The sequence below is a fragment of the Xenopus laevis genome, chromosome 4L, assembly GCF_017654675.1.
Source record: "Xenopus laevis strain J_2021 chromosome 4L, Xenopus_laevis_v10.1, whole genome shotgun sequence".
NCBI lineage: Eukaryota > Metazoa > Chordata > Amphibia > Anura > Pipidae > Xenopus > Xenopus laevis.
This window is the reverse complement of record NC_054377.1, coordinates 119059599-119131687: the sequence shown is the minus strand read 5'-3', so window position 1 is coordinate 119131687 and position 72089 is coordinate 119059599. Positions and strand designations below refer to the sequence as shown.

Sequence of the window (72089 nt, the reverse complement as noted above, 5' to 3'; positions counted from 1 at the left end):
CCAGTAGTAATAGAGCCGCCAAGTCTTAGAAGTAAAGAGCCCAATTAATTAAACAATTCCTATCCATGGTCAGAGAGCAGAATACTGGGAATAATTTCTAGATAACAAGGAGGTTTTAAATGCACAATTGCATAATTAGAGGAGTGCAGTGTTCAGTTTGTGGCATTATGTGAAACGGTGTCCTCTGCGTGCACAGATAGGAATGAGCACACTTGTGCACCAAAGCTACTAAAGCAAGCCGGTCACTTCTTGCATGCTAGTTTTGTGTAACTTAAAATGCTCATTAGAGCGGAAGCTCCCCGGACACCAAATGGAAAGGGGTGCCTTGACCAGGTTAGGAGAGAAGGGACTGTGATTGGTGCTAGGGAAGGAAAGGCTGGGTAGGGGATGGCCAGGCAGAGGTGACAGGGAGTTAAACTTCCTCTTCAACTTTGGAGCCACAGTGGAACATCCCAGCCTCCTGCCCCTATTGACATGGGAGACATGTTAATTTCTCTTTGGCACAACTAGTGTGTGGTGTGGGTAGGAAATGCTTGCCAGATGGGAAGAGGCTAGTATTCCCCAGTTTAGTATTAGGGTATAATTAGAGTATAATTCAGTATCCCCTGGGTAGTGAGTTTAGGAGATGGCGGTGCGAAGTGAGGTTTACCTGCTCTTACTTGCCCATCAGAGAATGGGTGCGCCGATCCTATGGAGTTTTTGGTTGGCAAGCATTCCTGTGATGCTGGTTATATAATACAACATTGTATTCTTTTCACTGAAATCCCGGTGTTGCTGGTCTTTTTTGAACGTTACATACTACTTTACCGTGCACCTGGGTATTCCATCCTGGACTTGTGTGAATTCATTTTGGGATGAGTAAGGTGAGAAGGGTGAGTTAAGGTGAGAGGGCTGAGTTTTGGGGTGGACACCCTGAGACCTTAACACTGCTCTGGCCATTTATCTCTCAGCACCTACTTTTTTATGCAACCGTCTTGCATAAATAATAATTTCTAATAAATATATATATATATATATATATATATATATGTGGGCTCTAATATATTTTCTTCAGTCGCACAGAGAGCAGAAGCATATCAGAATGTAAGACTATATAATAGTGTATAATATCATGTCAATTACTTTCATTCAGAGGCATATATGTACTAAGGGTGCTATAATGATTACCCCTCTGGCAATCGGGGGGTTAAAGTCAATGCTTGCAAAATATTTGCCCTGTCTGAATCCGTGGGTATTGGTTTCCATGGAAACTACTGCTTGCAGAAGTCCATTTTTACGGTGAGTCAGCCTGCACGGCCTCTCTATAACACCCATCCCATCCAACTCTCACCAGGGAGCCTGGGGAAAGGCTGGATAATCTTCTCCACTGTCTACCGAGGTCTAATAAATCTACAAGACCCAAACAGGCCATATTACAGCATGAGAACAAATGTTTTTTTTTATGCAGCCTGAGCCTCGAAGGGCTTGAATCACTAAGAACTTAACAGTTGGTAAATGTTTCCATGTAAAATACTGCATGATAAAACTTGCAGGTGTCAGTGCGCCAGCCTTAGTATTTGGTACTGCACAATTTAACACACAGAAACATTTAGGGATGGGTTGGTTCATTTTCTCCCCTCCCCAATCGTGGTTTTTCAAAGAATAACAATATTGGTCAGTTTTAGGTGATATTTTTATTTTTCACAAAAAAGAAGAAAAAACACAATCATGGTAAAAATTAAAAATTGTGTTCACAAAAAAAAGTTAGTAAATCTCCCCCTAAGGAGAAATTGCCAATACATTCATATTATAAATATGATGCATACTTTGGACTATTATTTGGCTCCTGTGTTTCCCTAAGCACCAGATCTCCAACCATCTCCACCCCTCACTGGTCAACACTTGTGTAGTACAGTCTGTTCATGTGACGTTCGCCAGGGCAGCAGGGATTTTTTAAAAGAATTTTCATTTATTCTATATAGTCAAACAATGTACATTTGGATTTTGTTTTAAAGGAGCCAAACTGCAAGGTCATCTTGATACCTCTAAGCTACATGTGCTGTATGGCTGATTAGTTCAGTTGAATAGAATTAATGAGATGTAGAAGGATGAAGATTAGAATTCAGCTTTCTAGCATGAATATTTTATGGTAAGTTGACCAAACCATCTCTTTAGGGCGATGCCATAGAAGTGATTTGAAGCTCACTACTTAATTGGCAGTGTAACATGAGTACCTAAATGTGTCCTGTTGGATAGACATAATTGGAACTCTCTTGATTATCAAAATAGACATGCTTCAGTCCTGATTAGTTCAGAAGACTGCATGAAAAAACAGCAAAGGCAGCAGTATTCATCAGAGATAATTAGATATCAGGCATAAAATGTATGGATCCATGGGTTTAGGATGGGGAGATACAGGGGTGATCTCTGGATATTCACTGCTATGCTGTTCTCTACTGTTGGGCTGGTACAGTAGGCTGAAAATGCAAGGCATATGTCACATTCATTAATATAAAAGTTTGAGGAAAAACAATACTTTGTCATTGCAGGTGCCATGCTACAGTGCTCTAGGAACAAATAGAATATTAAACTAGCATGCACCCCAAATTTGATAAACACCATACACTCCTATGGGTCCCAAGGAGAGGAAGTCTCCTTGCTTAAGAACCATTGTACTAGAGCAGGGGTCCCCAACCTTTTTTACCAATGAGCCACATTCAAATCTAAAAAGACTTGGGGAGCAACACAAGCATGACAAAAGTCTTTGGGGTGCCAAATAAGGTCTGTGATTGCTTATTGGTAGCCCATGTGTGGACTGGCAGACCACAGGAAGCTCTGTTTGGTAGAACAGAGCTGGTTTTTATGCAGCCAAAACTTGCCTCCAAGCTTGGAATTCAAAATAAGCACCTGCTTTGAAGCTACTGGGAGCAACAGCCAAGAGGTTGGTGAGAAATATGTTGGTTGGGGATGACTGGTCTAGAGCTTGCTACCTATATAAGAAAAAATCTTTATTTCATTTGCACTTCTAACTGCTACCCTACTTGTCTCTCTGCTACTCATGTTTCCTTGTGGGGATGTTCCCTTCAAAATAGATCCCTTATTTCCCATAGAGAGCCCTGGCCATCTTTCTAGGCCACTATACAGTCAGATAAATGTATTTCATGCAAAGAAATGCTGTTCAGTTTCCCATGTGTGTTGCCTAAACTCTAAACTGCTGGCATTGTCCCCTGGATTTGATCCCTACGTGTTCCTGGAAAGGTACAACACAGCCAAAATGCATCACATTTGCAAACTAATGCAGTTTACTATTTCTTAGCATTAAGTGTAATCATTATATTATATGCACAAATCCTTTAGATACTTCACTTGATTTGAATCCTTCTAAACACACTGAAATGCCCATGAGGTCCATATCAGCACTGCTACTTGTCTTTCTCTCTGATAATATCGATGAAACAATGGAAACCGTGACAGCAGTTTGTTCAAAAGACCGCTTTATACAAAGGTGTGAGGCTGAATTCATTACATCATCTACCCATCATGCAATGCCCTAGTGGTACAAGTCGCCTGTACATTAATATTTTGATTTACTCTTTATAAATACATACAGTAGTTTGCAACATAAGGTGCTTCCAACAAATACCAGCCACTGGCAAGCAGATCAACATAAGCACACAGTGGGCCAGATTCAATTCAGTGAGGTTATCTCACAGTTTATCACGTGAAAAGTCATTGAGGAGATTCAATTCAAGGAGAAAACGTTTTTCTCCAAATTCAGTTTTCCCCATAGACTTCAACAGAGTTTTCACGTGATAAACAGGGAGATACATTTTTCTGAATTGCATTGCATTTCAAATTGAATTTTGTCGATAATTTTTCATGCGAATCTGGCCCAGTGACTGTTCTAACTCTAACTTCCAGATGCTTATCTTGTAGCTATATACATTGAAATTAAATAAATAAAACATAAAATATTTAACATTCAGATGTAAAGACCTGGAACATGCTTTGGCACCTTGCTTCTTAATTTCAAGCGGCTACCACTGAGCCTTTGATAATCTCCATGAAGAGCACAGGCCAGTTCTTCATGCCATAATTGTTAAAATATGACACAATAAAGGTAACACCTTCTTTATCCTTTCCACAAATGTGAAGAAGGCAAAGATGGTTGCATGCTGCTATGCTGGACACCCTTCCTATAAGAATATCCCAAAAATTCTAATCTTTGGAAACTTCTGCTTATTGTTGCCATCAGGGCAGAGGGTCTAAAGGTCTCCATAGCGAAGTCCGACCAATTATCGTGCAGTTAGTGGGATTCGAACGATCGTACATCTACAATTTTTCGGCCATCTGTCAGGAAATTGATCGGCCAGGTTAAAAAATCTTTATCGGTCCCAGTACAATCTATCTATGTTTGCAGGGCCAAGCAGGCAGCTCCCCTTTGTTTTCCTGGCAAATGTCTTTTTAGTTGATGGACAATTCGTACGATCGTTCCGAGATAATCGTGTTCTCACGATGACGATCGGATCTTTTAACAATCTTTACATCTATGGCCAGCTTAATACCTGGGGTTTCTACCTGGTTCTGTAGTTCCCACACTGCTTTAGCACTAAAAGGGGGAAGCAACAGAATTAGAATGAGTTTGTTATCAATTAGTCATAACAGGAAATAGGGAAAATTAGTATTAGTACTTGGAAATCAGCTAGATCTGTGCATCTGCAGCTTAAGAAGTTTACTTGCATGTAAGTATGGCAAGGCCATCAGCCATGTTTGTATAGAACTAGGTATACATATAAGATTAACACTGGTTATTTAAAAACCCATGTCAGAGCTGGTGATCCATGGGACCCAGCTTTTCCAAATCTTAGGTTAAAATTGTCTGTGTGCGTATAGGAGCCTAAACTGAAGTGTACTGTTTGTATATAAAGAAACCTAGCTAAAACTGAAGTACCCTGAGTACAAAGAGTTGGACTGGGCTGGCGGGACAGCAGTTAAAAACCCAGTGGGCCCCTCACTTAGAACTGCACCCGTCTACTGCCCACACAAGCCCATGCTGATCCCTAATCTCCCCGGCCAGATCATGGCTGCAACTAGACGACAGGTACGTGCGGGGCTTGGGGGTGTTGCACTAGACAATGCTCAAGAAGACTGAAATATCCTATGTGCATATAGGAGTCTAGCTGAACTAAAGCCAAATAAAGAATATATTACCTGCACTGGTGATATCTATTTGCCATTCAAGTGTACAGGGGGAGGATCACAGAGCTGTATAGTTCCATATCAGATTTTTACGTGAGCTGTCATCAGTTTGACATCTGGGATACAAAGAGGTTGTCCTTAGGAAGCCTTGTGCATTCTCTCTGGCATTATTTTAGCTTGATGAAGTGTAAGGACCTGGGAGAAGCCATTTCGGGAATGATGATGCCTGCAACAGGAATTCTACAGCCTCCCCTCAGTTTGCATTATGCATTATAGGCCCAATTAGCAAACATGGCAGGGATTTAAAAGCTGAAGTCCCTCAACTGTCAAATTGGTTATTTGTAATTCAATAATGTGGCTGGAAATAAATGATCTACATATATATATATATATATATATATATATATATATATATATATATATATATATATATATATATATAAATATATATATATATATATACACACACATACATATATATATATATATATATATATATATATATATATATATATATATATATATATATATATATATCCAGTCCTGTCTGGTGCACTCAAATCAAGCTCAAATTAATCATATATACCAACCAGAAAACCGCACTCTTAGGACTTTATAGTGGAAAAGAAAAATTGTGTTTATTTCAACGTTTCGGCACCATCTCTCGGGCCTTCCTGAAGACTTTTTTTGGTTGGTATATATATGTGTATGTATGTATGTATGTATGTATGTATGTATGTATGTATGTATATATATACAACGTTATATATATATATATATATACAACGTTATATATATATATATATATATATATATATATATATATATATATATATATATATATATATATATATATATATATATATATATATATATATATATATATCATTGGGCCCTGGGCTTCTCTGAGACCCATCTCAGTGCTCTGTTTGCAGCTGTCTGCTGTCCCTTCAAAGACTTGACTCTTATAATATTTACAAAAAAATAATAATATTTTTTAAAATGATTCTCGATTCTGCCAGGGACCAATTTAGTGTAAATTTGACATGGACACCGAGAGGAGAGATAAGGTTGGGAAGAAAACAAATAACCTGGGCTGCAATCATCATGGTCCCTATATATCACAGGCTGTGTGGCTTGTCAGACCATTTCCTGGATATTAGCATTACCCCATACAAGAATAGAAGACGAACAGAGCTAAATGTCACCATACCCGCCTGCAGAGAGCGAATAGATAGAGAGTCGATGTCTGACAGGAGTTATAAATGCTGCTTAGCTTTGATGACACCCTTTTGATCACAGAAATCAGAGAGAAGACGAAAACCTCCTTTTGAATCACAAAGAACAAAGGTCTTTTCATAAAAGCAAAACCACAGCTCCCTGTGTTCTAATGAAACTAACCTGCATTGCATGCATCACTTACTGTATGTGCTTTGCCTTTGACATCACATCGGTATCAATGCAGAAAAGTGATGTCACAACTCCTACACTGAAATCAGTAGTGTTCTATGATGCATACAAATTTGCTAACTGTGGTCATCACTTACAAACATGTTGGTAACGCAAGGAGTAGCTATTCTCGTCAAGTAATATGAGGTTGAATACACACAAAATAATGAACTGCATTGTAGTATCCACTAGGCTAATCCTAACACTCAAACAGCAAGTTTTGCATCAGGGTTTGGGTTGAAACTTGGGAAAACTTTGCAGGTCACTATCAGTGTAGTAGTACCTTCATTAGAACCTATGTAGGTTTCAGGTGCTAAACTGGAAGACCCTCGCCTGCTTTTTGGGTCAACTGCTACATCTAAAGAAAGAAATCCAGTAGCACACTTTAATTGATGCAAAATCCGTGGTGATTTATTTAGCCCATGTATGAACAGGGCCCTTGTCTATTCATATATGGGCTAAATAAATCACCACGGATTTTGCATCAATTAAAGTGTGCTACTGGATTTCTTTCTTTGGATACTACTGTGAACTGTGGCAGGCTGAGTATGTACCTGTATGCGGGGGGTGCTATTAGCCTAGCGACCAGTCCTGAGTATGGGAGAAAGCTTCTCCTCCAAGCCTCATGATGGACCATTTTCTCATCAGAGGTAAGGAGGCAGGCTATAGTGCAGAATAAACCAACCAGGCTCTGCCTCATGATTCAGGAATGCTCATTAAAAAATGGTACATCCTATATGAAAACAATGAATGTATAGAGTGCACTGGGTACCATAAAAGTGCTTCATTCATGAAAAAACATCACTCCAAGGGCATCCCTAGAGATTAGAAAAACCTTAAAGTGAGAAAAAGGCAAGGTTATAAGGTTACTGATATTAACTCTTTGTACATAGTTGATCCAGGGACTCGTTCAATTGCCCTTTGGAGTCAATAAGTATTTTCTTCCCAATTGAGGTAAATTTGACATGGCTTCACACGGGTTTTATTTTCCTACCCATGGAGGAGTTATCAGTTACGCAGGTTTATTAAAACAGAATATTGAACTTGATGGAAGTGTTTCAACTTCAACTAAAAACTTCATACTAAAATCTACAATTAGTATAGCTATTGGTATATATAGTTTATGTAAGTGTGTGGAGGGGTCGGTGTGAGGGTGTGTATGGGCGCTGGGATTCATTTGGAGGGGGATGAACTTGATGGTCTTTTTTCAACCCAACTTACCTATGTAACTATATAAGGTCTCTTTCCTAAAGTCTGTCCTGCTGTTTTAGATGGAGCGCCTTAAAAAAAAATAACCATAATCTTTGCTTTGGGAATGCATGGTTTCAAGCATACATATAAAGACAACCTACAGAACTAGATAAAGCAACTTGGAATCCATTGAGATATTTTCAGTAAATATCAAACAATGTTGTAGAGTTTGATCTGCTCATAATCTAACTCTAGTTCTAGAAAAGTATAAACTGTGTAAAGGGCAAGAATATTAGATCATAAGCTCTCATGAACAGGGGGCCTCTCATGTAGCTGTCACTGTATGGCTGTATCAATGTGTAATTTTACAGTGCTGTGAAATATATTGTTGCAGTATAAATACTTAATAATAGAAACAATAAGAATGAGCCGGGTGAGTACTTCCCTTTCAATCACATTAGAATGAAGTGATAGTGACTGAACAATTAGAATTACATGCACAAAATGTAGTTTCCCTTTTAATATTTTAGCATCTTAACCTGATCCTTTACTTTCTTAAGAACAATAGGATATCCATTGCAATTCAAAAGAGTGAAGGTCTTGTGCTAAATGTTTTAATGTATTTGCAGGGTCAGGGATATATGAGTGGAGGACTAAAGTGTGTGTCTTTTTTTAATTTAAAATCTATATATACTGTATTACCAAGTACTGAGATGAATGTCTCTCACTGCTGCTGTTACCACAATGAATTAGCATCAGGGTAAGGACCATTAGTATCAGGAATTAAGAGTATCTCTATAATCAAGCACAAAGGCATAAGACAAAAAGGGGTAAAAAAGCTATTTGTTAACCAACAGCGTTCCTTCTCATAAATCATGGAAAGAAGGATGCATTCTCTGCAATATATTGTCCTGTACATGATCTGTCATTATAGGACAATTCAATGTATTTTATTATAGCTCCTAATAAATATTCTTCTTAAAAATTCTTAAGACCCCTTCAATGGGGAGGAAGAAGGGGGTCCATAGTTTGGTGGAGGTGGGTTAGAAAGCAAATTCTCCAAGTTGCTAGTGATGAAAGGGTGCTAAAGATTTAATATGGCCTTCCAGAATCTCCAAAGCCTTCTGCAACAATACCCCCCAGGCTAAGTGATCCGTGACAACTGGTTTACCAACATTTAGGGGTTATTTATTAAATTTAGAGTTTGTGAGGTTTTTCTAACTCGAATAAACTTACAATTTAAAGAAACTTGAATGTTTTGTAATTTATGAAAAAATCCGAATTTAATAGGAATGCACCGAATCCACTATTTGGGATTCCGCCAAATCCTTCATGAAAGATTCGGTCAAATACCAAACCAAATCCGAATTTGCATATGCAAATTAGGGGAGGGGGAAGGCAAAAGTGGGGAAAAAATATTTTACTTCCTTGTTTTGTGATGAAAAGTCATGTCATTTTCGTTCCCGCCCCTAATTTGTAAATGCAAAGTAGGATTCGGATTCAGCTCGACCAGGCGAAAGGAGTCAGCCTAATCCTGTTGAAAAAGGCCGAACCAAATCCTGGATTCGGTGCATCCCTAGAATGTAATAAACTCAACTGAATGAAATTGAGGAAGAAACTCGAATACCTCTAATTATCGAGTTTATAGGCTAAAAAACCTTGAATTTATCGAGTTTTCCAGCGTAAAACAACCGAAAATTATGAAGGCAAAAACATCTTCAAATTGGTAAAGGGACCTCTGCCATTGACTTTTACATGAATTCAACAGGTTTTTTTAGCTATATTATTTTCAGATTTGGACTTTTAGCAACTTTGGGGCATAATAAATATCAAAAAAATCGAGTTTTTTAGTAAAACTAACCTTGAAAAAATAAATATTTTGAAATAACACAACTCGACCTTTAATAAATAACCCCCTTAGATTACTTGCATTTTAGTCTAACACCAGGAGGTTTCTATGAAGTGTGGTTTTGCTAGAGTGTGTAGCCTGATGGAGCTAAGTTAAAATGCAGGTAATTTAAAAGTTTGCAAACCTGATACCTCAGGAAGTGTATATAATAATATCCCATACTACTGTGCCCCAAGGTAATAAGAACAGCAGGGGATGGTGGTGATATCTTGGGCCTCTGCTCCTCAGTAACAAGGTAGGACAAGAGAGCTCTAATCAATCCATAGTTATCTTTACACTTTGGGAAGTCTTTCCTATGACTTTTGATGTAAAGGACACAGCTCACCTCATTATTTCTTTTTACTTTCACCCCAGTCTGCATGTCCCTCACAGTCACAACAATAGAACATCTCATAAATATTGATGACATCAATTAGAATCAAATACAGCTGCTTAGTAAAGATACCCCTAAATACAGTAAAAGCAGTTATCTGTGGATAGATCCCTAGAAAATATGTTATTATTAATGATGTATTCATGCTAATGATGGGTGTTTCTAAATATGATTCCATGGCCCCTGCATTATCCTGCTCTAGAGGTCAGGTTATTTGTGTACACCTTCCATTCAACATATTCCAAATTTGCAGCCAACATTTGCATAATGTTCCTCTGATCCATGCCAAATGACTGTGCACCAACAACACAACCGCATCACTGCGCTGAGAAGAATAAATGATACAGCCATTGGCTGACACTTTCCATGCAAGCAATTTGCCTGCTCCCTGGATGATTACACAAATACATCACTCATTTGTTTCCAAATGAACACATGGTCTAAAGGTTAAACTTGAAACTTAAAGGGTAAAATATTCATTTCTGAAGATATAGTCATAGGTAATGGGCAGAGAAAGGTTTCTTTCTAACAAACCTTTCTCTTTAGCTTTGTGGTTGCAGCCATATTGCTTTACTATCTAAACACAACAACCAAATTACTTTATACAGCATATTAATCAACATTTATATTAAATGAATAGTTGACTTAAGAAAAACAATTTACTACTTCTGTAACATCAATGGAAATCTAGATATGCTAAAGAGAATATCTGTGTATGGTATTACAATTCACCACAGGTCATTGGAAAGGAACAATGCTACAACTCTTTTCACTTATATAGTATATATGTTGAATTATGATCAATTATCTGCTCACACATTAATAACTATGCCACTGGATTTCTCTCTGTATAGAAAAAAACACCATGTTGGGTTTATGATTGCAGTAAGTGTGAACAGACTGAAAGAAGATTAGCCCCTTGAAAACTTTTGCCAAGAAGATTTTGGCTTGATGACACACCATGACCTCTTCCTACTCCAAACCAAAGCCTGTGCAGAATGACTGCATATTAACGCCCTTCAGCAGATCATTTCAAAGAGGATATGGGTTACAAACCACTTTGATGCACCAGTATCGTAGGGTGGTGGTCTGTTTGAGACAGAAGAAAACCACAGGGGCCAAGTCAGGGTATGGCACATCCAAATCCACTTGAGAGCCCCCCTCTTCAGCAGCAGGAGCATCCTGGGAAAATGGAGAATGCTGGTCTGTAACTCCAAGATCAGCAGCATCCATTTGTTGTATCCTGGAGCCAGGGGATTTGGCTTCTGGTTGCCAAACAACAGGAGGTGAGGGAGGGCCTGAAGCTGATTCTTCCATGCTGTGAGAAGACACCTGTAATTCAAGCATATAAAGAGAAAAAACTTATTATATAAATATTTAGTCATGAGTTATGGTGGCCATACACGGGCAGATTAAAGCTGCAGATATTGATCCTTTAGACCGATTCGGCAGCTTATCTGCCCATATGTGGGGCCCACGACGGGTTCTCCCGATCTATATCAGGCCAAAAATCGGCCAGATATCAATCGGTCAAGTTTGATTTTTTTTGTATGATCCAGGACAGCATCGGCTAGTTGATGTGGCCCTGCGACCCGTCGGAGCCCATTCGTAGTATTGTAATCTGATCGTTTGGCCCCAGGGCCGAACGTTCGGATTCATCCGATATTGCCCAGCCGTTAGTGGGCATATCGGGTTAAGATCCGCTCGTTTGGCGACCTTGCCAAACGAGAGGACCTTATAGTGTATGGCCACCTTTATACAACAAAATGAACAGATGTATGGGCTTCCAACATTCTGGCCTACAGATAAAGTGAAATTCCCAAGAAGCCATTTTAACACTTCCTACTAGGAATCCAAAACTGGAATGTTGTTGTCCTCTACTTTAGGGTCACTACTACCATTTTCGCTCATCTCATTGTACCTCTTTTATATCTTCATTTTCTTACACTTTCTATCTATATTATAGCCTTTCGCAAATCCTGATTTGGTTTGCCCCTCCTTAATTTTTTCATCCATTTTCTCATTTTATTCTTTTTCCATACAATCTCCCTGCTCTACTCCTTTCCATATTTTATTTGTTTTGCCCCTTCTTCCATTTGTTCTGTCTCTTCCAAACAATACTCCCAATTCCCAAATTTCATTGATTGTTTATGTGAAGCAAAGTTATTAACACAAAATCACCTGTTCCATATGGCACAATCTCACTGCAATGTGCACTAAACAGGGCCGTAGCATAGGCAGCAAACATCCAACCAGGTAGATAGATCTACGCAACTATGAAGATCGTTTAGAAGAGAAATCACAGCAGATATATAATACGATGGAGAAATTGTAAATTCAATGTATGATGGCCATCATGACCCTTAGAGGTGAATCTTGTTATTAAGAAAAATGGCCATATATCAGTGATTCCCAAACAATGGTTTGTGAGCAACATGTTTGAATATGGTTCTTGGGTAAAAAAATGTTATAGTGCCACAAAAAAATGTTATAGTGCCACAATATTGGGAATAAATAAACACTACAGCATTAACTAAAGGTACGAGGTAAAGATTCCTTTGCAAACATAATATAAATAATAACAAAAATAACCAAATATGTATGAATTTAAAATAATGTAAGCAGCACATGGTTAAAATTGTGTTCAAGCAAATACCCTCAAAGCGATACACAAAAATGTTTTCAGATTGACACAGTCAGACCTACTTATGAAAAACAAGGTAATAGATCAATATAAGTTGATGAGTCACCTTTGATGGGTGTCTTTCATCAGCCTAAATTGATACATTACTTTCCAACCCCCAGAGCAACTGATTTGACGCAAATTTAGTCTCACCAATGATGCAACAAATTGCTTTCTGACCCCAAAATGCTAAATGGATCGATAACTGCTGATTGTTGAAAAAGTGGCATATAATACATAAAATAATACAGTGAGCAGTGCACAACCTCATTCTGATATACATGAAAGTAGTGACATACAAGAACCATGAATAAGCACCGCTACAACATTCATGCACCTTCTGCGTGACACTTCGCCACACTCATTAAACCAGGGCAACACGTTAGCACATCCAATAAACATACAATTTTGAACTGTTGTTTATAAAAGGTCAATGGTTTCTAAGGTTATGTGGTTAAATGGAGCCCAGTCTCTATAATGAATGGGATTTTCCTTCCCCAGCACGTAATCAGAAAACTAAATATAAAGAGTGAGGTTTCATAAATATTTATACGTGCAGAGAGCGCAAATGAGAACAAAATAAATTGCTTCAAGTAACGTCTATTGAATAAAATCAAATACATTATGTCACTTATGTGTCACATTTTCCAAACAATGTGGGTGATGGGCTTATCACACCTACTGTTTGCTGACTGTGTCATGGAGCCGCATTAAGTTAGAGGACAGATGAATAAGTCATATTCAGTGTAGAACATTAGACTCTATACAGTCCAGTAACATAAATATTACTGGTCCATACAGCTGAATCTGAGCCCCCTTGTCTCCTTCAGATAAGATTATATATATAAATGTACAAAGGTCAGATTATATTGTGGAGCAATTACTAGATATTCTCAGTACAGGTATGGGATCCATTATCCAGACACCCATTATCCAGAAATGTCCAAATTGTGGAAATGATGGTCCCAGAGACTCCATTTTATTGTTTATATTTTACTATTTTAATAGTAAATTATATTTTTAATAACAAAACGTCCTGGAAGCAAACCCAGCCTACTGGGTTTATTTGATGTTTACATGATTTTCTAGTAGACTTTAAGGTATGAAGATCCAAATGATGTAAATGCTTGAGCATGTGCAGACGATTCTCCTTTCAGGCTTGCTCAGGGGAATAGTAAAAACATTCAGCAGAATCATTTCTGTACATTTCTTGGGGTGAGAATTCCAGAGCCCAAAAACTGATACAAACTCAAGTATTGATAAGCAGTCTTAACCCCAGATATCAGCTCATACTTGCAGATTACCCCAACAAATGTAACAGCACACATATAAAGATGACGTTTAATACACGGGCCACTAAATGCCAGAAAGTCACTGAATGCAGCAGACGAAAGCAAAAGAAAATGAAATGAAATTTTTGATATTTGACTGGGCATTTGTAAGTACGGACATCATTTGTCCTCATGAGAACTGAGTGGTTATCGGGATTTTAGCATTTTACAAGAAAAAAAGCATTGGCAAGCCTTGGTTCAAAGAGTACCAAGCCATCAGAAAATGGAGTCTTATTCTACTGTATTAGCGGCACTAGTTTGATGAATGTGGCATTATCCTTAAGTAAGTTGCAGCTAAACTGTGCTAATGGCGAGGCAAAGCCCCTCTCATATTCAGTTGTAGAAATGATTTATCATATAATTACTCTCTGAATCAATAAACTTGTAGCCACTGTAATTCTGCAGCCCCAGAGGGGAGGGGGCAAATCATAAAAAACACAATATATAAAATTAGGCAGCCATAGCTTAGCGATCGGTACCCTCTCTGCATCAGGGCAGAAATGTATGACCAACTGGGTTTTAACCCTTAGCCAGAGGTTCTTGACCAATACCCAGTGGGATTCGTTTGGGAAAAATGGAGCCCAGCAGATAACTAACTGTGGTTCAAGGCACACGGGTGCTACTCCCATGTCCGCAGTCTGTTATCCCTTGTGTGTCAAAACATACACTGGCCCACTGGATTCCCCTTATTATTCAACAACTAAAGGGGTTATTTATCAAAGGTCGAGTTTGTGAGGTTTTTTCCTTGAATAAACTCGAAATGTTTGCCTATTTATTTATGAAAAAACCCGAATGTAAAAACCCGACTTGATGCATTGGGGGGGGTACTCAAATACCTCAAATTTATCGAGTAATAGGCTAAAAAACCTTAAATACCTCAAATTAACAGCGTTTACGAGTGCAAACCACCCTAAAAAAACAGAAATCATGAAGGTTAAAAACATCTTCGATGGTTCAAAGGACCTTCTACATGACAGGTTTCACTGGAGTATTTTTAGATTCTGGCTTTTTGCAGCTTCGGACATAATACATTTTGAAAATTTTTAGTTTTTACTGAAACTTCCCTCGAAAAACTTGAATTTTTCGGGAAAGCACAACTCGACATTTAATAAATAACCCTTAGGGAAAGCACCCCATAAACCCAGGAACTAGATTGGAGCAGTAGCACAAACACATCAATATGTAGCTTTAACCCCAAAATATACAGTGCAATGTGGAATGTGTACTTCACAATCTGTACTCCAAATATAATATTATGATGCTTATTAGCCCTATCTGAGGTGTCATGGGCATCATATTAAGACTCTTTACAATCCCTAAACAACAAATATAAATATGTTTTGTATGGGATCTATTATCCATAATGCTTGGGTCCTGGGTAAAAGGGATGAGAGATTTTTCTGTAATTTGGTTCACCATTCCTTAAATCTACTAAAATTCACTAACACATTAAATAAATTCAATAGGATTGCTTTGCCACCAATATGGATTCATGCAGCTTAGCTAGGATGAAGTATAAGAACTGTTTTGTTTTATTATTACAGGAATGGGATCCATATCTAGAAAGCTCCAAATTACAGAAAGGCTGTCACCCATAGACTTAATTTTATCCGAATAATCCAAATGTTTAAGTATTTTTCTCTGTAATAGTAAAACAGTAGCCTGTACTTGATCCCAAGATATCATTAATCTTAATTGGAAGCAAAACCAGCCTATTGGGTTTGTTTAATGTTTACATGATTTTCTAGTAGACTTAAGGTACAAAGATTCAAATTACAGAAAGATCTGTTATCCAGGAAAACCCCAGGTCCCAACCATTCTGGATAAGAGTAAGAGAAAATTCAAATTATTTGCTTAAAATAGACTATATGACATTTGACCTTCCTGTAATTTGGAGCTTTCTGGTCTGGATAAGGGTTCTCGTTCCTTTAAAAAGGAAAGAGGTTTGAGACGCATGGCAACTTTTGAGTAATAAGTGAAAGTGAGTAAATAAGTGAAAGAGTAAGTGAAACTTTTATTTAACACAGTATACTTAATATATATATAAGTGCTGACTTAGGCAGAACATTATAATGACATAAGTAGGCAACTTTTCCTTTCTCCTTCAACTTAACGCTGAATATTCCAGGGAGTGTTTCCATATAAAGCTGTGTATCCTGAGGCCGATTCCCCATGCTATCAACAAGTTGATTCTTAAGCATTTGGGCTGTCTAGTAGGACCATCAGGTTTCCTGACTGTATAAGACCCAGGGAGTACCCCCACTAAAATCCTGCAGGGGCTTTGCCTGCTTGTCTGTTCTACTGCCAAGAACTGTAGCAACTAGAGCTCTTCTTTTTTTGTGGATATGCCAAGCTGTGCCATCCACATACTGACAGAATTCAGAGGAGCCTGGAGGCTGGCTCCCTGTGGGAGCTGAATCTTAGCACATTAGGCTGGGATCAGTAAATCTTGCAAACAGAATTTACCAGATGCCTGAGCCAACCTGTATAATGTTGCATTTGCACCACAGCTATTCCTGGGAGTTAATATATTATATAGGCCACGATGGATCATAGAGACCTGGAAGCAAAATCAAGTGCAGCCAAAGTATCACTAAACTGAGAGCTGTGCATTATACTGAAAGAGCAGTATCTAAAACAGTGCTTTGCAATGCACTAAAGATAAATACTTAACCTTTTAGAGTAGGCTGTATAAGAAGAAGTTAATCTTTTAATGTACCAATACCCACTGTGGTAGAATGACCAAAGAAATGTGTAAAAAGGTGTGTTTGGCCTTTCATTTCTCCCTTGTAGGAGTTGAAAGCTGCAAGGGAGATGTGTCTATACAAGGAATGGCCTCTCTGTTTAAAGATGTTTTGTCTGGCCCTGGAAGCTAGAGTGTTCTAGTCAGAAACAGGCAATCCATTCCAGTGGTCCAGTTCGCATATTGGAGCTCACTTTCCATAGGAATGCTGTCCTGTGTAAAGGTATTTAATGGTAGTGAAAATGTAAGGAAGGTCTCTCAGAGCAGGGTAGAGAACAGGAAGGTTACCGGTCTGTCTTAGGAACTAATAGAGGGACTGTGGTGCTGCCGGTCACTGCAAGGAGCAGAGAAGGATGTGACCAAGTGACTGAGAGTCAAAAGTGATTGAGGTGGTGCCAGAAGGTGAGCCAGGCCTGAAGCTGTGAGCTGATATCAATGGAGGGCAGAGTCAGAAGGGCTTAGTGAGAAGCTTGAATATCCCAGAGTGTGGAAACCAACCTGTATGGTGAGAAGCCCAGTGGGGGGGAAAGTCTTAACTATATTATTATGTTTTCCTGAATAAACCTGTGTTTTTTTGTCTGAAGATGCCGTGTCCTTGTCTTTATGCATATGGTCTGAACAGCAAGGGCTCCCCACACCTTACAGCAGACACAAATGACAGGGCAGGCAGTAAGTACAGGTCCTGCCAACACTCCCTAACTTCTAAATGGCAGGGTGCAAGAAAATGATGGACAGCGCCCATTTGTTGCCCTGTGCATCCTGCTTTCCACTCTGTAAATGACCCATTTTAATAGTAGCACTATTAAGGTCCACTAAACCAGCGTTTGCATTGTCACTTTAAACACAGGTTTCAACTCATTTACTATGGGAGTGCAGTGTGCAGGAAAATCAACCCAAGTAGCCATGCTGGATTAGTCAATTTCAGACATTTAAATGTGGGTGTAAGTTTGGAGGCCCCACATTTTTCTATCATACTATAGACAGAATGAGCCATTTTAAAGGGGTTGTTCACCTTTGAGTTTACTTTTTAGAATGATATAAAGTGATATTCTGAGACTATTTGCAATGTTTTCATTTTTTATTATTTGTGGTTTTTGAGTTATTTAGCTTTTTATTCAGCAGCTCTCCAGTTTGCAATTTCAGCAATCTGGTTGCTAAGGTCCAAATTACCCTAGCAACCATGCTTTGATTTGAAGAGACTGGTATATGAAAACAGATTCGCTGAGAGTGCACCCGCCATACCATAATGCAATTACACTGTTTACTTGTTTACTTGCCATTTCTCATCTTCCTTGCCCTAATAATCATCCCCCAGTGATGTCAAAGACTTAAAAATAAGCTGTTACATCTTAATGGATGGAGTATACAGCACATTTAATGAAGCAAACCTGTCAAGTCATTTTATTCATTTTTTGTAATAAACTACTGACAGCAAAACAAATCAAGGCTACCTAATGCAAGTGAAGAAATTGAGTGGCTGGCCAACATACTTGTCATTAGATAGCACTAACTTTCAGGTAGGGCTTGCTTGTTCCTGTGCCAATATCATTAACAGGGGCTCAAAATATACATGAACATTTCAGGCTCATGCAAGCTTGAAAGCAATCGGAAAAGAGAAGTAGATTTACCTATCAGTCAAATTTATAAATGGCCAATGGGGAACTCTCTGATCATCAAGAAGCCATGGAAGCTGGATGTGGGGGGGGGGTTAAAAAAAAAAAGATAATGTGACTGGCTGGGTAGAGAATGTTTTATTTCAGATTAACAACTAATTGTCATAAATGATAGGGGCATCCTGTTATGTGGTTTCTTATTTACTCCCACTAAATTATTCAATGAGCCAATACAGGTATGGGATCCCTTATCCAGAAACACGTTATCCTAAATGCTTTGAATGCTGAAGGCTGTCTCCCATAGACTCCATTGTAGCCAACTTTTATTAAAAATAATTTTATAAATAATAAAACAGTAGCTTGTACTTGATCCAAACTTAGATACAATTAATCCTTATTGGAGGCCTATTGGGTTTATTTAAAGTTTACATGATTTTCTAGTAGTTATGAAGATCCAAATTACAGAAAGGTCTGTTATCTGTAAACCCCCAAGCATTCTAAATAACAGGTCCCACACCTGTACCCTGCTATTTAGTAACTAAAAGTGCAGATATACCAACATTGTCCTTACTATCCACCGTAGCAGCTAAAAATTCCACTTGAATATTATGGCAGCTATTTACTGTATCTCTTTAGTATGTGGAAGAAGAGGTGAAAATGTATCTCTCACCCAGCATTTTAATTGGTGATTCATGATAGGTTTTGTGTTCTTTGTGCTTGTTTCAGGGTGCTGTTCTCAGGAGAAGCAAAGCCTATTAATCTCAATGGAAACACCTTTTCACTAAGTTGTTCCATGGGTAAAAAAAACTATTCACACCTGAAACAATTTACAGCACACAGTTTATAGCAAAGATTATTTCCCTTAATAATTTATCCTTGCTTCTATTTAATACTTTGTCAGAGAAAAGTCACTGGTATATAAAGGCAGACCATTTTATCTCAATTTAAATACCAAACTATTAAAGAAATCGGATTCATCTGCCTAACCCAAAGTTTTTCAGCAGGCAGAGTAGATACTAATTTTGGCCCCAAATAGGCAAGAATTGACTTGAATACAAAGGCCGTAAGATCATGCAATAGTCTCCCATAGGCTCCATTTTATCCAAATAATGAAGATATTAAAACATGATTTCCTTTTTCTCTGTAATAATAAAACAGTACCTTGCACCTAATCCTAACCAAAATACAGTATAATAAATCCTTATTGGAGGCAAAACAATCCTACTGGGTTTTTAAGGGGGTTATTTATAAAAATCCAAATTTTATTTAAAAAAGTCAGAGCAAACTAGAATCCATGATTTGACCTGTATTATTAAAAAAGTGAGATTTAATCGGATCGGGGAAAAACTCGACAAAATTGTGCAAAAACCCTTATCGGACGTTTTTTTCAGATTGTTTTCCCGAATCGCTCATTTGTTTTCAGGGGTTTTTCCCGAAAAGTCCGAATTTTTCAGATTTTTTGCCTATCATAGTCGGATTTTTAGGAATAATTTCTGCACAGACCTCTCCCATCAACTTATACACAACCTTGGCAGGTCTGAGATGGAGGATTTTTGGATTCTGACTTTCTCCATCCATGGGGTATAATAAATCTTGAAAATTGTATTCTATTTTTATTTAGGGATGCACCAAATCCAATAGATTTGGCCGAAGCTTGAATCCTTCGCATATGCAAATAGGGACCTATGCAGAACTGTTGGTAGAAGGCAGTGTCCACAACTCAGTAGGAAACTTTTATGAGCACAGCCACATAAATTACACAAATATTGTACTTGTCGCTATTCATTAAAGGTGCTGCATCCAAATATGTTCCTAACACTTCCCTATAGCCGTGCCAAGTGTTATTGCGTCTGAATCTCGCACAAGTGCGTCTATTGACACTGTGGAATGAAGCGATAACTCCAGGGATCCCACAGCAAGTTGCGTCAATAGGAGCAACAGACTGCCAGAAGAGATACAATCTGAACTGCTATGACATAATGTGCATTTGAGTTCAGTTTGATGCATCAGGTACAATTGTGCAGATGCAATTCCCAGTATAGCATAGCTGAAACTAAACGTAAAAAAAATTAGGCAATTTGCATCCCAAATTGTCAGGGAGGCCTATGCCTTATTCTCATACACGACCCAATATAGGTGCATGAACCAACAAAATTAACAATATGTTAATGGGAAAAGAGCTAAACTAGATAGACAAGCATAATGAACTAGCAACCATTCCCCAGATGTCACCCATGCATCTTTTGGTATAATTGGCTCCATTACATTAAAGGAGAAGGAAAGGCTAAAACTAAGTAAGCTTGATCAGAAAGGTCTATATAAATACACCAGTAAACTCTCAAAGTAATGCTGCTCTGAGTCCTCTATCAAAAGAAACACTGCATTTCTTTCCTTCTATTGTGTACACATGGGCCTCTGTTTTAGACTTCCTGTTTTCAGCATAAACGTCCAGGGCTAGGGCTTGAGCATGCTCAGTTTGCTCCTCTGCCTCCCAGGAGCAGGGAGAGACTCAGGCAGGAAGTGATGTCACAGCAAGCTAATATGGCGCTATCCTAAACAAACAGAGAGCTTCTAGAGCGGTTAACTTAGGTATAGTAAAGCATTCTGCAGAATAAATATAGTATTCTAGCTTGCACTATTGTGGCTAATCTATTGGCAATAAACTGCCTCATCGGCTTCTCCTTTAAAGTCGTGTGCAACTTGTCTGATTTGCCATTGATTGTACTAGGAGCCATTTGATTTCATTTGTTTGCTCTAACTTGTCTCTGAATAGATCGCTGAGACGAAACCCTTCATATGACATGAATTATACACAGTCTGAAGTAAGTTATTCAGTTGTTGGAAAATGTATCCATCGATTTGTCTCTGTACTCAATTGGTCCCCATTATGTATGCTGCACTAATCTAATATACAGTAGCAAGAGGTGCCTTTGGCAACCAGTTCTAAGAATTCATATCTTTGTCATCTCAGAACATAAGGTGTTATAATGGTTTTAATAGCACTGCACATTAAACTGTAATCCATATTCAGCTTGTCGTCTAATAGGAATCAATAGAGTTACACAGTTGCCTGCCCTTCAACCTTCCAAACACTTTCCTAGGCAATTATTTTATGACTTTGCTTCTAGAGTTGAAGCCTAACATTGAATACTTTTACTTTGTCTCTTGTCTACATCACCCCTGCGTTAGGAGGCAGAAACAAGCACAAACCCAATAATAATATTTTCTTTTAAACGAGTTTCTAGGTTCTTGGGTTTCTAAAATGGAATACCTACATTAATTGATTTATTAGTATCTGCAAATCACATACATTTCTTGATAAATAAACACATAATTAAAACAGCTGTGTCCTAATAGAACATGAATGGCTGCCACCCCTGCTGCAGAAGAGCTGGTTTTAATAAATGGAATCAGAATTTGAGGCTTGGTAAAGGGTTGGTTAAGCTCGAAAGTCGCCTAGCTTGAGGCACGAATTCACTAAATCGGAGTGCTGCTGAAATATTTTTGAAAAAAAGCACAAAACAAAAATATATTTAATGGAACATGAAATTATGGTTATCGGTTATAGACCCTATGCTTGTATGAGGTCCTGTTATTATTTTAAACAATAACAGGATCTCATACAAGCATATGGTCTACAACCCGTCATACCCATAATTTCCTATCAAGTTCCATTTATGTATGTATGTATGAATTTAAGTATTTTTTAAGTCTTGTAGTAGGAAGTTCCTCATGAAGCAATGCACCTCTCTGCCAAATGCACCCACTATTATGTATAGCAGGAGATCCCATATCATTTATTTCAACGTACATGTATGGAACATTTTATCCAGAATGCTTAGGACCTGGGGTTTCTAGATAAGGGTTTTTCTGTAATTTGGATCTCCATACCTTAAGTTTACTAAAAAATCATTTAAATATTAAACAAACCCAATCGGGCATTTATTGGGATGAAGTACACTGTAGTGTTCTGTAATTACAGAGAAAATGATCATTTTTAAAATGATATGATTAAAATGGAGATGGCTTTCCTGTAATTCGGAGCTTTCTGAATAATAGGTTTCTGGATAATGGATCCCATACCTGCATATTGATTTTTGGCATTGCCCTTTAATACAGTGCATCATATTTGCTCCTAGTGAACACTTTAAAAATAGGTTTTGTTTGTTGGTATTTATTATACTGTAAGTATGGCCCCCCAATGGTACTCAGTACAGGTATGCGATTCGTTATCCAGAAACCCATTATGTATAAAGCTCCGAATTATAGAATGGCCATCTCCCATAGACTCCATTTTATCCAAATAATCCAAATTTCGAAAAACTATTTCCTTTATTTTTCTCTGTAATAATAAAACAGTGGTCTGTACTTGATCCCAATAATTAATCCTTATTGAATGCCTTATTGGGTTTATTTAATGTTTAAATTGTTTTTTTGAACACAGTGTATGAAGATCCAAATTATGGAAAGATCCCTTATCTGGAAACCCCCAGGTTCCAAGCATCTGCATAACAGGTGCCATACCTGTACTATATGTTTACTGGCATATTTGTTCTATATGGAGAGGCGTCTGTATGCTACTGCATTATAGTAGCATTATGAATTACAAATGAATAGACACAGTCTGGCATAGCAGTTTCCTCAAGGATAAATAAGTAAACAGCTGCCAAATGGCCTAGCACATGCTGCATCGCGGGACATGCTATGTGAACTGCCAACCATTTTGTATTGGTCAGGTGCAACACAAATATATCACACATATTCTGTTTTTTAGCACATATCCAGCCCTCTGGCCTGTGGCATTATTTCATTTTAGAAGGGAGTGAAATGCAGAGATATAAATGTAAGCCTGGAGGGGTTCAGACACGGCTATATCATCCAAGGGGAAACGTTGGTGTTCCTTTTACTACCCTTAAATTATGAATTATTCTGAAAATAAAAAGCGGAGAGAATTATTTCCATTAAAAAATCATGGATTTCTAAAACTTACATGACGTCCCCTGTGCCTCCCGTTCTTCTCTTAAAAATTAATTTTTTCCCCCTGCACTCATCTGCCCTATTTCTGTGAATAGAAATACCACCACTTTCCTGCCTTCTGTGTCCTGCTGATTTCTGCACATCCTTCCTACAGCTCCTGCTACCGACAAGAGGTCTACATTGTATACGTTCATTATAGGCAGCCTACAACAAGATTTCTACATGCAATTGATTATATTATAAGCAAGCAAGGTGTGAAAATGTAATTCCCTGCAAAACTCTCAACATCCACTCGCACGACCCAATTTAGTTGCATAGAATTTGGGAGCATTTTATTACAATTTCTGGATTACAGTTTCACCTGTTTAAGGGAGCAATATGACTATAGTGTAACCTTAAACCCAGAAGCTTATATTATATGTCCCTCACACTATTTATTACTGGTATGGGATCCGTTATCCGGAAACTCATGAATTACAGAAAGGCAGTCTCCCATAGACCCCATTTTTAATGGGGTAATAGACCCCAAATTTCTCATGAAATGATTTCCCTTTTCTCTATAATAATAAAACAGTAACTTGTACATGATTCAAACTAAGATATAATGAATCCTTATTGGAAACAGAACCAGCCTATTGGAGTTGTTTAATGTTTACATGATGTTGTAGTAGACTTATGGTTATTATCCAGAAAGCCCCAGGTTCCGAGCATTCTGGATAATCTTTCTATTCAGGCCTGCAGCTATTCATATACAGATATGGGACCTGTTTACCAAAATGCTCAGGAACTGGGGTTTTTCTTGGATAAGGTATCTTTCCATAATTTGGAGCTCCGTACCTTAAATCTACTAATAATTTAAACATGACATAAACCCAATAGGATTGTTTTATCTCCAGTAAGGATTTAATTATATCTTAGTTGGGATCAATAACAATATACTGTTTTATTAAAAAGGAAATCATTTTTAAAAAAATGTGAATTATTTATGGGAGATGGCCTATACCTGTATCAGTCTTTCATTCAAATCACTGGATGCTAAGGTCATTTGAACCCTAGCAACCAGATAGCTGCTGAAATTCCAAACTGGAGAGCTGCTGAGCAAAAACTGGAATTATAAATCCACAAATAATGAAAAATGAAGACCAACTGCAAAGTGTCTCAGAATAGCACTACATTATACTAAAAGTTAACTCAAAGGTGAACAAGCCCTTTAAGAGTTTATATAAAAAAAGTTGCAAAGTTTTTTTACAGGCCTAGTCGACTATATCACCCAATCAGCAGGTATTTACTAGTCTCCTGATTAAAAGTAAACATCTTATTAGTTGGTTTAGATGACACCACTTGGGTAAACTTTGTGCCTTTTAAAACATTACCCAAATAGAGTCTGCGATTCCCATCTCCCACACAAGGGGAGACCTCAGACTTTAATTTATAATCGATTATTGTGTATTAAATTGCAGGCAGACTGAGACAACTGGCATTTGTAGCCATGCTTTTCTTGTGTGTCCTACATATAATGCTTAGAACTACATCATATACACACAACATAAATTTGATGCTGAGATCATGTCAGGGACAAAAACAATACTCTTTTTTTGTGGATAAGAAAATGAAGCAATGAACTGAAAGCCTGGAGGTACAACAGATGGCTTCCATGCACTTACATATTCTCCAATGCTATGATGGAGCTTATTCATAACTAATATGCATTGCCTGGGTACAAGTAACAAATGCATATAAGAGCAACATTTTCTACACCCAACAGGGCTTATTAGTAGAACAATTTATTTATGGTAAGCCAAATATGCCTGGCACAATTTCCCACTGTATGGCCTCCCTTAGGGACATGGAAGTCACAGGTGACTGCACAAACCACCCATGTAAATCCATAATATACATTTTTTTTTCTTTAACATGGCTGTTTTGTTCCTGGGATTTTCATGGACTTCATTAACATGACAAATCTGCTTCACAAGCATGAAACAAACATACGGATACTAACAATACAGAAAGCTCAGTGGTCCATTACTGAAAATAAATTGCTCGGATTTCCGTGGTCACTGTAAACATTGAACATTTAATGTTTCTTACAAACAAAAACATGTATACACTCAACAACAACAAATCATGAAGCAAATATTAGCGCCTTAAGTTCAGGATCTGAATAAACTGGCAATTTGGGTGGCTAAATGTCAGATGAGATTCAATGTTGACAAATGTAGGATTATGCGCCTGGAAAGTAAAAATATGCAAGGAACTTATATACACAGGGGCGGTTCACCTTTAAGTTAACTATTAGTATGTTATAGAATGGCCCATTCTAAGCGACTTTTCAATTTGTCTTCATTATTTATATTTTATAGTTTTTGAATTATTTGCCTTCTTCTTCTGACTCTTTCCAGTTTTCAAATAGGGGTCACTGACCACATCGAAAAACAAATGCTCTGTAAGGCAACACATTTATTGTTATTGTTACTATTTATAACTCATCTTTCTATTCAGGACTCTCCTATTCATGTGTCTCTTATTCAAATGAATGGTTGCTAGAGTAATTTGGATGGTTGCTAGAGTAATTTGGACCCTAGCAACCCGATTGCTGAAATTCCAAACTGGAGAGCTGCTGCATAAAATGATAAATAACTCAAAAACCACAAATAAAAAAAAATGAAATCCAATTGCAAATTGCCTCAAAATATCACGTTTTATATCATAATAAAAGTTAACTCAAAGGTGAACAAACCCTTTAATGTCACTACGTTAGGCAAATCCTTGATGAAGAAGGACCAAGTGGTACTTTTGGCATCCATTGAGATTACAAGAGAAGAGGTTCCATCATAATATTTGAAAAAAACAAAGGTTTTTATAGTGAGATTTGTGAAGTTGTGGTATCCTCTCCCTAAAACTGTTGTACTGGCAGATACATTACATAGCTTCAAGAAGACCAGTAAGAAAATACTAGGTTACTGAAATGATTTTTAGTACAAAGATGGTCCAGGGACTGGAGTAATTGCCATCTTGGAGTCAGGAAGGAATATGCATCCTGGGGTTTTTTTCACCTTCCCTTGAATCAACATCAAATTCAATAGTTACCGGGTGTCAGACAAAAAAAAAGGTTGAACTCAATGGACATCTCTTTTTTTTTTTAACCTGAATAACTATGAGATATTCTACAACTTGTAATTTGAGTAGCCTTGTAGAAGCTTTTTAAAATGAAATGGATTGACCACCTCCGTTATTGGACAAACCTAAAAACACTATGGGAAAACGAGCTTTGCAAGAATCTGGAATAGAGTTGGAGAATTTCAATTCCCAAAGTGCAACTGTAAAATGATCTCTAACTTACACTTAGGGGGTTATTTACTAAAATCCAAATTTATCAAATTTTTTAAATTCAAAAAGTCAGAACAAACTAGATTCCACGATTTGACCTTATTTATTATTAAAAAAAAGCTCAATCTAACTGGTTAGGGTAAAAACCCAAATCCTAACAATTGCTCGATTTTTTCTGTCTTTTTCCCAAAAAGCCCAAATTTTTCGGATTTTTGCCGAAAAGGTCGGATTTTGAGCTAATTCCAGCACAGACCACAGAAACTTCCAAATAGGTTAGGGACCTCTGCCAATGACTTATACACAACCTCGACAGGTCTGAGATGCCGGATTTTCGGATTCTGACCTTTTCCATCCCCTGGGGAAATTAAATCTCAAAAAATTCGAGGCTTTTTTGCACTAATAATTCTGATTTTATAGCAAAAAAAACTCAAATGTTTTGAGTTTTTTGGCATTCAGACTTTAATAAATAAACCCCTTAGTCCAGTAGCCTATTATTGGTAGCTACGTTTGGGGGCTTAGTCGTTTTCATGTTGGCTGCTCTTGAATAGCCCCCTCAGTGATGTCAGGTTGCAGCTGGAGAAAAGGAAGGGAATCCCCGGAGTGGCAGATAATAATGGATATCTGTACAAGACAACCAGAGGCAGAAACAGCTTTATAGAATGGGAGTGTTTATAAAGCATTTCCCTCCTGTGGGATTTGCAGGATTGAAATCACTTTACTCAAATTTACAGTAATGTAAGCAGTCATCACAAAACTGGAAAAAACAAAAAAATGGAAAATAACTACCATTTCACAGTACAGTGGTGTTTCATAAATATATAATAAAATCCTGGGCAATACGTTACATACTTCCCAGCCATGAATTAAAAGTCTCAGCCAATCAATATCCTGAAATCCTGGGTTGAGTTCATATTTTAAAGATTGTAGCTTTAAACCCAATCATAAAATACCAACTGTTACATTAAAAAAGAAAAAAACTTTTCTTTCTCTTAGTGATCATATGAAATCCAGGATTATATTCTTGGCATTTTCTATCTCTTCTTTCATTTAATCACCATGGGGGCAAAATGATCTTCACTGCACTTTAGCTAATAGTGGCTTTCTTTGAGTGCTGGCTGTACAATAACAGTACTGGCTTGATACATATCCCCTTCGTAAATCCATCAGGCTTCACCGCTCTTCACTCCATGACTATGTGAAGGGAGCTGCCACACACCACTGACACTGGGCGCAGATGATAATAAGCTTTTCAGGGTGAGTTACAGTTCCAATGTCTAAATAGACTACTGTATATTCTTGTCAGGCTGAGGCTGGTATCTGTGTTCGGGCTCCAGTATAGATTCATTCATTACGCTTTTTAAAATAAGATCAGTCATTTGCACTTGATATTCTAGTACAACGTTGTAAATGCAATGTGGACGATTTTTAGAATAAAGTGAATTTTGCTGCCATACCCAAGTAAAAATACTAAGAAGCATAGTGTATAACAACAGTACCCAGCAGACAAATTATCAAGAAAAATGGCGGAATGCTTCATTGGCTTTACCAGGCAACAACTTTATAACAAAGCATCTCAAAAACGTAGAAGAAACTTTGCTTTATGCAAGAAGATCGTGAAAGCGTGGATCGTTTTCGAAATTCATAATCGGGCAGTTTAATGGCATTATATATAAAGCATTCTAGCAGGTCAAAAAAAATGTCTATATATAAAAGCATGTTGTAACCTTTTTATCAAGCCAGATTTGGAGCAATTCCAGGGCTTCCTTATCTATAATTGGATAAAATGCAATAAAAATGGACAGTTCCTTAGAAAACTGATATTGTTCTCTAAAGTTACCTTGCTTAACATAGTATGGTCAGCAGGTCAGCAAAGTTGGGATGGGTACTTGCATTTATAGTGTTTCTTAGGATTTACAGCAAAGATAATGGGATAAAGATTGCAGGTGACTGATATAATGCCTGTGCAATATGGTAGCTTCTTGTATTGAGATAGCCTCCACAGGTGTCCTGCAGGTTCTCAGGTGAAAGAGTCTCAGATAATTACTTGCTAAGGAACATGCATTTCCCAAACAGGATTAAAAGGTGCAGCCTATGGCTGGGGAACCTTTCAGTACATCACATGTAATGTAATAATGCTTGCCTACTGCTATTATTACCCTGCCTGCTTCCAGAAACCAAAAATTGCTCACCATGACTACATGAACACAAAACATGTTGGACAATTAGCTTCACATGTGCCACCAGCCCAAAGTAACTCCATTCTAAGTGCTAGGACAGGTACCTCTGAACATTCTGGTAAACAGTCATGGCATTGGGTCATAATCCTATATTTTACTAGCTTTTCTTACCCAGAATGCTTGGGATCTGGGGGTTTCCCGGATAAAGGACCTTTCTGTAATTTGGATCTTCATGCCTTAAGTCTACAAGAAAATCATGTAAGCGTTAAACCCAACAGAACGGTTTCACTTCCAATAAGGATTAATTATATCTTACTTTGGATCAAGTACAAGGTACTGTTTTATTATTACAGAGGAAAAAAAAAAGACATGATTTTTAAAAATTTAGATAAAATGGAGTCTATGGGAGACTGCCTTTCCGTAATTCGGAGCTTTCTGGATAACAGGTTTCGGGTAGTGGTGAGAAATTCCCGACCCGCACCCAACCCTAACCTGCCCCCAGCCCGGCGTTCCCCCTCTATTTATAGATCCATGCCCGCCCTGCAGTGAAATCGTGAAAGGGGCGTGGCAGGTGCAAGTCTATAAATTTAGGGGCTGGAAGCCGGCAGTGCTAATAGATCAAATTACCTGTATCAAATCTGCTTTATCATGTTCAGTGAATTGGTTCCACAAAGCCACCAGTGTCCAAACTGTATTCAACCCATTTATAGTGGTGCTGCTGTGGGATGCAATGCAAAATAAGGTTTGCTGCAATTTCTAAACACTTTTACTTAAACGCAGTTGTGTGCACAAGAAGAATTGCCTTACTGCAGGGGTGTCCAAACTTTTTGCAACGAGGGCCAGATTTAGTGATGTGAAAATGAGTGAGGGCCGACCATTCAGCCTGACATTCATTCCGAGGTAGCTAGCCTGTGATCAGGATCATTCACTCCTGGAGATGGACATGTACACTGCATTTAGGTAGTGGAGAAGTGGAGTCTTTTGGACTTATTCTCCCCACCTCATTTAGACAAGTAATCGCATAACCGTAGCATTAATATTTGGGCACATGATTAGTGCATATACTGCTGCCTGTGTGCTGAAGGTGTTGGCAATAGACACGTACTGGAACGTAGTGATGCCATACTTCTTTAGTTTACTGTACTGGCACGTCAGTACGTCTATTGACACCTTCAACCCTAAAGAAGTATGTGAGAGCAGGGCGTCACTACGTGCCAGTACGTGTCTATTGCTAACACCTTCAGCACACAGGCAGCAGTATAGACAGAGGGGTATATTTATCAAAGAGTGAAGTTAATAGTGAAGTTCCGCCACTAGAGTGAAATTTTGCCACTTCCCGTTCATTTCTATGGGGTTTTTAAAGGCGTATTTATCAAAGTGTGAAATTTCACTTTCACCCATTGATAAATACGCCTTTGAAAAATCCCATAGAAATGAATGGAGAGCTGCGGAATTTCACTCTAGTGGTGGAACTTCAGTCTTTGATAAATTTACCCCCAAGTGGCAGATCATTTCACTAATCATGTGCCCAAATATTACGGCTACGCGATTCCTGAACTGTGCTGGGGGGGCCACATTATTATTAATTTCATGATGGAGACTAAGGGCCGGTGTAAATTTGAAAACAGACCGCAATTGGCCCCGGGCCTGACCTTGGACATGCCTGACTTACTGTTTATGTGTAAATCCATGTGTTCCCTGAATATTGTACATAATTTGTCCCATCCAACAAAACAAAGCAAAAGTGGACTATCAAACACTTCTTCACACTCTCTTTAAGCTGTGGTAGGGATGATTTTTGGAACTTTTCTGATAGAGCAATAAAGGTGATGACCTGTACCCATTACAAAGAGGTATTATAGTTATTTCCTGCTATTTCCAGTTCTTCTATTCCATACAGTAAACCACATACTTAATATCCAGTCAAATCTATTTGTATTGTTAATGCAGGCTAGAACACATAATTAAATATAATGTTCTTTCTCCAGGCTGTTCTAGGGTTACAACTCCCGTTGTTTTACCTTAAATTTCATTAGAAACTCAGCTGTCCGCTATTCACCCATTTCCCACTTTGCTATAATTGTACTAAATTATAACTTCTTTATAACAACAAAACACATTGTTTTGTCAGTTGCCAAATCACTGAGGTCCTGAATTCAGATGCAGCTTGGGCAGCTTGTTTTCCCCATGTCTGTGGGTTTTTTCTGGGTACTTCGGCTTCCACCCACACCTCAGGAACATAAGGCAAGGCATTGGCTCCTGATAAAACTCACCCTACTGTGTGTGAATGTGATAGGGGCTGTGATTGTAAGCTCCACTGGGGCAGGGACCTATGCGAATGATGTGTAATCTCTGTAAACCTAGAAAAAGCAAATTCACTAAAATTGAGGAGCAAACAGCTTGTGGTCTTCCAGATATTGCAGAACTACTGTCAAACACCACCTCACAGCATTCGAGACTGGGTGTTCTTGCTGATGAATATGTCGGAGGATAAGATCTTTGGTAAATTCCTGCAGATGATAACTACAGGAGACCCAGAGTAGGGCAAGCTGCAGAAGGTTGGTGGGCAAAGGGGCGCAGGTGTATTTACTTGAGAGTCCAGGGTGGATCTGGAAGACCATACTGCTTTGTATTCCTAAATATAGCTTCACCCCCTCCCACTGCACGCTGATCCTCCCCTATCACATTAGTTCCTTATGTCTGGGGGTAGCAAGTAGTGGATCAGGGTTGGATGTGGTTCCACTTAGTTAGACTCCTGCAAATCTCTAATTCCCAATGTAGTGCAAGTAATGCCATTGATACTTATAATAACCCTCTAATTTACAACTTCCAGGCAGTGATCACAACTTCTTGATCTATATAAATTCACTCTGCAATAGTATGCTCTCTTAATAATGCCCCTCAGTAGGTTTCCTGTTTCTCACGTGCAATTGTAGATGTAAAATGCATAAAAATGAACGTATAAAATCACTATCTATACAGAAAGGACAGAAAGGTAGAATACAAGATATTCGTACAAGGAGAAAAGACAAAACAGCTGTTCAGAAATGTTCCTGATGGAGAAAGAAAAACTGGGCAGCAAAATAAACGCCTACCAATAGTATTTCACATATTGCGTATCATATTCCACAGGAAATCTCTGAGCCGCTCCAAACAACAATGGTTGATTTTATTGGCTGAAACAGATGAAAGTCACTTGTTAAACGAGCATTACATTTGATGAAGATCGTTAGTCTAAGGAATGGGAGCCAAAGCAGCTTGGCAAGAGTCTTCCACTCAGTGCAACGTCCTATACATCTAATATTTGTGGTTTTATGACTCCTCCTTAAGCGACACCTCCATCCATACACCGTGCAAAAAAGGTGAGCATCAGTCAGCCAAAAAGTCCTCAACGTCTCGCTGCTGATGCATTAACTTTTATAGGAAAAGCAGAGAGTAACACTGTGTTAATAAGGTGTTAACAGCTTCACAGCTACGGAAGATGAAAGGGGGTGTCACATGTCTAGGAGAGAAAATGTGTCTGAAACCCTTGTTTTCATGGCGTCTGTTGTGTTTACAGATGTGAAGCCGGGGTTGATTATAAATTCAGGAGATTCTGCCATGTTGCATGGGTGAGAATTGCACCAGGCAGCCATTTTATTCTTTTAACCCATCGAGTGTCTTAAACAGCATTAAAAAGGATTCCTCTAAAAGCACATTAAAAAAAAAGTTTGAAAGTGTGATTTTAAAAGGAAAAAATATTGCTTGCCTCTTTCAACATCATTTTTTTGATACCATTCTGCCTTTATGGCTTTGTCTGTTTTTCTACCTGCTCATCCGTCTATACCAGCCCACACACCAAGCAAAATGTTTTCACGCTACACTGAACCCTCATCTATCACTTGGTGTTTTTGTCAAACAAGTAACCCAATTAGAACCCAAACAATTGGAAACATGGCCATTGCCATTAAATTAAAGCCATTTCCCCCATCATGGGTTTTTTTTTCACCACCTGCTTTTCCAAAACTTGGTAACAAACAGGCAGATGGAGGTGGTACCTGCAATTTATTTTATTGGATGGGAATCCCGTGTCTTTACGTCTTTCACTCTGTAAATTGGAAGGATGGTTTATAGAATGGAATACAGGTATATAAAAGAGTGTTTTATATACTTCTGCAAGTTGTCTATCTATCCACCACCCATACAAGTTGGCTCTTTCACCATTCACCACCCCTGGCTAGTTTACTTTTTCATCACATTTAAGGAATTTCTACCTCTCCTGTCAACTCTGATATCATTTTCTTTTTGTTATACTTTGTAAAAGACTTTCTGTAGGGAACAAATCAACAAAATGCATTATTCCTTTTCATCTTTTTTCAGCTTCAGCCTAATTTGCAAACATACATCTACCAATACATGTTTACATCTAAACATTGTCAAGCCTTGAATGGCCATTAGTCCTCTGATTACTCCTTGCCAAACAGTGTTGAATTGTATATGTTTACAAATGGCCTTATAACCCCCACCCTCACATTTTGCAGTATTGCATGAGGGATACAATTGTTAGCTTTTCAGGAGAGTCTGGCTTGTTCTGTTTGACCTTGTTGAGCAAATGCGGAGGAGAAGGATGCAAATCCGGTGCGAATATTAGTTCTATTTCAACATCTTTCAGATGATAATTTTTTTTTAAATTGTGCGATTTCAGCCCCTGTGGAGTCTTATATACATATGTCTATTTTATTTCATCTGCAATTATAAGGACTCTCTGCTGTCCTTTACTGTGCCTACTATAAATTAATGATGAAACGAATGGTATCTAGCCCCACAAAGTCTCATTAAGGGACTAAAGTCAATGATTTAATTTTTCTTTAATCTCACTAAGGCACATACTTCATGGTACTTTGTACTTATATTAGATTACACAGTGACCCTTAAACAAAGCATCACATTGGGGACATAAATGACTCCATGCTGATTAACCCTTTTCCTTACAGCCCCGTTTCCACGTCCACATATGCAACCTCCATTTCACCAGCAAAGCAACTTAATTTTAGCATCCACTGCTTCTATCCAATGCCATGCTTGCATAATTTGTCTCATTAGTCTAAAAATAAGACTAGGGGAGCCTCATCCATTATTACCAGAGAGTTATTACCAGGACTGGCTATTGGGAAAAACTGTTGTTGTGTTCCTCCAGGCAGAACTTAGTCCTGCTGTTAATCCATCCCCGCGGAGATGTTGAGAGTACGCTGCACTAGGACCAACACTGATGGATCATGCTAACAAATTGCAAGTGCTTGGCTGCTGGGAGGCTACGATAGCTATTGCTTTTGGATTCAGACCTGGCCAGTTTAGCACTAATTTACACAAGGGATCTGCTAGGTTCCCATGAGGTTTGGGAAATAGGCAAAGCATCTCCGGTGGTAAAAGCATTTCAGTGGATGGGGGACTTGTACCTATATGAAAAGTGGAAAAATGGGAAAAGCCTAAGGGAGTTTGTTCCCAAAATGTGTCAGGTGATTTTGGTCTGTGACCTGTTGCAATAAACCACCTTTTATCCAGAGTGCCCTTATCTCTATTCTGTCAAGCTATATGAAAAGTGGAACTGATGAAAGATAAACGGACCCCAACTGTCCCTTATATATATATATTGGCTTCATCATATAACCCTAAACTGTTCTATCAACAACAAAACCATGTGACTGTCAAAGGTTAGTAGTAAAATAAATACTAACTCATCAAAGGCAAAAGCCAAACTGAAAGCACTAGGGATTCCAGGGTTAACAAGAGCAATTCTAGCAAAGTTACAATATCGACACATTATATTGTATCACATACAGAAACATTAAGTGGAGCAGTGGAACTCTGGGGTATTAAAACCATACATGGGGGTTGGGAAACAGGAAATCCTCAGGTGATGGCAAAAGTAAATACCTAAAAGTTGAATACAGTGAGGACAGGGAGAGGGGTGCACTATATTGCACTTACCTTTGCATGGAATTGAATCCTGGCAATAAATTTCTCCTGGGTCTTGGAGGGTTTAAAAGCCTTGTTTTGGGCTGACAAAAATCAGCCAGATACTTTAAGTGCAGCAAAATAGCCCATTCTTGCTCATTCTCTTATCTCTTCCTGCTTTTGGATTAATATGCAGATTGTTCCCCAGAGAAGAAGGACATAAGACCCCCCTCGATCTGCACACACTGATCTACAGAAACTGTATAGGTCCCTTCACATCTCTTCTGGGCAAACTGAAGTAGATCAATCTCTCTGCTCCAGAGCAATGAACAGGATCCAGTGAGAGGGGAGAAGAAAGGTGAGATGTGTTGCCTCCTCACTGGGTGTCTCTCCCTCTGCCACTCACACGCGGTCTCAGGATTTTTTCGGCGTGGAGGACAGAGAGAATGAGAAAGCGGAGGATGAGAGAGGGAGAAGGACAGAGGAATAGCCATAGACAACAGTGACACCAGATGTCTGCAGGGAAGTGCTACATTTTCAGGAATAGGAAGACAGCAATGAGACTCAGCGCATGTTCTTGTTTGTCTATCTGGGGTAAATGCATGTGATTAGGCTAATACTTTCTCTGTGAAGTAGGGAGGTGGTAATTGGGTGGCAAGTTAAATAAAAACCTCTGGTTGCCCTGCAACTGCTGTGATTTGTCATTTATAATAGAGGGTGTATAGCGGGGGACTGCTGTTTTGTGAGCAGCACCTCTGGTGCAGTAGATGGTCCGGCACTTCTGTTAACCCCTGCAGTTCCACAGTTGCAGTAAGATTTTCAGCCTTGTATGCGGTGTGCAGTAACTACTATTCATCTACGTGCAAGAGAATGAGTTAATGTTTCGTTTGTGGGTCTCAGTGTGGAGGGGGAGGGAGCTTTATCACAAAGGGGCCCTGGATTTTGTAAGCCCTACAATAACAATCATTGGTAGTGAAAGGCTCCAGCCAGGTGTGTTAGAGGCTGGGCTCCCAAGACAGGTTTATAACATTCAGCCAGGGATCATCAGCAGATCAGTTCCAGGTTAAGCAAAGGGGGTTAATTAAGGGGTTTGGAATAGGCTTCTTTCTGCAAAATGCAGTTCGGCAGATTAACTTTCCAATGCACAAAAAAACCCTGATCACAGAGAAGAGATTCACGCAGGCATTTGTTGCACAGTAATCTGATTTTTATCAGTTCACTGCACCATATTATAGTTTCTCTACATGCTAGTGGGCATAATAGACTTAAATAGCACAAGGGATATATGTTTTAGCTTAACATGTAGGTAATAATTAAGAAAACATGCACAGCCTCCAGCACAGCAGCGTTGGAAAAACATCTCCCAGCAACCTCTCTCAAGCACAGCTGGCAGTGGGATTCTGGGGGCTGTAGTTCCAAGAGAGATTGATTGCCTGTGAGAACATATAAAATAATTTATACTGATTAAATATTAGCCTGTTTAGTGATTATTTTAACAGAACTGTAAATTACCATCATCCTTTATTTGTATAGCACCAATATGTTACACATGGCTTTATATGTATTATTCACATCAGTCCCTGTCCCAGTGGAGCTTACAATCTAATCATGTTCACATCAAGTCAGGTTCATTGGGAGTCAGTTAATCTGCCTGGACTGTGGGAGAAAGAGATTACCCAAACGAAACCCACTGAGACACGGGAAGAACATACAAATTCCATGCAGAGAGCACCAATGCTTGGAATTGACTTCAGTGCTCCCCAAAACCACCAAACATGGTACATTTGGATGACAAACTAATAACTTATTGTATTATAATGCAAATTCATGGGGGAGTGCTAATGTTATTGGTTTATTGAACTTTGCCCATATCAGTAATTATCCATCCACTCATTCTAGTGATTTATTTTTTTATGATGAATAAAAAAAGTCTGTAGGACTCTTCCAGTCAATTTAAAGGGAGTTCTGTCAATCTGGAAGATATTTCATTTGAAAGCAATTACTCTTCAAACATTGTTGTCTTAAACGCAAATAATAAGCTGATTCTAAGTGGGGTACAGAAACAAAGACCCCACAAAAAAAGCTTCAGGAAAGCTCACATCCTCCTGTTTGTGCACCCTGTCCTCTTCTCACTCACTCAATCATTTGGAACAGGTTAAAGCAGCAGGAGGGGGAACCATACTGCTGCATGGTAGTTCTGCCATTGCTGGCACTGTTCTTTGGCAGCTTTATGGAGAATACTGGCTACTAGCCAAAGCTGGAACTGCAATGAATACTCTATATGGGTCATTGGTACTTATGGGTCAATGTGCAAAAGAGAGACAAAAAGCGCACCCATGTTTTACATTTCGCAATACTGTTTACACCCAGATAAGGACGTTTTGCGGCATGAGAAGTTGTATGCAAATGGCTGTGAGACTTTAATGTATGCAACACTAGTGGGATGTGGGTGGTATTTATGATAGCTGTAAACAGTAGCAGCATGGGCATTGGATGACTCCAAAAGATTCCACAAAGGGTCACAGAAATATAAAAGTAAAATTCTTTATTCAAAGTTGCATTAAAAATCTACAACATCCTTAATAAACAAAGGGGCAATCTTTATGCACAATGTCATAATAAGTGGGTGCAGGAGATACCACACCTCGACCTGGATGACTGGGATGACATTACACACTCATATTTGCCATCTGTAATAGGTAGCAATGATATCCTAATACAATATTGTATCATACATAGAACCTATCTTACACCAGTGAGGCTGCACTCCATGGGCCTTAAAGCAGACAATACATGCTTTAAATGCAGGACAGATCCAGGCACTTATTTACATACCTTCTGGACGTGCCCGCTGATGGTTAGATTCTGGAACAAGGTGGTGAACTTCGTAACGCAAACTCTCAATATACCGTGTGTGCGGACACTGGAGGCATGCCTTTTGGGATTGGTTGAAAATATCACACCTGACAAATACCAACGTGTTCTATTAAGGTTGCTCTATTTTTATGAAAGGAAGGCAATTACCTTGGTTTGGAAGCTGCCTAGAGCCCCCTCCCTAAAAAGTTTGAAAACATTAGTAAATGAAGCTCTTCCCCTATACAAACTAACCTATTTAAGTAGAGGAGGCTCAGACAGGTTTGGAAATAACTGGGGTCCATGGATAGACGAATTTGATACAGCATATGTGCAGGACAATATTTAGTTTGCTACAAGCTATATATAACGAGACTCCTGTGGTATGCATCCCTCGGCCTGCCCCCCCTCTCTCCTACCCCTTCCCTGTTACCCCCTGTTAAATAAAAAGGTTAAAAAACGCTTGACTTATCCCTTTCTGACCTAACTTAGGTCGATAATTCTCATGTGATAATTATGTATGGATATGACACACTGCTATATATATTTGAATTGCTTGTTGTTTATTATGGATGTATCAAGCTGGAAATAAAAACTTTAAAAAAAAAAAAAGTTGCATTAAAAAATCACCATCTCCATATGCCCTAAGTGTCCCAGGGACACTTAATCGCTTAATCATTTAACATACAGTACATATAAATAATATATCTATATATATTTCTATGATTTTTTCTGTTGGCTGTAAGATTTTTAAATACCTTCCTCCTACTACATAGAGTTAGCCCATGATTAAGTGTCCCTGGGACAGATGGTGATTTTTTAATGCAATTGAATAAAGAATTTTGCTTTTATATTTCTGTGACCCTTCGTGGAATCTTTTGGAGTACCAAAATGCCCATGATGCTATTGTTTACAGCTCCCTATGCTGAGGGTTTGGAACAGGTGCAACTGGACCACAATTTCTACTTGATGAGTGTCTCTACATCTTGGTGCTTTGTCAGCTTTTTTCTTTCTTTCTTTCTTTCTTTCTTTCTTTCTTTCTTTCTTTCTTTCTTTCTTTCTTTCTTTCTTTCTTTCTTTCTTTATCTGGTCTTCCTTATGGCTGACAGAGCTGCACTCTGTTGCAAGATATGGAAGGGAGCAAACTCCCCAAAGGCAAGGGCTCAGTGCATGAGTACTAAGGGGTATAATATGTGGTTTCCTGTAATCCTTTATTGCTCTTGCTTATGTAAACACAATGCCACCACTGAATGGACAGACATTATTCAGATCAGTTGTGTCTCTGTTTAAACTCATCTTTATGGGATGTTTGCATTGTGCTTTCCCTGGACATAAGAATGAACCGGGTACTGAAGTTCTGGATTTCTCCTCCTCCAGCTTCTGTCATCCTTAATGGTCAAGATGAATTAAAAAAAAAACAAATTTTGGATTCCAAGAGAAAAACAAGTTGTCTATACTACTTAGTTCAATGGAAACTCGATGGCCTGAGAACACATGCTGGGAAAGACATCAGGTTATTATGGAGCTCCATTCTCATATACCCAGACATGCTTGACAAGCTGCTCCTTGGGGATAAAAGGCTTTTCTGAACAGGGTTATCATCATGTGAGCTAATCTTGCCTGTATATGTGCAGGCCTAACTTAATTCACCTGAGTTTCTTCCGGTGTGTTCCTGTGCTTGTTCTGCACCCTCTTACTTAGTTGGCAAATGAATTACTGCTAGTTTGCCTCCTTCCACAGCCTTTTGCCCAGTGGTGTAACTAGATGTCACAGGGCCTCACAACAAAATTAATTGAGGGCCCAAAACATTGATAAATTGACATATTCTACTAAGATGCTGTATATTGAAATAGCTCATTAATTATGGCCTTATTGGGCCCCCTACACTAGTAGCCCCCCCCCCTCTGTAGTTATGCCCCTGCTTTTGCCCTATTGTCCCCCTAACCTTTTCTGGCCTGCCTTGAACCTACACAGTGTCACTTTTGCTTCTGTTTTGTCCCTAAGCATGAAATGAATAGCTCATCTACCTTGCTCCCAAATAATATGAAAGCATCACTGCAGTGAAATATTTGTTAAAAATAATCCTGCAATTATTTCAAAATGAATTTGATTAAAATGAGGGCCCCTGCTGTAAAGTTTCTCTGGCACACATGCTAGCACCTCATTACGAGGTGCTGTGACAAGTCCATCTTCTAGTAAATAGAACAAGATGGCAGAAACAATCAGATAATGAAGGTTACTAGAGATGCCGTAGGCTTTCCTCTGATGAAGACATTGCAGAGACAGCGTGAAACAGAAAGGGGTTATTAGTAATTACATTTTATCAGGGAGGAACTGTAATCATGAACTAAATTTAGTACTAAAGTGGTGCCCAAAGCTAGTTATTGTTCTGATTTAGCAGCCACAATGTACATCCATTGCTACTAATTTAACTGACTATATGATGATCTAACTTTAACTGTACATGAAGATTTCTTTGAAGGGCACCTATCACTGAAAAATTGTTTCCCCTTACAAAAGGTGTGGGCCAATAGAGCCCATCCTTCGGTTGGGGAAACAATATTTTTTTACGAAAAATAAAAATGTTCCTCACTAGCACTATCCTGACCACAGTGGGAGTGAGTGCCCCCCCCCAGTGTGGGCAGCCATGTTTGTTGATGCATATATGAACCTCCCTGTTTGCTCATTATGCAAATGCATGTGATGTAGGAGAGGTGGATGCGACACCAAGCTTACGTCACACACATACACAAAATGTGCTATCTGGGGGATTCACTCGTTAAGCGCATGTGTGTGACCCCAATATGGCCACCAACACCGGAAGCTCCCTCTCGTTGCACTGGTGATTTTTGGTGGAAAATTTATTGTTTTCCTCTGCCAGAGTTTGGGTTCTATTAATCCACACCCCTGTTAGGAAAATTCTTTTTTTCATGGATAGGTGCCCTTTATAACTTTTGTAGTACTTTCATTTCTGTTTTCCTTTACTCACTCTAGAAACATTTAAGGGATGTGATGAATAACAAAATGTTACAGTTTCAAATACGTTTGAATTGCAGCGGGTTGGGGTGGGGGGCAGAACAAATTGAGTTTAACCATTGCATGAATCAGTAAATACCATTACAGAGAGATGCTGGGAGAGAAGAGGGGAGAAATGTGAACTAATAAAAAATACATTAAATAATTAAACTAGGAGGGGAAATGAGTGAATCTGAGCAAAAGCAATATGATCAGACGAGAGGTGAAGGACAATACAAACCTGTGGGTCAAGGGGAAGCAGAAAGAAATCTCACAGAGAAGAGACAAAAGGTGAAGAGAAAAGAATGGAATGGAGGGGAAGGGAGACACAGAGATGATTATTTTCTGCTTGAAGGGCTGATAGAGAATCGTATATAGTAATGGAATTTGGATCAGCCTGGCAGGGAATGGTTAAGAACTGACATTATAAATAAATAAATAAAGACATGACCTTTCACAATTGAAGGGCTCTGCCACCTGAGCCCTCTGTAATTCTACCCATGATTAAGAGGTGCAAAAATCTTACAGCTTAGTGCATAACCCCTTTTCTGGATGGTCATATAACATTTAAAGTGATAAAGTCGTCAAAATATGAGACTTAAGATGCTTTTATCTTTAACACAATGTTGGAAAAGCAAATGGGAGAATAAAATAAAAACTTTTAAATAGAATAAAAATGTGCAAAATGAAGAATTCATCTGTAATGTTGTGCTCACTATAGAATTCCAGGCCACTAGGCCACAAAATCCTCCTTGTGTATCCTCTGCACTCACTTATAATCTGTATAGTACTATAAAACATTTTATGCATTAAGCTTCTAAATCCTGTCCTTCGCTTTATACAAAACAGAGATTGTTTGTCCATATATTGATGGCCAGCAGGGCTGCTATATGAAATCACGGGGAAAGCCATCCCCACAGGCCCCAGTTATTAGTTCACTGCCTGTTAGGATACCCTGGTTGGTGAGCACTGCCAACTAAGTAAAATAGGGCCCTATAAAAAGAATCCACAGCTGGCCACTGTCTGGCCCGGTTTGCCCAACCCATGCCCAATTACACAAAGAGCTGAGCACAGTTAAACAATATCACAAAAGACCTGACCATTTTGGGTCAAAACATGTGATTATTTATCAAATGGTTAAGTCTGACTTTCACCCATTGATAAATACATTTATAAAAATCCCATAGGAATGCATAAAAAGTGGATGAGTTTCTCTGAGGTGAGCTCTAATCTCACATTTTGATATATCTGCCCCTAAGTGTTACCTGGAACTTCTTTTCTAAGGTAAAAACTACCAATTATTGGCCACCACTGAGATCACATGACTGTAGCTGTAACAAAAAAAGGGAGATGCTGGTTTAAAACATTAGACAAAAAATTCTGTATAATAAAAGACCTTTTCTATTTCTTGGTGTCGCTGAGCTCCTCACATCCCCCTGCACGCCTCACTGTCTATAACTGTGTCTGTGTAGTCTGTGCATGGGCATCACATTTTATTAAAATAAAATTAATTAATTAATTAAATCAGTATAGGTAACATCTATTTTAGTTCCTTAACACAATAAAATAGGATCTGGAATTATTTGTTAGGTTGACAGGTCGCCTTTAAACAGGGATGTGATCAAATAATTCATACAGATTGAAGGGAAGGTTTGACCCTCCATAAGATAAATAAATAAATTGGTCAAGTTGTACAGTGCTGCATACATAAGTAGGGCTATACAAATTAAAATGTATATATAGGATGAAAATCCTACCTTTACTGCAAATCCTGATAGTACAGTGATGTCTAGTCAGGTGTCCGGGGAACTGAAGCACCATGGGAGATTAGTGGAAGAGATGTGCAGGGATGATTCTATATAGAACTTACCTTAAAAGGGTTGTTCACCTTTAAATTAACTTTTAGTATGATGCAGCAAGTGATATTCTGAGACAATTTGCAATAGGTTTTTCATTTTTTATTATTTGTGTTTTTTGAGTTATTTAGCTTTTTATTCAGCTGCTCTCCAGTTTGTAATTTCAGCAATCTGGTTGCTAGGGTCCAAATTACCCTAGCAACCATGCATTTATTTGAATAAGAAACTGAAATATGAATAGAAGAAGGTCTGAATAGAAAGAGGAGTAATAAAAATTAGCAATGACATTTGTACCCTTACAGAGCACTTGTTTTTAGATAGGGTCACTGACCCCCATTTTAAAACTGGTAAGAGTCAGAAGAGAAAGGCAAATAATTAAGAAACTATAGAAAATAAAAAGAGAAGACCAATTGTAAAAATTGCTTAGAATTGGCCATTCTATTAAATACTAAAAGTTAACTTACCTGTCGTAATACAGGACCAGCTCTTTGCACCAACTTTAGGGACAGCAGCAAGCAGGAACAACCGCGCTGTCCAAGGTGCTGAAATCGGGGATTTTAACCAGAGTCTGTAGGAATACAGTCTAATATTTTAAAGTCAACTAAATGCCAACATTCTGAGCCCTACAATTCTATTTCTCATATTCTGGGTCATGTATTTCTCTAGGCCATTTTCCCCCGACCACCACTACACACTTGCAAAAGCTCAAAGTGGACTCCCCTCTGAGGATGTAAATGGCATATGCATATAGCATCAGTTGTTAGAGAATGTAGGATGCCAATGTGAGTTACAAGAAGGTAAAGTGCCACTGCAGAGCTCCAGACTTTAACCTATTTAGGGTTACTGCATATTATAAAATTCACATCAGCCGGATTCAGTAGCATCTATGCCCCTTATACCAGTCCTGCCATGCTCTCTATTACATTGATGCTAGCTATCTTCAAAAGGAACTTTTTGCTTATTAGTCTAATGTAACTTGGAAAGACCTTAATAGAATTAAGTAGAAGGATGGGAGAGCTTCGCAAAATCAGGAAAACCAAAGCAACAACATTTTTAAAATACATCAACGGATATATTTGCTAAAGCATAAACTATAATGTTAGTATTTCGATCAATGAGTCAACAACAGTTTTGATTCAGCTGGAATCACTCACTAAAGAATTATAGCTTCAGCACTTGGTATGTAATAATGCCAAATAATGTCAAAATGTCACTACAGGGCAAACATTCTAAAAAAGATGAAATTGCTGATTACTTTCTTTAAGCATGTGACTAATGAATGCAGGGAGAAACACAATACTCGAGTCACAGGCTGTATCACACAGAGAAAACAATATAAAAGCTCACAGTAGGTAAAAAAGCATTGAGAATAAATTATACTGTACATTTGGTAAATACTTATCTCTTCTTTTCTCCATAGGGAAGTGGGTACAGATTAAGAATAGCTATCCTATATGTGTAATAGACAGGTTAATTGTTTATAGACGGGGGACAGAATGGGAAACACATGCGGTTAATATACCATACCATGGACAGAAAAAACGAATTACTAGCAATAGGGTCACAACGAAAATTAAATGAATGACCAGTCAATTCACTCTCATCCTCATCATGGTATTAAATATCTACCGCAGGCTTTATGGATCAGCTTTCTAGAGAACCATAGTTCAACATTAATAAAATTAATGTGATAACAGTGTACATGCATGAGCTCAGCTATGTGATCATGATATTGACATCGGTATGATCAATAACTTTGCAAATGCAAGCTCTCCTTTCTCCAGGCACGCCACACAAAGGGTGCACTTCTCTGCTTTTTGGAACAAGTATATGTAACGGTTGGCAGCCTGAATCTAGAACCAATGCCAAGCACCCTGGTCTTGGCTCGTGCTTCTAACTGTAGCAGCTGCCTTTGGCCTCGGGAGGAGCCCTCAGCTACTCAGATGCCGCCAGGTCTTAAAACGAGAGGTGCAAGGCGAAAGGTTCTAAACAAGCGAAGGGGCACAACTGTAAGCCTAAGTCTTTGGGCAGAAGATCGTGGTACAAGGCGTAAGGCAAAATCGTAGTCAGATCAGGCTGGGTCAAGGCAGGCAAGGGTCAAACCGGAGCAGAAGAGGTAGTCGGTATTCAGGCAAGGGTCAGGATCCAGAGGTCAGAATAGTCAAAAGCCAGGCAGGGGTCACAACAGGAATCAAAACAGGTTCAGACAGATAAGCTTAAAGCTCAGAAGCACCAGGAACAAACTCCTATAACGGGCAGTGTGAAATGAAAAATGTCCCTTTAAGTACATTTTTGCGCCAATGCGCGCTGATGTCATCACGCCAGCGCCTTTAAACCAGGAAGAGGAGCCACGTGCGGCCCTAAGAAACTGGTGCCTGCGGGGGAGACTGGCATGGCTTCCCTGCAGTCCCCCCACTAGACCACCAGGGTAAGTTGTTACTACAGTATATCATTACAACACACAGGTCGTGAGTCTTATTGCCCAAGCTGGCTTCTGTTTTCTCAGCTCGTGCTCAAGCTTGTAATAGCCTGGTATATAAACTATAAAATAACCCCACTATGTAATAAAATGTACTAAGTCTGCCCAGGAGCAGTAACCCATAGAAACCAATAAGATGTTTTTTTTCAAGTAGGTGACCAGTAAATGCTTCCTGCTGATTGGTTGCTATGGGTTTCTGCTTCTGGGCAAACTTAGTACCTTTTATTACATAACCCCCTAAATCTCTTATGAAGATGTTTTTTCAAACAATTTCCCAAATAACAACTATATAAAACATATATCCTCTTATCAATTGCTCTTCTCTACAGTTGATTAAAATGAACTGCTGCCATTTACAGTTAATAGTAATGGAAAATTGGTTAAAATAATATTAGTTACCGCATTTGCACCAGATTCAGAAATTTAGGTTGGTGGTAAGTGGCTAACACATATACAGTATATGAGCTGCTGTAGAACAGTGCCAAAGACTGATTAGCCCTATAGATAGGGAATTAAGATTAGAAATGGAAAATATTTTGAAAGAAGCATTTCCCACAATTGAATCTCATTTCTCATTTCTAAAACATAACACTTTTCATAAAAAAGGGATATGACCCATTTAACTCACAGCCTCCAACAATATCCTATAATTTGAGATTGCTCGTTTTTGTTGTCCAATATCTGACCTGGTACTAAACATCAATTGGCACACAATCACTGTAAGTAATGATACAAAACTATTAACAGTAAATGAAAGTGATATGTTGCTGCACAATTAGAAACAAAACAGGGTCTACTGGAATCAGGTGAAACTCAGAGGGTGGGTACATATGGCAAGAAGTGTGGTTGATACCACTAGCCAGGTGCTTATATTTTCTCAAACATATTTGTCAACTTGTTTTTGTATATAGACACATGCCAAACCTCGACCAGAGCAGCACAACTTCACAGTATCGGTCTGACTAGGTACATACACAAATAAACAAATATTTTGCTGAAATTGTCATTATAGTTGATTTTCCCCAATATAAATTTTATTCTGCAATAACAAGTACTATGTTTAACAGGGTTAGTCTTTCTATTGTATTTTATTAACCTTTTCCTTCATTCTACAAATCCCAATTTTCTCTGTGGTCTCTACCATACCATGCCATCTATCATAGCGTCTTTCTCTTTTATGTCTGCTTCATCCCTTGGTGCCTGATCTAAAGGAAATGTGTATAAATGAATGACTATAATGATAATACAAACAGGCAGGCATTCTCTGAGGGCACAAATCTGGGATTTCTGGGTGCTCGCAGTATTTGCATTTCAGTAGAATAGTCTGGATTATTGTGTGCGGCTGTTCCCAGCATGAAAATAGCATTCGATTCCCTTTTTGCTTCAAGTCAGATATAAATGAAACAGAAAGTTTTGCAAGCTGTAAAGATTCTGAAGTTTTCCATTTGTTTTAACTGTATGAAATTGAAAATAGATTTGTTAGAACAGCTTATTTTATTATGTGATATTTCTTTCTTTGCCGCAAAAAATAGAAAACAGTGGAGGTTATTAAATATAAGGTGGTCTTTGGTGGGCTGCCTTATTCCCATTTTTAATGAATAAGATTTACCGTCATCTTATTTGTCTGGAGGACAATACATCTGCACTGAAGTCCGGTAAATGAAAAGGGACAGGAAAACAATTCAGAATACCCATCGAATGCAGACAGAACTACATAGAGAATGATGCACAGCTCGTAGTGCTCCTTGCAGGCTGCCCGCAAGCAGAGGAAATTCTGGTGGACTGGGTTTGGTCCAGAAAAGCACTTTTGGGAACCAGCATCTCATGTTCCAGGACAGGTTTCCTGCAATGGTCTCAGCCATTAATCCTCACACCACTGTTTCCTTACACTGTTACTGTTATTGTTTAGGTATTTATTTTTGCCACCGTTGCTCTTTGAGTATCCTGTCCTTCCTAGAATTAACACAACAACAGATGGAATTATGATTTTGATCTTCAACTCTTAGGACTCAAATTTCTCCATTGCCTGTTTCTCCCTGGCTCAGACACTGTTCCAGTAGGTATTTCCTGGCTTCTGTGTATGGCTCATTCCACTGCTACCATTCAAGTCTGCATAGCCATACCTGTTCCACCCACCACTTATTTCTTTCATTGTAAGTCTGCCACCATCTCCCCTGTTACTTCTAAATCTGCCTCTGTTCTACACCTAGGCCTATTACACTCCAGCAAGTTATCTTCTCCATCTTCTACATCAGGGGTTCCCAACCTTTTTTACCCTTAAGTCATATTCAAATGTAAAAAGAGTTGGGGAGCAACACAAGCATGTAAAAAGTCCCTGAGGATCCCATATAAGGACTGTTATTTGCTATGTGATAGCCCCTAAGTGGAATGACAGTCCATAGAAGGCTCTGCAATCAAAACTTTCCTCCAAGCGTGGAATTCAAAAATAAGCACCTGCTTTAAGGCCGCTTAGAGCAACATCCAAGGGGTTGGCGAGCAACATGTTGCTTACAAGCCACAGGTTGGTGATCAGTGTTCTACATCAACAATGACACTACTATGTATTATTAGCTGATCACCCAGTACTGACTTCTAGTGGTCCTAAAATACTTACCTCTTCCAGCTGCATGTTAGTTCCAGCAACCTTTGCCTGCCTGCATCTGAAACCAAATACAGAATTCTATCTCTCATCTTAGTTACACTTATCTCATCAAAACAGCATGTGTTGTTATTTACCCTCAAAATTAAATTTTTGGACTGCTGAAACTACAGAGGTCCCTGTTATGATTATCCTTTACTTATTGATATTGTACCAATGCATTTATAGAGTGTCCCATCCTCCAGCACATGAGAGAAATTGTTTGTCCCAGGGGGTCTCCCAGAATGAATACATTCAGATGCTTCTCTGTCAGAGACTCATAATTCTGACTGTTGATAAGAAAACATATTAAGTCTACACTTTCATACCATTGGCTAACAGTGGACATTACCATTGTAACACAAAGTAGAATTCTGGGAATTTTAATGTAATGACATCTGAAGGGTGCAAGTTGCAGTATAGAGGAAATCCAAAACATTAGTGCAATCTGATATAATCCTTTTTAGGTAAATGTTTAGTTATATATATAATACTTTCCTTCCTAACTGTGAGACTGCTCTACCTGGCATCATAATGACAAAGTAAGACAAAGACTGGAGGTTTGACTGCAAGCAGACAATTGTGACTGCAGAAAATGATTAACTCTGTTCACATGGCTGGAAGCTAGCCAAACCGTAGTCAGTTAATGAGCTGCAGCCGACTCAATTTGTGATGCCACACCACAGATATAGTACCAAAGGAGGGAAAGGGAACACACGGCTCATGGCAATGTGGATTAAATGTGAAAAACATGATGAGAAGGAGAAATATTTGAGAAGGAGCGAGGCAGGGAATGGAAGCGAGCGGCTGTCTGCAGATAGACGGAGATCTGAAGTCCCCAGCACTGAAAGTGATGATGACTCACATGCTCCTTACATAAGCACTCAGTGCTAAAGTTAGAAAGCATCATTCCAGATAGCCTCCCCCTGCTCCGATTAGCCCACAAAACAAACAGACGTGTCCTTACACTGAGGAGCTCATGGATGTTATGGTGTCTCCAAGTGCAACTGCCCTTTGTGGGAGTTGATGCTGATAATCTTTCACTAGCAGAATGGCCAAATAAATGCTCTTTCTCCTCTCTAACATCTGTAGGTGTATTAGGGAATTTAAATGGCAGACTCGTTTTTACCATCTGGCATTATTCATCTGGCTGCTTCATTCTTCTATAGACGGCAGTGAATGGATTTGCACATTTCCTGCTGCAGCGATCAACACCACTTGCCATAAGTTCAATTCTCAGGTTCCGCAGGAAACATCAATGGATTCAAATTTAAGGGGAGTTGGTCTACTAGTTATGTTGATAACCTAACTCACATTAGGAAAGGGTAGGAGCAAATAAATTCAAATAATTAGTTCTGAAAAGTCACAGGACATGTCTGATTTACATGAATTCAAATCATTCCCAGGCAGGATTGGGGCACCCAGCAAGATGTCTCCAATTGTTACAGGCCACTGGGTCATAGCGTCAAGAAAGAAAGACAGATATGTTACATACAAGTATGGATATCATTCTGCTTTGTATGCAATACTAATAATTTCTATCCATACCTACTTAAAATGGATTGTGTAGCTTAGTCATTCTGCACTGCTGTTACTGCACATTGAGGACCTTTGTATGTACTAGACCATTAATCACTCATTCATGTTACATCTGCTGAAATGCTCAGACAGTCGCCTCAATGAACTGTGCCCGACATGCAACTGATTTACCAAAACAGCTATATATTTTGTGATACTGTGCATTGATGCCAATTTGTATTTAGCATGATGAGCTTAAAACACTGATGGACTGATGTATTCAGTCAGTTCATTTATTTAATCATATTCAAAAGGTAACTCACTAATGAATGTATGAACATCACTAATGTTTAAGGCAGAGGTTGAGAAAATGCGGTGCTGGTGTTCCAGAACCGTAGGTGGGGGGTCCGTATTGAAGGAGGGGACTGCACGGTTTCTAAAGAGGAGGTAGACAAAGCCATGAGTGCGCAAATGAATACCAGTAAATGGACTTATCCATTGAAGCACAAATGTGACATATTCAGAAGCAAAACATTTTTGTTGCACTGATGCTGTATAGAATCGATTGTTTTGATTTTTGTTCGATTTAGAGCCCTTAAAATAATGAATTAGCAGACTGAATGATCTAACATAGTTAAATCATGACATGGCTGTCTTCATTTCTATAACTCAAAGAAAAGTGGATATCATTAATAAGAGAAAACTGCCCAGAATTTTTTCTGCCATGTAATAGGGCTGACGTGAATACTGTACCTGTACAAGGGGACACAAAGCTTGGACTGAAGAAGAACAAGCATTTCCCATGCATGGATACTGATTCTCAACCAGGTATTTTAACAGTATTTGTTAACTAACAAAAGTTTACTTTTACCAAAAACTGTAAAACTGCTTGAGGCTACTTTAATTCCTCAATTGATAATATGACTTTTTCAGCTAACTGAAATTAGAGTTAAGCTTGAATAGCTTCACCATTTGAGAGGCAGGTTAATATTTAATAAGCCTGATTTGGTATGATTGGTGTCATGACATTTATTTGAACTGCTTATTGAATGGTGTACAGGAGAACTGTAAGAGCAAGAAGCTGGTGTCTCACGGCTTTGCCATCCATGCAGTCAACAGTCTGTTCGTTGTTGGTAGTTTCAGGGCAAGTAAGAACTGTGCGTATATGTATGTTCTCTGCAACAATAATTCCATTGTGTGTGTTCATTATACATATAGTAAAAGCTGAAACAACCTCTAAAGGTAATTAGATTGCCAAGTCAACTTTGCTTCTGGAACTCTTGTCAAAAGATGGAGTCTGATAAGCAGTTCTTTGTACGTTCTTATCCTAAGATAAACAGAGACTCTACCACCAGAAGATCTACCCCTCAAAGCTGAAGCAGAGTCTGTAGCCCAGATATTCAACCACAGTGCCATTATTGCTACTACTGAAAGGGCCATGGTTCTTGCACCCAGGCCCGGATTTGCGGGAAGGCCGCATAGGCACGGGCCTAGGGCGGCATGCCGCCCAGCCGCATTATGGGTACGTGTGCATCCCCATTCATTCACCAGTGCGCTGGGAAGGGGATGTGTAGGCGGGCGCTAGAACTGCGCGGCCACCTGGTCGGAACACGCGGCCTAGGGGCGGCCCACAAAGAAATCCGGCACTGCTTGGACCGAACTAAAGCTGGCCATAGACGCAAAGATCTGATCGTGCGAATCGAGGATTCGAACGATTTTCGAACTTTGTGTAGAGAATCCCGACATTTTTCATCCAGCGGAGATCAGTTGTTTGGTCGATCGGACAGGTTAAGAGATTTCTGACGCCTGCGCGTAATATCTTTGCATGTATTGCCGATCATATGATTTTCAGTGGGAGACTGTCACTAGCTTTGGTCGGACATAACTTTTGTAAGATTGCTGTCAGGGGCAGAACATCGGCTGATCTGATCTTCTGTTCTTTATTTGATCGGAATGGTTAGTGGCAGGTCGGGAGATGGGGAACTCCGATCGTTCAAGGATTCGAATGATCGGATCTTTGCATCTATGGCCAGCTTTGACCGTATCAATGAAATCTTTCAAAGAAAAATCTAAAGCCAATTTGGTAACTGCCAGTTTTAGCACAATATCAGACCTGCATGGCTATGCACCTATTTAGACATTTATCACTTAAGTATGGCTAATGATGTGATTGGCTGCAAGTGCAGTTGGAAAATGTACCTATAACAAAAAATATAAATATAATATATAATTGCTTAACATATTCCTGGAACAAGTCATCCAATTCCTTTTTAAACTTTTGAAGCAATACTAACTATAAACATGAAGATATCAAGCATATACTCTTTCTACTTTCTTTTTCACTCATGCTAAGCACATTTCAAAGGCAAAAGACACCAAACAGTTTCACCGTGCTTCACATGTTCCCGCATTTATCTTCTTCGTTTGATGCTCCCACATGGGCTACTTTGTTCCATCAAGGCGGCATTTAAAGAAAAGGAAATGGAAGAAAAATTACTATCCCTTAGCAGAAAAGCTACTTGTGTGTAAGTGCTCTTAGCAGTATGTTCTTTTTATGTTTTTAACGAACAAGTTTGAATTCATCTCCTGAGCTCTATTACCATGGACAAAAAACAAAGACAAAACAAAAACTTGGCCTCTGAGTCCTATCCCCTGGGGTCTCTACTTCATTCTATGTTAAGGGTGGAGGTAGGGGAAAGGCTAAGGGTAAAATAAGGTTTAAGTTATAAATGAAACAAAACAAAAGGGATTCATGCAGGTGATGTATTGTGGATGGTCCTGTCCTTGTGCCCCAGATGTTTTAACACTACTAAAACATCTTTATCAGTTAGGGAAAGGGAAAGCCAAGGAAACCCTAAATTGAACCCTAAATTGAAAAAATACTGAAATCAGGGATACTCTTGGGTCACAGGAAGGACGTCCCTAATACAGAAACAGATGGGACAGTTTTAGAAAGGATACCAGCATGCTATAGAGATGATTTAATACTAGACTGACCCCCAGAATTGTTTTGTGCTTACGCAGAACTTAAATATAGGCCTAATTATATTAAGCACTTAAATATAGGCCTAAGCATATGTGCCTATGATAAAGTGTTGTATAAGCATGAAACACAAAACTAATTTTTTTTGGGGGGGTCAGTATAGAATTTTAGTTGTAATAAAGTGAGTTTTTGACCTTTAAATTGTGCAAGAGTAATATTTAGTATTCATGTAGCTATTTCTGCCCCTATGGGATTTCTCTGCACAAATATATCTCTACAAGATTTTTTTTACTTTCTCTGGTTGGTCTTTCAATGGAACGCTTACACTTTTGTCTAGAATTTGTTTCAGTAATTACTTATAATAATAATATATGGCTGGTGAATGACTGGATTATTTCCACACAGACTGACAGACAGATGGTACTTGCCTAATGCTAAATTTCACTAGGAGACATGAATGATGTCTCAGTGTTGCCAGAAAGAACAAATAAAAGATAAAATACAGTTCTGGAATATAAAATACAGATTTCAAATTAACTCCCTTTGTTCTGACATGCTGCTGAGAGGTGAGCATGAGTTGGGGAAAAATGAAAGAGAGTTTTGCAACTCACAGTTAATTCTAAGCAATGTTCTTGGCGAGGTAGAATATTGACTGAAACTCAGTATATCCACAAATCAAACAATAATTTAATCCTTTAGATGAATGGTAAATGTTTCTGTGTATGCTAAAGTATCAGGCCAATAGCAGAGGTCAACCTCATAAAGCATGCATTTGGTGAATTCATTATTTTCTGTGTCACCTAAAGTAACTGGCCACTCTTTAGTAGACATTGACCTCATGAAGCATTTGGTAAAGTGCTCCTTCAGTAGAGGCTGACCTCATTAATTCTATACATAAAAACATCAAATGAATGATCTTATATTTACTGGTTGTTGATCATGACAACATGGGACTATGTTGCTGTGTATAGTAGTATGACGTTGCAGTGATGTGGCCTCGTTCATTATATGGAGCCTCCTCCTGACATTGGGGCAGATTTACTAAAGGGCGAAGTGAGTAACGCTGGCGACGATTCACCATCGTTGCCGATCTGAGGCACTTTGACGATTTACTAACGGGCGCAGGCGTAACTTTGCTAGCAAAAGAGACAGACGCTAGCGGTCATTCGCACTCTATCGCCAGGCGAATTTTCGCTCTGGCAAATGGACGTTACTACGCAAATTCACTAAGATGCTGATTTTACGAAACATTACCTCTTTCACCAGACTTGCCTTCGCCAGCTCAGACCAGGCGAAGTGCATTGGAGTGCATAGATCTTCCTTATTCTTCTGTTACTTACATCATATTATTAGTGGAAAAAGTTTCTAAGTCCCAAAAAACACTGGCGTCTTTTCCAATTTTCAGAGTGATAGGCTGCAAAAGTCCATAAAATATTTTTTGGGTAAGACGGTTCCCCCATACAGTTTCTAACATATGGAACATTAACTATACACTGGGCTTATGTGTAGGGCATTATAACAACTTTATTTTCTTTATTAAGTTTCCCTGGACTTGTGTAATGTAATGTATTTGTTGCAACATATATACGTCCATTAAACTTTAACATTTCCCGCCGTATGCAAATTAGCCTGAGCGAAGACCTCCAACGAAGTTACGCTAGGCATTATTGAACGCTAGCACATCTTCGCTTTGAAGTAACGCTAGTGAAAATTTGCCAGCGTTCGGTGCCCTGGACACAACTTCTCATTTTAATAAATTAGCGTTGTTGAATTTTCGTCTGGCGAATTTTCTCCGCTTAGTTAATTTACCCCATTGAGTTATTTATGTGTTTTTGGGTTTTTTTGCCTTTATGACTACACAATATGAGGAAAGCTCAGAGAGATCAGGGTTCTTGGCTTACGCAGGGTTATCTCTTAGGGCTATTCCACACGGGGAGATAGCCTTGCGTTTGCGGTCGCGGCGACAAAGCGCCGCGCCAGTCGCCGCGACCGGCGCAGGCGACAGTTTTACATAGGCGCCCATACAAAACTGTCGCCTGCGCCGGTCGCGGCGACTGGCGCGGCACTTTGTCGCCGCGACCGCAAACGCAGGGCTATCTCCCCGTGTGGACTAGCCCTTAAGTGAAGCTTATCAGATCAATCCTAACAACAGAGTTGGTGGAGGACATTTAGAATTGGTAGTCTGACTTCCCCCAGCCAATATTTCTGTAAAGGGAAGTAAAATCTCATTAATCCTTTTGAGAGATGCAGTGAAATAACCAGAAATAAAATACAAGAAAGCAGCTTATCTCCCTGGAGGTGAAATAGATTGTGAAGAAATAAAAGTTTCCAAATAGAGTTATCACAGGGAAGGTAAATTCTCTCTGAAAAGGCGGAAGCAATTTCAATATATCTCTCTCCAAAGAAATCCCAGTACAAACAGCAGAAATCTGAGGCTTTTGGGATTAATAACGTTGGTTGATGATAATGCAATACTATATGCTTTCATATATGTATATTCTTTTTCATATATAGCACATACACATAAGATATAATGGGTTGAAAATGATTGGGGCACAATCAGATTTATTGTAGGTAATAGCAGCAATCAGGCCACTTCTTTACAGAAAGGGCAGTAGATTAGTCAAACAGTTTGCTATTTTAGTCTTCCGGAGGAGATGTATGCTCTGTACTTCCAGCGCATGTATTAAAAATATCCTGAAATGAACCAATGTGGGTTTATCATAAAGAATTGGAAGTCCACCTGTACGAATGCTAAGTCGATTTCAGAGAAAATAATTCAGGGAATCAAGGGACTCCCTGAGCTAAAGATATACTATAATTACAGGTATGAAATCTATTTTTTGGAAGCCAGAAGGATCAGAAACTGAAAGTGCTTTAAAATAATCAAAATATAATCTACTGTTGTCCTGCACTAGTAAAACTGATCTGTTTGCTTCACAAACACAACTATACTTATACTGTATAAACAAGCTTCTGTTTAGCAATGGAGACAATTGAAATAGGGCTAAATGGGGCACGGGTTAAATTGTGGATCACAGATAAGCTCTGTTAAACACTATTATATTCTACAGAGCTAATCTGCTTTGTAACCTGAAACTTTTCTCCTTTGAATGGCTGCCCCCACCGCTACAGAGCTGCTTATTTATATAAACAACAGCATTGTTTCTGAAGCAAGGTTTAACAGTGCAGGGCAGTAATACATTATATTTGTATTACTTTAAAATACTTTTATTTAATGGTGTTATTGTTCTTTAACAGCTCCACATAAGTACCTCCTTAAATCAAACTTGAGATATAGTACATAGAAAGGAACACAGAGTATGGTCCTCCCAAGCAAGAAGAGAGGAGGTAATGATATTTTCAGATCAAACGTGGGCTTGTTTATATTCATAGGACATTTTCTCTTTTTCACATTTTTTCTCATAAATGAGCCCTCTGGTTCAAGTAGGACACCATCCAGCCTCATCTCTATGGCCACCTGTGTCTCCAATACTATGTTCCCCAGCCGTCTCATATTTTACAATACCATCACCCTGCAGCATTATGTGCGCTCTCAAGCATCATGTCTCCCCTAACCTTGAGTGACTGCTAAAGGAGAACTAAACCCTAAAAATGAATGTGGCTAAAAATGCCATATTTTATATACTGAATATATTGCACCAACCTAAAGTTTCAGCTTGTCAGTAGCAGCAATGATCCAGGACTACAAACTTGTCACAGGGGGTCACCATCTTGGAAAGTGTCTGCGACACTCACATGCTCAGTGGTCCCTGAGCAGCTGTTGAGAAGCTAAACTTAGGGGTCGTCACAAATTATCAAGCTGATGCTACAGTATTAAATTCTGATGCTAATTGCACTGGTTTCTGTGCTGCCATGTAGTAATTATCTGTATTACTTACTAATCAGCCTTATATTTTGACATTTCTATTCTATGTGTACTGTATATTGTGAGTGGGTCCTTAAGCTCAGTAAGTGACAGTAGCACAGAGCATGTGCAGTGAATCAGCAGAAAAGAAGATGGGGAGCTACTGGGGCATCTTTGGAGACACAGATCTTTATTGCTTAAGTGCTGTGGTTGCCTTTGGATGGTGCAGAAGCCCAAAACATAATGTACAACATTTCTAGCTACTTCTTTATTTAGGCTTTAGTTCTCCTTTAAAATAGCAGTTCGCTTTTCTTTTACCAAAATTTACATTCTTTCCTATGCTTTATCCCAGATTGGCTTGAGCATTTACACATTCCGAGTGCACTAAATCTTACAGATATAGGTTTGCATCCTGTGTGACATAAGTGCATAATGAGAATAAATTGCTACTCTTTTTGCATACAGAAAATGCTTAGTGAGATACAGTAGTTACCTTCATATTTCTTTTTGTATTTGTCAAACAGTCTGCAGTCAGAAGATGCATGGATTTTGTTACGCTTAATTAAATGGATATGATCAGTGTCAAGTGCACTAATAATGCAGATTTGTAGTCTTAATGAATGCACAGATAAATATTAAGTTGAGCTGCTAGCTAAAGAGGCATCAAAAGAAGCACACTGCTTGTGCACAAGGGTTAGAATAGCATTAAATACAGGTATGAGACCTATTATCCAGAATGCTGGAAATAACTTTTTGGGGGGTTTTCCGGATAAGGGTTTTTCCCGTAATTTGGATCCCCATACCTTAAGTCTGCTAAAAAAATAATTAATACATTAAGGGGCCAATTCATTAACTTTGAGTGAAGGAATAGAAGAAAATATTCTTTGAATTTCAAAGTGTTTTTTTGGCTACTTCGACCTTCAACTACGACTTCGAATCGAAGGATTCAAACTAAAAATCGTTCAACTATTCGACCATTCGATAGTCAAAGTACTGTCTCTTTAAGAAAAAACTTCGACCCCCTAGGTGCCCATAGGCTTGGCTAAGTTTTTTTGGTCGAAGGATAATCCTTTGATCGTTGGATTAAAATCCTTCTTATCTTTCGATTCGAAGGATTTAATCGTTCGATCGAACGATTATTCCTTCGACCGTTTGATCGAAGTATTTGCGCAAAATCCTTCGACTTCGATATTCGAAGTCAAAGGATTTTCATTCCCAGTCGAATATTGAGGGTTAATATTTGACCCTTGATGAATTTGCCCCTAAATAAACCCAAAATTATTATTTTGCCTTAAGTAAGGATTCATTAGTTCTTAGGTGGGATTAAGTACAAAGAACTGTTTTATTACTAGATATGAGATCTGTTATCCGGAAACCCATTATCCAGAAAGCTCGAAATTACAGAAAGGTTGTCTCTCATAGGCTCCAATTTATGAAAATAATTATTTAATTATTTCCTTTTTCTCTGTAATAATAAAGCTGTTTCTTGACCCAAAACTATGATATAATGAATCCTTATTGGAAGCAAAACCAGCTTATTTGGTTTATTTCTGGTAGTCTTAAAGTATGAAGATCCAAATTACAGAAAGATCCATTATCCAAACTATGATATAGTGAATCCTTATTGGAAGCAAAGCCAGCCTATTGGGTTAATTTAATGTTTACAGGATTTTCTGGTAGTCTTAAAGTATGAAGCTCCAAACAGAAAGATCCATTATCCGGAAATCCCCAGGTCCAGAGCATTCTGGATATCAGGTCCCATACCTGTATCAGGTCCCATACCTGTAGTATTTATTTGATTATAATGGCGTCTACGGGAGGTGGCTTTCGAGTAATTCCGATTTTTCTGTACAACGGATTCAAAATAACGGATTTTCTGGTCAACAAATCCCATACCTGAAGTATTTTGCCGTATATTTAGATCTGATAAAGGATTACAATGGACAATATACTTAGGGCTCTTACTGACAAGTGGTTGAAGCTGCGCTCCCCTGCGTTCCGTTTTTCTGCGTTCAGCCGCAGGGGAGCGCAGGAATAGACGCATTATTTCTTTTTCAACGGGGCTGTACCCACACAGGCGCGTGTAGGCGCCGAACGCAGGTTGACGCAACGTGCTGCATTTTTCCTGCATTCAGCGCCTACACGCGCCTGTGTGAGTACAGCCCCATTGAAAAAACTTAATGCGTCTATTCCTGCTTCAACCGCTCGTCAGTAAGAGCCCTAATAAAATGAATGATCGCCTTAATCACTCTCAGTAAAACAATAACTTACAGTATAATATAATGTGTCTCACAAAAGGAAACCAGTGTGCGCCTTGCGGGAGTCCATTTTTCCGCAATCATCATAAAAGTTACATTTTAAATTTGTTATTCCGTCATCCCTATTTGTTATACTTTATGCACATTTATACCCTCTGTACAATTCTTACTACCAGCTGAGCCTGCCTGACTCATCTGTATTTTTGTGTTGATTAAATGAACCTGCGTCCTTGGTACAGACATTGCTTGGTCTTCTCTCAATTCTTTGGGGCTTGTTCAGTAACAAGTTCAAACCAGGCTACGTAACATAGCAAGTGACTAGATTTTAACTTCGCAAAAGCATTTATGTAAATTTAGGTGTCAATTTATAAAACTTCTAAATTGCGTGTTTTTTCCCACATTCCTTATTCAAATTTACTTTCCTATTTTTGGTTTATTTTCAAGTTTTTTTTATGTGAATAAGCGCAATCGTGTCTTTCCAGTACAAGTTTCATGAAAAAAAGTACAAGATCATGAAAAAAATTAACTGTAATTGTGATTTTTGCAAAAATTTTGCAAAAAGCTCAAATTTGCAATGAATACATAGTAACATAGTAACATAGTAAGTAAGGTTGAAAAAAGACATGTCCATCGAGTTCTTTTTTAATTAAAGGAAAACTATACCCCCAAAATGAATATTTAAGCAACAGATAGTTTATATCAAACTGAATGACATATTAAAGAATCTTTCCAAGCTGGAATATATATTTACATAAATATTGCCCTTTTACATCTCTTGCCTTGAACCACCATTTCATGACTGTATCTGTGTTGCCTCAGAGATCACCTGACCAGAAATACTACAACACTAACTGTAACAGGAAGAAGTGAGGAAGCAAAAGGCAGAACTCTGTCTGTTAATTGGCTCATGTGACCTTACATGTGGTTTGTATGTGAGTCCAGTAAATCTTACGATCTCAGGGGGTGGCCCTTATTTTTTAAAATGGCAATTTTCTATTTATGATTACCCAATGGAACATACTACTAAAAAAGTATATTATTATGATAATGGTTCATTTACATGAAGCAGGGTTTTACACATGAGCTGTTTTATGCAATATCTTTTAATAGAGACCTACATTGTTTGAGGGGTATAGTTTTCCTTTAACTACCTATCTGCCAGTTGATCCAGAGGAAGGCAAAAAACACATCTGAAGCCTCTCCAATTTGCCTCAGAGGGGGAAAAATTCCTTCCTGACTCCAAAATGACAATCGGACCAGTCCCTGGATCAACTTGGACTATGAGCTATCTCCCATAACCCTGTATTCCCTCACTTGCTAAAAAGCCATCCAACCCCTTCTTAAAGCTATCTAATGTATCAGCCTGTACCACTGATTCAGGGAGAGAATAGATCTGCCCCTTCATCTCACTTGCTGTTTGAAAAATTAAACCCCTGAATCAAGGGAGCAAGTTTAAAACTAGAGTATCAAAATTTACAGCAGAGTGGGTTTACTGTTAGCAGCCATCATAGCTCTGCTATTTTAAAGAGATACCATATAGGGGTGAAGGCTCACCCACACAAATAGAAAGCACCATTGACCTGCATATGCCATTTCTGGTGGTCTTCAATTCTAGTGCCAAGCAATGGACTGGTCATCAAGAGAGTACCAGAGCCTTCAGCATGGTGAACTTAACTGACCTTTAAAATGCATATTGATCTCAACTCAAAATACCAACAAACAAGAAAAAATGAACTTATAACTTAATAACTGCATTTAAATTACGGATGCACCAAATCCACTATTTTGGATTTGGCCGACCCCCGAATCCTTTGTCAAAGATTCGGCCGACTACTGAACCGAATCCTAATTTGCATATGCAAATGAAATCCTGATTTGCATATGCCAATTAGGGGTAAAAGGGGAAAATATGTTTTGCTCCCTTGTTTTGTGACACAAAGTCATGCATTTGGATTCGGTTCAGCCGAATCCTGCTGAAAAAAGCCGAATCCTGGCCGAATCCCAAACCCAATCCTCGATTTGGTGCAATCCATAATTTAAATGGCAAGGGGTAACAGGCTAGAAAGAATAGCTTCATATGCACAGCTATATTAAAGGCTCAGTATCATCAATAGAATAAAAAGATTCAGTTTTTTAACTTCTGATATAGTTTATATACACAAACAATTTTGTGACCCAGGGGCTGCCATGCAAGATTCATAAGGACTTTAGGGCCTACATTTGCAGATAAGCTTTTGAAAAACTCAATGTGTCAATAGCTAGAGGTCAAAATGTCATTTATAGTTCACCACATGCCTACAAGATGAAAATCTCTCAGGCTATGGCACACAGGGTGTCAAAATGGCCTTAATCACTCCATCAGAGTTTGGGAGCAGTGTTAGCATGTCACCACCAGTGTCTGCCATAGGCATGCTTTGCTATGAGAAGTGTTGACAGCCGATAAAGGGTATTTTGACTGCCAATGTTCTCAGCAAGGGCACCACAGCCATAGCCCCTCTCATATAAAATAGGCCAATAAATATTTTAACTGCAGGTGCTGGATAATGTTTAATTGTAAATAATAGATGTGTAGAAGTTCAAGTTATTTCATTTTTGCCTTCAAGGCAATACTGATAAATGTTGGGCAACTATTAGTTGCAGCAGTGCATATTATTCCATGATCTGATATTTTCAAAATAAATCAGTTAATAGTGCTGCTCCACTGAAATCCATTTCTCAAAAGAGCAAACAGATTTTTTTATATTCAATTTTGAAATCTGACATGGGGCTAGACATATTGTCAATTTCCCAGCTGCCCCAAGTCATGTGACTTGTGCTCTGATAAACTTCAATCACTCTTTACTGCTGTACTGCAAGTTAGAGTGATATCACTCCCTCCTTCCCCAGCAGCCAAACAAAAGAACAATGGGAAGGTAACCAGATAGCAGCTCCCTAACACAAGATAACAGCTGCCTGGGTGATCTAAGAACAGCACTCAATAGTAAAAACACATTCAGTTACATTGAGAAAGAAAAACAGCAGCCTGCCAGAAAGCATTTCTCTCCTAAAATGCAGGCACAAGTCACATGACTTGGGAAGCTGGGAAATTGACAAAATTTCTAGCCCCATGTCAGATTTCAAAATTGAATATAAAAAAATCTGTTTGCTCTTTTGACAAATGGATTTCAGTGCAGAATTCTGCTGGTGTAGCACTATTAACTGATGCGTTTTGAAAAAAACATGTTTTCCGATGACAGGATCCCTTTAAGTAGGGTTGCCACCTTTTAAAATAACCTTTACCAGCAGGTGGAGGGGCGGTCTTAAAGGGGTGGGGCTGTGACGATAAAGGGGGTGGGGCCAGGCGCGCCATTGGCTGGCCGGATTGTGACGTCAAAGGGGACGGAGCCAAATGTGCGAATTTGGCAAGAAGCTCAGGAAAAAAGGTACGTTTGGAGCAGGCTGGGGGCAGGCCATGGGCTTTATTTAAGTGTATTACAAATTTACCGGCAGCTACATTGCCGGTAAATTTGTAATACCGCCCCCGACCTTGGCTGGTGTTTTACCGGCTAGGCCGGTAAAACACCGGCCGGGTGGCAACACTACCTTTAAGTAGTGCAACTCCAATCAGTTTATCATGTTCTCTGCCAGTTGAAAAACATTACAGGTATGCGACCTCTTATCCAGAATGCTTGGAAGGGACCTGTGTTTTTTCTGATAAGAGGTCTTTCCATAAATTGGATCTCCATACCTTGTCTGCTAAAAAATTGTTTAAACTTTAATTAAACCCAACAGAATTATTTTGCTTCCAGTAACGATTAATTATATCTTAGTTGGGATGAAGAACAAGGTACTTTTTTATTATTCCAGAGAAAAAGGTAATCATTTAAAATTGTTATTATTTTATTAAAGTGGACCTGCCACCCAGACACAAAAATCTGTATGATAAAAGTCCTTATGAAATTAAACATGAAATCCAATTTCTATTTTTTATTAAAGCATTCATAGCTGTTGTAAGCTCATTTAAAAATCTCAGCTGTCAATCAAATATTGCCTGCCCCTCCAATATGCCTTAGCCATGGAGGCAGAGCAGGCATTTACTTTTACTTTCCATTCAGCACTTCCTAGATGTCACTGCTCTCCCCACATTCCCATATTCTCTTTACTATTTAATTGTGTAGCCAGGGCATTGGAATGGACACCGGGTCCCCCATTCTGGTGCACAAACAAGATTCTCAGATGATGCAAGGCTGATTTTTAATGGTTTCCTAGTTCCTAAGCTAAGACCCCATCTCTCCTGCTGATCTGTCTGACTACTTTGCTGAGCTGGCTGATTACTGTTACTTTGTATTAACAGCCATCTATCCTCAGCCTGCATCCTCCAAACCCCACAATTCCCAGCACATGGGATTTCAATAAGGAAAGGAACATCATAGTGCAATGCATTGTGGGTTATGTAGTTCCTGTATGTTGTCTGTAAGCTGTGGAATTTGTAACATCAGTGTTTAGTCCCTCCTTCCCTGCCAGGATTTAAAATTATGCAGAAAGTGAAGAACTGTTTAACAGCTGGATTTCAGCATAGAAAATGGCATTTATTCATACTTTTTGAAGTGAACTATGATGGGTATTTTAGGGGTTTCTGTGTTATGTGGAAATTTTGGTTTGGAAGCCGGAGTTCCCCTTTAAGTAAAATGTAGGGGAGTTGAAATATAGTCATTCCCCAGTAGTGTTTACTCTAGCAATAGGATGGATTTGTGTAACTAGGCTGGGGGATTTCCACATTAAGTTTAGGTATACTCAGCCCAAAGCTTGGATTTTTCCTTTTGAACAGGGGTATCACGTAAATTCCCTAATCCATAAAAAGGAGGAAATCCAACTCTATTTGGACTCCACTTGCTGGAGGAGGGTGGATGTTGCCAGGGACCTAAGACAACAGGTCTTACTTTGAGGCCTTCTTTTCCTACTGAGGCCTCCTGAGAAAGGAAAAATGCCTCAAAGTATGGACAGGGGGCCTCAGTAGTTGGAAGAAATCTTCCTGTGTCAGGTTCCCAGCAGTAAGGCTATCTAATGTGAGGGTTAGCTCCTTTACGGGGGAATGTAATAAAAGTCGGTAACGGAAAAACTATTCGCAATGCGAAAAGTTATGCCATTGCGCGAAGAAATTCCACTTTGAGCGAATTTACTATAGCTTTTGCAAACCCAGATATTGTTTAGCGACCACTTCCGGAAGACCGTTTGCGAATTTTATCGTTTGCGCCAATGCGCAGTCAATGTAATAAAACTTATTACTGAAAAACTTGTTTTGTTCGCTCCAAAAGATTACGACACCTTCAAGCACTTCTTAAGAGTGCGCAATTAAAATTCGCAATGCGCAATTAAAATTTGCATTGTAATAGTTTAAAGAACAATATTACATTGCAAGATGTGGATTTTTATTCTTATAGGTGCGAATTGTTTTGCTTTTTGCAACTTTTATTACATTCCCCTGTTAAAGTACTAAGCAACGCAGCCAGAGTCTCTAGTGAGCACAGCAGAATAGTGATGGGTGAATTTATTTAGGCAGGTGCAAATTCGCATGGAATATCTGCGTTTTGGCACCAGTGAATAAATTAGCGAATTTGCCGCAAACTGGCATCAATTTTTTTGGGCGTCGGCGAACAGTTCTGACGTCAGCGACAATTAAACGGACGCCCATTGACTTTAATGTGCGCCAAAAGTCGCCGTCATTGGAATTGTCGCTGGCGAAACTGGTCAAATTCACCCATCACTACAGAAGTGTTAGTCGTCACTTGCTGGTATGGATGCAGGTATGCAGCCATCAAACTAGTCCATGCATCTACTACCTCTTAGCATTTAAACACTATGAGAAAGGAGCTCACCTAGTTATGCCATTATATCCCACTGGGATAATAGTAAATGGGACTTGTAGCATCTCTGTTAGAATCTTAACAGCGCCAGATATAATTAAAGTGTTAAAGTACAGTAGAATATGTGAGATGCCATTAAAAAATCGGTATTAATTACAGTTGTAATCCACAAGAGGAAACAGCAATCAAAGCTAAGCTATGATCTACACAGTCTCTTGCTTACAGCAGACAGGCGATAAGATAATCTCTAAAGGGCTTGAACATTAGGATATTGAAATATTTAGATGGCATTGATTGTGAGTCCTCGGATATCTGATTCCTTCAAGAATAACTGGAGACCTGTATTTTATGAATGCTGCATATATAGTGCTGCTCTGAGAACATTAATTAAACTATTGTGGTTTTATAGAAATTGATACTTTTAATGACTTTCTCTTGTAAAAAAAAAAACATTGTATAAATAGACTTTCTAGATAGCATGAGTCTGGACCAGAACATTTATTCTGCGCTTGAAGGACACAGTAATTAAATTGTTTACGTCACTTAAAAATGGGTCCTGTCACCCGAAGAAATAATTCCAAATCCTATGCTGTGATGTCAGTCAAGCAAATAAACTATACTTATACTATTTCAATTGTTTAAAATCTTGTTTCCTTCAGTTTTGGAATTCACAATCACAGCAAGCAGGCAGCAGCCATTTTTGTGGAATTAACTTAGCATCATGCCAAATTGTTAATGTGCCAGAATATGCGACATGAAGCCCATGTCCATGCACTGGCTACATGATTCGATGATGATAAGGGAGGGGGAATGTAAGAGTGCAATGACATCTAGGAAGTGCAGAAGGGAAAGTAATTGCCTGCCCTCCCCCCATGCCTAAGTCATAGAGGAGAGGCAGGTGATATATGACTGACAGCTGAGACTTTTAAACAAGTTTATAACAGGTATGGATGTTTTAATAAAAAATGACTTTTATTATACAGCTTCCTTTGTCTGAGTGACAGGTCCCCTTTAAATGTAGGTAGCCTGACTGCCCAGTTGCACACCAAACAAATATGTATAAGCATAAAAACTTCACCAGTAGAATAACTCACCAAATTGAATGGGTGACCCAGGTGCTCCTGCCCCAGGCCCTCAGCTCAATGGAGCGGACAATCTGTATGTAGAAAAACAAAGTGTTGGAGCAAGGCACTCAAGTAGGTCACCCATAGACCAGACTAATAATATGTAAAAATTAGAATTTTTTCTAATTTTTGACACCTCCCCAAAGGTAGCATTGGGGTTCTGTCCCTTGATGGCAGCTTGTGTGTCACGGAAAAAGAGAGCATATGCAGACAGGGGTTGCGGCTCATTTGGGTCTTTCTTCTTTTTCTTCTTGGGAGTTTTTGGCTTCTTGGTTTGCTCCACAATGATGCTCTTAGGAGAGTTATCCTTCTTAAATCTTCCATGTCTTCATCATGCAGAGAGCTGGTTGGTGATGGGGTGGGAGAAAGATGGTCGTCGGGAGACTGGACAGGATGCAGGATAGCCCCTCCACCAAGGCTCAAACCAAGTTGGGAGCTCAGCTCTGACTGATCAATAGTGGTAAGATGGTCGTGTCCCAGAATCCCAGATTACATGTCTGTCATTGATACATCTATGGTGACAGGTGGATTTGCACTGTATGGAGTGACTATGGGATGATCCAAGTCCATAGCCAATCCAGTTCCAAGGAGCCCTCCAGTCTGATCCATCACTTCATGGGCCATCTCAACTGGCATGTCCAAAGTCTGTACACCATACTGTGCAGCAAAACCCTCATCTTGTACTCCAGAAGAGTCTGCAAGGTCATCAAAGTGGCCAACTACATCAGCATACTACAGCATACGTTTGTTCTCTCCAATCTCTCTGCGTGTTGCTGTCATATATCGCCCCCCGGTCCCTACTCTACTTTCTTGGATCACTTTGCTGCTTGGCTTCCATACTTTCTCTCCAGCGAGACAACTGCTCTCATTTTAGGTGACTTCAACATCCCCATTGACAACTCTGCTTCTCCTGCCACCTCTAAACTCCTCTCTCTAACAGCTTCATTTGGTCTCTCTCTCAGTGGACCAATTCACCTACCCACATCGAGGGTCATGCTTTTGATCTTATATTATGCCACTCGTGCCACCCATCCAACCTTACTAACTCTCCTTACCCCCTATCTGACCATCACCTACTCTCCTCTCTGATAATACTTTCATCTGCACTATCACAACCATCTCGCTCTACCCACACATACTGAAACCTTAACGCCTTTGATCCACAACAATTATCAACAGTATCAGCACAACCCATCTCTTATATTAACAATCTTTCCTGTCCCAATATGGCTGCTTCTCTCTACAACAATGCCCTTTCAACAGCTCTTGACTCCCTTGCACCTTCTACCACCCGTCACAGCCGACCAGCTAAACCCCAACCCTGGTACACTGGTGTAACTCGGTACCTCAGAAGATGTAGTAGATCAGCTGAGCGACGGTGGAGAAAGTCACAAAGTGATCCTGACTTCATCCACTTCAAATTCATGCTCTCCTGCTACAATCGAGCTCTATCATTAGCTAAAGAACAATACTTCTTTAATCTCCACTCTGTCCTCTAAACCACAGCGACTGTTTACCACATTTAACTCACTCCTATGCCCCCTCCACCCATTAATGTAACTGCCCAAGATCTTGCTCATTTCTTTAATGAAAAAAATCGATCTCATTAGGCTGAGCATTCTGTCTGACAACAATCTCAAACTAACGTGCAGTCCACTCACATCCACTTTGCACTCCTTCACCCCTGCAACACTAGATCAAAACCCACAACCTGTTCCCTTGACCCCATACCCTCTCGCCTCCTCTATCCAATCTATGATACACTCTCTCCTGCACTTACCCACCTATTTAATCTTTAACTCTCTACTGGTACTTTTCCATCCTTATACAAACAAGCACCATTCACTCCTATCCTCAAAAAACCTTCCCTTGATCCCATCTCTCCAGCTAACTATCGTCCGGTTTCCCTTCTTCCATTCGTATCCAAATTACTAGAAAGGCTTGTTTACAAACGCCTGATCCAGCATCTCACTCACAACTCCCTTCTTGACTCCCTGCAATCTGGCTTCCGCCCATCACACTCAACTGAAACTGCACTCACCAAAGTAACCAATGACCTTTTACTGGCAAAGTCTAAAGGTCACTATTCCATACTCATCCTTCTAGATCTCTCTGCAGCCTTTGAGACAGTTGACCACACACTCCTCCTAGACATTCTATACTTAGCTGGCATTCAAGACACTGCTCTTTCATGGTTTACGTCTTATCTATCTGACCGTTCCTTTAAAGTTGCCTTCTCTAACTCTACTTCTACTACATTGCCTCTCTCTGTCGGAGTTCCTCAAGGCTCTGTTCTAGGTCCCCTGCTGTTCTCGCTCTATACAACTTCGCTAGGAAACTTATTCAGTCATTTGGACTTCAGTATCACCTTTATGCTGATGACACCCAACTCTACTTGTCTACTTGTTATCTTTCTAATTCTGTCCTTCCCGTTACAGATGTCTCTCTGCTGTCTCCTCCTGGAGGTCACAGCGCCACCTGAAACTAAACCTTTCAAAAACAGAACTCATTATATTTCCTACAAGATCTTCCCTTGTCCCTCAGTTATCACTCACAGTAAACAACACCACCTCTAATTCAATCACACAGGCACAATGCCTAGGAGTTATCCTAAATTCACATCTGTCTTTTTCACAACACATTCAAACACTTGCAAAATCTTGTCGTATTCAACTGCGCAACATTGCCTGAATACAACCATATCTCAGTTCAGAATCAACTAAAACACTGATTCAGTCTCTCATCATCTCCCGCCTTGATTACTGCAACCTACTCCTCGCAGGTATTCCAACAAGTCACCTTTCACGACTCCAATCTGTTCTAAATGCGGCTGCTAGACTCATTCATCTATCTCACCGCTCAACATCAGATGCTCCCATATGCATGTCCCTTCACTGGCTCCCAATCTCCTCTAGAATCAAATTCAAATTACTTACACTCACATTCAAGGCCCTTAATAATGAAGCCCCTCCCTATATTTAATCTCTGATCTCCAAATACACTCCTTCATGCAATCTTTGCTCTGCTTCTGATCTTCGCCTCGCTTCTCCTCTCATCACTTCTGCCCATTCTCGTCTACAAGACTTCTCTCGGTCTTCTGCTTTTCTCTGGAACTCTCTGCCTCGAGCTGTCAGACCTTCTCCTTCTTTCCAAACTTTCAAGCGCTCCTTAAAGACCCACCTGTTTAAAGAAGCTTATTCAATGTACCATAATTAATCAATCATTGCTGTATCATAAATCACAAAATTGTTTCTAAAATCCTAATGTCTCAATTGTACCCTAACCTTTAGTTTGTAAACTCTAATTTGTAGGGAACTCTAATCCTTTTGTACTTTGTAACCCTTGTTTGTTATCCACCATTTATTCCCTGTTTGTTATAACTAAGGTAAAGCACTGCGTATCTTGTCGTGCTATATAAATAAATGATGATGAAATATTTTATTTGTATAAACAAATCATGCCTAACGCGTTTCGTGTCACTGTGTTTACATAACTATCTGTCTTGTAGGTCAGTAAGCCACAAGGCACATACAGCCTCCTAATAAACATGTAAATAATCCTGTTTGCACCCATTCTCGTGTGACGGCACCTGACCTTGTGTTCATAAATGACCCTGTACCTGTGCTCCCTAACTTTTAAAGCTATATTATATTCCTGTTTTGAATGGGTTCATCTCTTACTTGGTAGTGAAGAATGTTGTACTCCTATGTATTATCATGTATTATTGTGTATTCACAAATATGATTATTTAATATAAAAAGATACATAACTGGAGGTTTTATCTTTTCGGTGGCCACTCCCCATTAAGCCCCCACAATGCCCAATTGTTTTCAATACAACTTCCTGGGTTAACACAAATTCGGTTGCAAATTACTGTGTTACTGTGTACAATTATTAAGTGAGCACTTTGTCAATGGGTTAAGGCCACCCCTCTAAATAGGGAAGTCTGCCGGTATCATCATAATAAAAGGATTTGCCTGGAGGTCAGGACACTACCAAAATTCTGTCAGCAGGAGCCTCACAGAAGTTTTTGGTTTATTTAACCAATCCAAAGAAGGTGGTGCATAATGAACCCCCCCCCTAAAAAAGTGTTGGTTATTAAAGTTATCATGTATAAGCAACCTCTCTAAAGTAGCTATTATTATACAAGTTATTATACAGGTATAGCATTCGTTATCCGGAAACCCGTTAACCAGAAAGTTTCGAATTATGGAAAGGCTCATATAGACTCCATTTTATCCAAATTTTTAAAAATTACTTCCCTTTTCTCTGTAATAATAAAACAGTACCTTATACTTGATCCAAACTAAGATACAGTATAATTAATCCTTATTGGAAGCCAAACCAGCCGATTTGGTTTATTTAATGATTATATGATTTTCTAGTAGACTTAAGGTATGATCCAAATTACGGAAAGATCCGTTATCCAGAAATCCCCAGGCCAGAGCATTCTGGATAACAGGTCCCATACCTGTACTAATATCCCTGTGTATCCTTAATGAACTCTTTAAGCTCAAGCCTTTCTTTTCTGTCCAAAGTCTGATTAGGATTACTGATTTATGACTGTCATAAATAAATTTGCTGAAATTTTACTTATTATAGTGGAACCTTCAAGGGTGGGAAGTTTATTTTACTGAATCTGAATCATATATTTGTATTGCCCAAAACAAGCCTAATATAGCAAGTTTTTTTAAACAAAGTTATCTAGAAAACTGAACTTTCGTCATCATATTTTATGGAAAACATAAAGAATCTTGAATAACGTTAAGATTCCTTTCCATGTGTATTAAAAGAAGTAGCAGAGTAGCAAGGATTTGTTTCTGAAGAATCCATCATCGTGCTTAACGTCAGAGAACACTTCAAACACAGGCAAAAAGTCATTAATCTTTACACTTTGTGTGATGACTATAAAAAGCTCAATCAATCAGTGTCCTCCGTAGTTTCCATCAGTTGGAGTTCAAGGCCACCAAAAGGGTTGATTTGTTTCCAGAAATAATGTGTAGGAATGGATTGAGACTATGTAAAAATGATTAATGGAGAAACATCAAGGTGATAGCTGGAGTTCCCTGCCAGTTTGGCACCATGAAGGTTCCATAACTACTATGCAGCACCATCTGGCTAAACTTTGTATTTATTACATCTGTGCAATTAAAGCTGCACTTTTTCAGCTGAAAAAGAAATTATGTAATTTTAAAGGGATACTGAAATGGGAAAAACAATTCTGCATTGAAATCCATTTCTCAAAAGAGCAAACAGATTTTTTTATATTCAATTTTGAAATCTGACATGGGGCTTGACATATTGTCAATTTCCCAGCTGCCCCAAGTCATGTGACTTGTGCTCTGATAAACTTCTATCACTCTTTACTGCTGTACTGCAAGTTGGAGTGATATCACCCCCTCCCTTTCCCCCCCAGCAGCCAAACAAAAGAACAATGGGAAGGTAACCAGATAGCAGCTCCCTAACACAAGATAACAGCTGCCTGGTAGATCTAAGAACAACACTCAATAGTAAAAACCCAAGTCCCACTGAGACACATTCAGTTACATTGAGAAGGAAAAACAGCAGCCTGCCAGAAAGCATTTCTCTCCTAAAGTTCAGGCACAAGTCACATGACCAGGGGCAGCTGGGAAATTGACAAAATGTCTAGCCCCATGTCAGATTTCAAAATTGAATATAAAAAAATCTGTTTGCTCTTTTGAGAAATGGATTTCAGTGCAGAATTCTGCTGGAGCAGCACTATTAACTGATTCATTTTGAAAAAAAAATTATTAGCATCGTTATTACCTGGTAAAAATATGAGATTTGAGGTTGGATGAAAAACTCAACTTTCATACAAGATACCCATAAGTGTGGTGGCACCAAAAGTAAATATACTGGTAGTAATGAATATTTCACCATCTGCAAAGCTATTTTGCACCCTAAAACAAATATTACTGGTCAATTAATTTGTTCACTAGGGTAATAAGAGGAGCTAACGCTTAATTATAGGTTATTTGTCATAAAGCACTTCAATCAGGCAAATGGTGCCATGTATGAAGAACTTAAGGGGCAGGATTCCAGGACTGAAGCTATTGTAGCGATATAGATAAATGGGCTGTTACCCTACTGTAGACATTTTCAGTAACTTGGAACATGGAAGCAGACCCTTGCGTATGTTGGAGGCAGGATGTTGCTGAATAGCACGTCTCAGGTATAGTTGAATAAAATGGCGCCAGTGGTACTTAAAAACAGTAACTCTTTATTGGCAGGAACACATAGGGGCAAATTCACTAAGATGCGAAGTTGCGCCAGGCGCAACTTCGCCGCACTTCGCCAGGTGTAGTTTCGCCAGCGCTTCGCAAATTCACTAAAATCCGAAGTTGCGCACAGGGGTAGCGTAAGGTTGTGGAGTTGCGCTAGCGTTGTTTCGCTATATAAAGCGAAGTTGCGCTAGCGAAGGCTAATTTGCATACGGAGCGAAATTCAAATTTCAATGGAGGAACACGTATCTGCACTACAAATGGCTAGAAAACCTTCAAATCTGCAAATAAAAATTTTATTTTGCCCTACACATGTGCCCACTGTCTAGGTAAGTTGCCATGAGTCAGGAAAAGTAGGGGGGAGGAAGGGGAGCCCCAAAAATTTTTCGATCTTTTTCAGCCTATCAGCCATCATGTAGAAAACACGCCAGCGTTTTTTTGGACTTAGAAAAAAGTTGACTTTTTTTGAAAAAATCCCTATCTACTCTATTGCGCTTCGCAGCTAAACTTCAAATTGAGATAAG

At 39.0% G+C, this 72089-nt stretch overlaps 1 pseudogene; it reads right to left on the bottom strand.

Moving 5' to 3' along the window:
- Positions 1 to 36178: 36178 nt before the first annotated feature.
- LOC108713561 lies at positions 36179 to 66442 on the bottom strand (annotated as a pseudogene).
- Positions 66443 to 72089: the final 5647 nt, after the last annotated feature.